Source organism: Zea mays, chromosome 5, assembly GCF_902167145.1.
Source record: "Zea mays cultivar B73 chromosome 5, Zm-B73-REFERENCE-NAM-5.0, whole genome shotgun sequence".
NCBI classification, from domain to species: Eukaryota; Viridiplantae; Streptophyta; class Magnoliopsida; order Poales; family Poaceae; genus Zea; species Zea mays.
Window position 1 is genome coordinate 132,375,553 of NC_050100.1, and position 72,089 is coordinate 132,447,641.

Consider the following 72,089-nt stretch of genomic DNA (forward strand, 5'->3'; position numbering starts at 1 on the left):
GGCATTGGAGTTATGAATGGACCGGACAAACCTAGGATGAAGCCTCCCTCTGAAGCCCCTAGTCATCTCAGAAAACCTATAGGCCTCCTTCGTTCTTTGGCGAAAATCATTGTCGGCCCGGATGTACTCATCCATCTTCTAAAGCAGCTTCTCCAGTGTTTTTGGAGGCTTCCTAGCAAAATACTAAGCTGTGGGTCCTGGCCTAAGTCCCTTGATCATGGCCTCAATGACAATTTCATTAGGCACTGTAGGTGCTTGTGCTCTTAGTCGCAGGAACCTTCGGACATACGCCTGAAGGTATTCTTCCTGGTCTTGTAGGCATTGAAACAATGCCTGGGAAGTAACCGGCTTCGTTTGGAAACCTTGGAACCTAGTGACCAGCATATCCTTAAGCTTCTGCCATGATGTGATTGTTCCTGGCCGAAGAGTGGAGTACCATGTCTGGGCCACACTTCAGACTGCCTTGACGAAGGACTTTGCCATGACAGCGGTGTTGCCTCCATATGAGGATATTGTTGCCTCATAGCTCATCAAGAATTGCTTTGGGTACGAGTGCCCATCGTACATGGGCAACTGGGGTGCCTTGTAGGATTGTAGCCATGGTATTGCCTGCAGTTCTGCTGCCAGAGGAGAAGGATCATCAAAGGTAAAGTTAGCATGATGAAAGTCATCGTACCACTCATCTTCGTTGAATGAGCTCTCTTGACGAAGCTCTTTGTGCTGAGGCCTTCGGTCCTGGTCATCTTGAGTAAGATGACACATTTCTTCAGCAGCTTCGTTAATCTTCTTCTGAAGATCGGCCAGCTGGGCCATCTTCTCCTTCTTCCTTTGCACTTGCTGATGGATGACCTCTAAGTCCCTGATTTCATGATCGATTTGCTCCTCCTATAAAGTTGGGCTGGTGGCCTTCCTCTTTTGGTTCCTGGCTTCTCGCAGGGAGAGGGCATCTTGATTTGTGTCCGGTGGTTGCAGAGCAACCTCTCGCACCATTGTCTTCTTCGGCAGCATGTCGAAGATAGATGGTCGTCTGAAGGTTGTTGAAGTGAGTTCACCGGAGGTGGGCGCCAATGTTGGTCACTCGTTCTCAGATGCTATAGATCAAGAACAAGGCAACACAATTGTTAATGGTTAAAGACCTTCATCCTTCGAAGAATTATCTCCTCTTGGATATAATGATCTTCAGACGAAGGTCATGAAGAACATACTTTCATCATTTAAGCATATGAATATAAGTTATAAAGCAATGAGATACAACAAGGTAAAGATGATAAATATACACATATATCAATATATTATTTGGCATTTGTATTCAATGAATATGAATGAACATAAATAGTATTCATGTTACATTAATACCTTCGGCTTGTCAGAAGGTGGGAATGAGAGTGACGCGAGAGAGATATTACAGTCCAGCCTGAACAGTACGGTGCTACTGTTCATCTATTTATAGGCATGGGACACAGCCCAGATAAAATTATATTCGTGCCCTTGATGTTTACTCGTGATTACAATACAATTTATCACGAGCTAAGTGGTCTTTTCCCCTTTAAATCGGTGTCGTCCTTGGTCTTCGTCACCACATCAAGCCGAAGCTCTCTGGCGATAGCTTCGGTGCTTACTCCTATCACCTTCGGGCTGCTTCTTTATTCCGCGTATACTTTCGCCATTTAGAGAAGGTCTTTTATTCAGGAGCCGAAACCTCTTGTGATAATCTATAGTGTGCTGAAAACATATGGTTAGTCACGTTTTTGAGGACCTTCGGAAGAGGAAGGCCCCCAACAGAATCTTGTCGAATTTTGACTAACCCAAGATTAGAATGTGTCGATTTCGTCACTTTAGTGTCAAACCAATGACATTTGAATATCACTAGAGTAAGAGGTTTGGAAACATGAAAATTGACGACATTCTTTCAGTGTGCATCACGACATTCTTTCCATTAAGAGGCTTTAATATCACTTTAGGGTTTAGGCTTTAGGGTCAAACCAATGACATTCGAATATCACCTTAGGCCTTCTCCATGTCTTTCCACCACTAGGCGGCTTCATCTCTTGGTTTGGTATATCACATAACGCTACCAGATCTACTCTTGCCTTTATGTTAACCTTTGACTTACCAGAAATATCCATAATTGTTGTCCAAAGTGCCTGAACGACATTCTTTTCAGTGTGCATCACGTCAACGTTGTGTGGAAGGAGCGGGTCATCATAATAAGGGAGCCAAGTCAATCCTGACTTATGTGTCCACATATGTTGCTCGCCATATCCCATAAAACCACCTTCTGGATTGGCCACGAGACCATCTACATGTTGACGAACTTCGGCACCAGTCATCATTGCAGATGGGCGGTCTGTCACTACGACACCTTTCGTAAAGTTCTTGATGTCTAGTCGAAATGGATGGTTAGGAGGGAGAAATTGCCGATGTTTATTGAACGACGAATATTTGCCACCCTTCTTCAACCAAATGAGCCTAAGGGCTTCCTTGCAAACTGGGCATGGGAACTTACCATGAACACACCAAGCGCAGAATAGCCCATACGCCGGTAAGTCATGCATGGAGTACTAGTATCAAATATGCATTTTGAAGTTTGTCTTCGTAGCTCGGTCATACGTCCATACCCCTTCCTCTTAAGAATGGACCAATTTATCAATCAAAGGCTCCATGTACACGCCCATTTTATTCCCTAGGTGTCCAGGAAATGTCAACGACCCGAATATGTTCTATCTTTGAAAGCATACGCCGGGGGAGATTGATGGGGATAACAAACATGGGCCAACATGTGAACGGGGCAGCGGTCATTCCATAGGGATTGAACCCATCTGTGGCCAACGCAACACGTACATTATGAGCCTCTTCGGCTTTCTCATGATGAATGACATCAAAGTGTTTCCATGCTTCACCATCAAATGCATGCATCATCTTGTCAGGATTGTATCGTCTGCCATTTTTGTGCCATGTCATCTATTTCGCTGCATCCTTGGTCATGTATAGACGCTGGATCCTTGGTATGAACGGGAGGTTGTAACACCCCAGGTGTTTATATTCTGTTCGACAACGATTTTGGATTTAAGCGCGGGATATCAGTATATTAAGTGAGCACTAAATTTTAATCATCTCGCAAAAGTTCGAGTTTGGTGCCATTTTCATTTTGATAATCTACGCACTTAAAAAGGGTTCATGAAGCTTTTGAATTATCAAATCTTCGTCGCTGGCAAATTTTGAACTGTTCGGATCACGCGCGTAAGTGAATGCGAGAATCAGAAAACTTTTGATTTTACGTAAAATTTGGAGCCCCGCGCTGTCCGAAAAGTGTGATGTGTCAGATCAAATGATCGATCACTGGTGAGAATCGTAAAAATTAGACGGAACTAAATAATAGTCTCTCTGTCTTAATCTGTTTCGTCTGTCACGAGTTCGACCTCTTTTTTATTTATCCAGGCTCTTCCTAAATTTTCGTGATGTTCTGAATATAGTTGTTCCGAAAATCGGTGCGTCCGATGATTATTTAAAATTCATCGCTCGCGCGAATACGAATTCGGAAGCTCGACCCACTTGGATGATTTATGTCTTGGGCAAATTAATTTGAACTCGACGACAAAAATATTTGGGGCAAAATAATCAGAATCGCGCGAAATCTTGTGCGAGGTTATGATCCAATCTATCCTTCAGCACGCTGTTTTGGTGACGAAAACGAGTGTACACTAGCGGATCGGGTTTCGGCTAATTTCGGTCGAATCACGCAAAACAAATTATCAGTGCCGAAATCAGTTTATTTCAGTCTGTCGTTTCTCGCCAGGATCCAAATCTTCAGATATAAGCAATTGTTAAATAGTTCGGTTCGCTAAATCCGGAGAATGAAATGTGTATTCGCGTTGCGTGTCAGTCCAGTGTACAGCGCTAAAAATCGAGATCCAAAAATATCTGCGACTTTCAGTAAAAAAAAGAAAGAAATTAAAAGAAAATTGAAAATATCTTCTTTCTAGCCGCTCTCTCTCTCTTTTCCCACCTGATCTTCTCTTCTCCGTGGAGATTATCCACGCGCTGCTTAGCTCCTGGCATAAGAAATATCCCGCCGCCCCTAGTGGATTGAGGGAGATTGAGGAGGTTTTAATCCCTAGTAAGTTAAAATTCCTCTCAATCCGTATCAATCCCCTCCAATCCATATGGATTGAAAATAAGCTAACAAGCCCGCCCTCAATGGTTTCGCCGAGTCCCCGCCGTCTTCATCTTCCTGGTGCCGCGCGTGTCCCTGCCTCCCTGCTTCCCCCTCCGTGGAGCATCTCCCAGCACGCCGCGCCCCTCAGCTCGCTCTCCAGCGCCGCGGCTTCCAGCGCTCCTTTGCCGACGCCACTCTCTTGCTTCTCCAGCTCGGCGTCCATCCCTGCCTCGTCGCCCATCTCCCTGCTCCAGCTTGCCGCACGCGCAGCTGCTCCTTCTGCTCAGCCGCCCCGGATCTCGCTCGGCCGCAGCTCTTCGTCTGGTGCGCACGCCCCTGTTCTTCGTTCCAGCGTGCATCTCTCCTGGCCGCCGAGTTCCCTTTCCTGTGGTGGCTAGCTCCCTCCGAGCTTGCCCTGACCCCTTATTTTCCCATGGCCGGAGCTTTCCCACAGCCTGGATTTCGCCCAGTCGCCCAGCTCGGCTCTGCCCTATGCTCAAGCTCGCCCCCTCTGTTTGTTCTCGCTGCTGGGTCGGGTCTGCTTGGCCGCCACGCCCGTGCCGAGTTCCATGTGCCGGAATTCCTCGGACCTCTCTCCTCCCTGCTGGCCGAAACCATAGAATTTCCTTGCTGCGCCGAGTTCACCCCTGCGCGCTCCTCTCCGTCGAGCTCCCTGCGTCGTGGTCCGAGCTTCCTGCACGCGCGAAGCTCTCTGCTCGCCGCCGAATCGCCTGCTCGCTGTCCGTGCCGTCGAAACTTCCTAGGCCGTGCGCTCCTCTGCCCGGACCACCAGCCTCCAATTCCAGTATTCTCGTCATTGAAGAATAGTCGCCGCGCTCTGCGTCCTCGCCGTATTCGTGAAACTGTCGTGGAGTTGTGGTCGTTTCTCTTCGCGTCGTGTGCACACCACGCCGTCGTCTTCGTATTTTTAGCAAGCCCCCGCGTGTGCTCAAGCTCGCCATCCCCTATTCGACCTCGTCGTCGAGCTTCGCCTTGCTGGTCGTCGATCTGCGCAATTCCTGTTCGGCTATCGGTTCCGCCTACGTCGATCTCCTAATTGCCATGGATAGTGTATCGACGTCCCATTACAACAGCTCGTCGTAAAACTTTAGTGCTTGTCGTTGATATCCGGTCGTCTCCAACCTTTGTCTTGCAGTCGTCGTTCGATCACCCCGTCTCGATGTCGGTCCCTACGTGATGCCTTCGAGTTGGAATCGCGCTGACAAAAGAATCCCCAAGAGAAGATGTCCAAAAGTTGGATGGTGGGGTGCGTGAAGTTCGAATAGTATCTGCCAAGCGCGCTCGACAAATTGCCTAAATCGGAGAATCATTACCGATCTCGCGGATTCGAGTTAGCTATTGGAACGGTGAGCCGATTTACTATTTTTGCTATTGATTTTATAATCGTGAAATAAGACGCTTAGTTTGCGTATGAAGTTTAAGTTAGAAATACCAGTGTTGCGAGGTGTGCTTCGAAGAGTTTAGTTGCCAAGTATATTCGGACTAGTTCTATTTTGTAGAGTGTAGTACTTCAGCGACGCGTAGGTTAAATTTAGTATTTTATGCAATTATCGATAAATCTGTCGATGCTAGTTGTGTTTAGTGCGCGTAAAGATGAAGTCGATGTCCTGCGCTAGTAGTTAGTATCATCTATGTTTGTGATCGATAATGTTGGAGTAGAATATGATCGATGATTTTCTTATCCAGTGATTGGTGTGATGTGGTATAATTTATAAAGTGAGGGATAAGTTTAGAATTTAATTAATTAGCTGATAAGTTGTGTTTAGGCTAATTGTATTAAATGTGTATAGTTTGTTGTTTCGTGATGTTTGCGTTAGATTCGGTTAATCTAGTGAAGCGTAATTATTGCGCTTAGTCCTATATCATATGAAGTTGTACAACGCCTCGCCGCTAGGTGTTTAATTCGCGATACTATCGCGTAGCACTATTTAGGTTTGTAATATTCCTGTCTATACGCATTCATGTGCATAATGCATTTCATTCAGGTACGTGAATTAACCACGTGATGCGGAGAACTAGAACTGAGTCGACCATAAGATGCTGGAAAGCATGAGCATCTCCGCAAGACGATGTCGTAAGTCGGACGAACCGGAAGATGGATAATCTGAACGAGTGCCAAGCCAAAGGATGCTCACCAAGTGGTCGCCACTTAACAACACTAACCTAGTGTTATCCAGGCAAGCCCTGGTGCATGCAACCCCTTCCTTATGTTTTAAATTATTTTTACACACTTTAAGTCTAGTGAATGTGCATTAGGTTTATAGGAGTTGCTTGAAAACCCTTTGATGCATTGCCTACCTTGATATCCATACCTTTATAGATACTTCTGATGAAGTATCAAAATATGATTTACAAAAATGCTTATCCCTGCTTAGATCTTGTGGATAGAGGTTGTCCTTTGTGTTAATGCCTAGCTCAGGGGTTATCCTGAGGAAGGATGGCTTCTGCCTGCAAGAATATTTTCATTGGGAGCAATGGTGGAATCTTATTGCAAAGTTCCCTATATTTCTCTTTTCATCCTAAGGAATACAAACAATCCTAAGGATGGAAGTACTTAAATCGGGACTTGGGCTAGGAACAGGTGATGTTCTACCCAGGTTGATTAAGGATTATACTAAATGTAGGCCTGCTGACCGAGGACCTTTTAACTGGTCACATGCCTCATCATGGGTAAGCTTTGCCTCGGGCAGACTAATACCAGAATAAGATATCACGCAATGGGAGTGGAGAGATGGCGAGAGTAGCGTGTACCCTCCGTGGCAAGAGGCTGGACGATGGTGTATCTGTGCTCTCGGTTGGCGTGAACCTGATCTGGTCTTAAGAACCCTGGTGGCGAGTTGACATATGCAAGGGTTAAGTGCTACATATGTCGTGTGATTGGAGATCCCTAGCTGGGTATTAATCGATTCAGGATTGTCGTTACTTCTCGGATATGAAGACTTGGTCACTGACTTGCAATCTAAGTCATGGATGGAATCTTAATGAGCAAAAATCATGTTGGATTGATTAATGTGATGGTGAAATTACACTAGATGCAAACAAGGTCTATTGATACCTAATCTAGCATTAAAATGTTGAAAGTAAGGACTCACTTTAGTAAGCTATTTCTGCAAAAGTATCTAAGTTGATTCTTGCTAAAGCCTTTTCCTTGATTCCTATTTAACCAGCATATCCTTGAGAGTCTTTTCTTTAGTCAGGTAAGTCTTGCTGAGTACTTGCGTACTTAGGGTTTTACCCATTGTTGATGCAGGTCACGAGTCATTTTGATTGTCATTGGTGTTAAGCGCCGGTGGGCACAACCTTCTTATAAGTCTAAGTACTTCTTCTATACTTCTTACTGAGGATGGTCACTTAAGCTAGCATATATTTCAAACTTATGAAAATTATACTTCATTCAAAGTGAAATACTTTGGATTTATTTTATAATCACTCCGATCTTGTATAATGTAATCAATGTAACTTGTAACTTTTTGGTAATAAGAAATTTCGCTGCAAAATGTTGGTGTGTGAGTTGTGTTTACTTAATCTTGCGATCTTGGTTGTAAGTGGTTTATCCGAGGTCCTTGGGGCACTCGGACGGATCCTGTTAAGTTATTTGGTGCACATGCATAGCCGTCTGAGGTCTTTGAGACAAGGGCAGGTGCATGTGGGCCCAATAACTTGGGAGGTTCTGCCACAGAGGTGGCATAGGATTGTCACAGGGATGTCGAGCTGCCTCTTCTGTCCATCACCAGAGTGTACCTCCATGAACCTAGACGATTTACACTTCGGACAGTACTTTGTCTCCACGTATTCTTTCCTAAATAGCACGTAGCCCTTCGGGCAAGCATGCATATGCTCATATGTCATCTTGAGTGCATGAAGGAGTTTTTGTGCCTCGTACATGCTCTTTAGCAGAATGTGATCCTCCAGAAGCAAGCTCCCAATAACTGTTAACAAACCATCGAATGCGTCTCGACTCATGTTGTACTGCGACTTGAATGCCATTGCACGCCCAATGGCATCCAGTTGAGAAACCTTTGTTTGGCCATGAAGTGGCTTTTGTGCTGCGTCAAACATGTCGTAGAATGCCTTTGTGGTTGGCTTTGGCTCGTCCTCCGTATGTCCTACAGCGAACTCGGCCTCGTGATAGTCGTTCAACATATCTGCTATCCCGGCATCAGCATCATAATCCTCGACGCGTTGTCTCACCACCTCCTCTCTCGTACGATGCACTTCACCATGGAAGATCCACCGATTATAGTCTGACGTAAATTCATTCTTCCAAATATGTTCTAACATGGTATTCTTTGATTTTCTTTTCCTGTTGGTACATTTATTGCACGGGTATGAGACTAGACTCGCTCCTTTAACAACTTCACCAAATGCCTATTCCACGAAAGCATCTATCTTTCTAAGCCATTCAGGGGTGACATCGTTCCTTCCTACATGGCCCATGTACATCCACTCACGGTCCTCCATCCTATAACATATGTAACCGAGTATAGTTTAATATAAACATGTAATGCATGTACACTATGTTCCTACCTTCTAATAGGTGAGGATAGGTCCTAATCCCACCCTTGGTTGCGTAGACAGGGTTAGTTTCCATGCTATACTCTGATCTGAGACAGAGTTTCGACAACACCTGCTAGTTGTTCTCCGACTACACGTCCTGGCAGGGCGAGTGTACTATCCAAAGAACAAGAAGGTGACACCAAAAATCTGTCTTGGACCAGAGTAGAGCATGGAAACTAACACCATCTATGCAATGGTCGACTGTCAAAAAACGTGGAAAATCTGAAACAGATACATTTATAGATATGCAAATATATGCATATCTACACCATATCTCTTTCGAATGGGAGACACCTAACTGGGTTACGTGATCTACGACCATGAAATGGAAATCAAGGTTATACCTAGGGTGGCGGTGGAGTCAGCCTAGCGGGGCTATGGCGGGGTCGGTGCAGTGGTGACGCGTCACGGTGCGGCAGACCTGCAACGGTTAGAAAGACCTCTTCAAAAAAAAGAACACAAGTCTGTCAATAAAAATTTTTGGCGGCACCTCCCCTGCACCGGGAGGTTTCCAAAACCTACAAATAAATCTAACAACATCATGCCCGACATGCACACACATTTCATGCTATAAGAGGATACAATCTACCGAAAGATCAACCTTGTAAAGACAAAATAACCCACAATGGTACTGACTTGGACTTAAAATTATATGGAAGAAAGAGAGTTTACCTTGACGTGGTTCCAGGGGCGGTGGCCGGAGCCGACGACGTGGCCGGTGGTGGGGGCGACTGCCGAGTGTGCGTGGGGCACGGGCGAGGTCGAGGAGAAGCACAAGTAGGCGAGGGCCGCAAGGGGCGGTGCTGTGGGCGTGAGGGCGGTGGCGCGGTGAGCGAGTGAGAGTGTGCGAGCGAGAGAGAGAGAAAGAAGAAACACTCTGGTTATACAAAACATCTTTGCCGAGTGCCTGCGATCTGGCACTCGGTAAAGATTTTTTTAATTTAAAAATATACTTTGCTGAGTGACCTAGATCTAACACTCATTAAAGAGTTCTTTGTCGAGTGCCCACTGACAAGCACTCAACAAAGATTGTTTTAAATATTTTAAAATGTTTTGTCGAGTGTTCCTCTGACACTCGACAAAGTATATTTTCATTCTTTACTTTTTTCACCAAACTTTTTGTGGTGTGTTTTTACAATATATATGTAGACCTACATGTTCGATTTTGGCACAATTATAAAAGTGTTTGCTATAGCTATTTGATTTAGTTTGTTTCATTGAATTTCTTCGGATGATTCAGATTTGAACTACAAGTCACTCAAAAATGGAAAACAATGAATGCAAAAATGATATTCATGTTGCTTAGCACAAATTACGACCGATTTCAGGAGCAGACCAGAATGTTTGAGCAGCATGCTCACGAAACATGACTGTGAACTTGCCATCCAATTGTTTAAAATTGTATAAAATACATAAAAAGTCAAAAAATCATGAAACTTGTCGACATGTCATGATACCATATGTAGAGCCTATGATAAAACTTGGAGACTGTTTCGAGAAAGTTGTCATGCACTATGTGTAGAAAGCTAGCCGATCTACATTGAAGTTCTATGATTTCATGTGAAGGACACTTAGCTTTCTACACATAGTGCGTGATAATTTTTGTGAAATGTTTTCATTTTTTATCACAGGCTCTACATATGATGTCATGACATGTGGATAAGTTTCATGATTTTTTAACTTTGTTTGTGTTTTATATAATTTTAAAACAACTGGATGGCAAGTTCACGGTCTTATTTCGTGAGCATGGTGCTCTAAAATTCTGGTCTACACCTAAAATCGGCCGTGATTTGTGCTAAATAACATAAATATCATTTTTGCATTCACGATTTTCCATTTTTGGAGTGTCTTGTAGTTCAAATCTGAATTATCCGAGGAAATTCAATTAAATGAACAAAATCTAATAGATATAGCAAACACTTTTGTAGTTGTGCCAAAATCGAACATGTAGGTCTACATACTTTAGGAACACACCACAAAAAGTTTGGTTGGAAAAAAGAAAAGACTAAAAATACACTTTGCCATGTATCAAAGTAAGACACTTCGCAAAGCATGGTTTGCCGAGTGTCAGCAGAGTGACACTCGGCAAAGCAGCTTCTTTTCTGAGTGCCAATGCCTGGCGCTCGGCAAATATAATGGTCGTCGGCTATAGACGGTTGTTGATGGCCCTTTGTCGAGCGTCATCATACGTCGAGTGTTTGACACTCGGCAAAGAGGTCGTTGCCGAGTGTCTGTCTATGCTAAATGTCTTACTCTCGGTAAACATGATCGTTACCAAGAGTATGACTTTGCCGAGTGTGGTGCTCGGCAAACAATTCTTTGCCGAGTGCCCGATTAAAAGCACTCGGCAAAGCGCCAAGCACTCTGCAAAGAGTCGGATTCCGACAGCGAAGGTTGGTTTAATTGTTTTTCAATTGCCAATTATTGTTTATTTTTGTTCAATTTTAGCTACATTTTGGAACTAAGCCTTCACCATGTGTTAGAGAGAAGAGTGTAGCTAGGAAAGTTTGTTTTCTGTTTCTCTTACCAATTTTTGCTCAGTTTTCCTCAATTTTAGCCACATTTTGGATACAGGGTTTCACCCCTTCATCCTTCCCAACAGGAACAGTAGCTCGCAGCCCAACTTCCATTGGACGACTATATTTCACAAAATACAAGGGGGAGGTTTTGATCTTTATTTTTCAGAAGAAGGTTGCTAAGAAGGGTTGGTTTGTGTTTCTTTTGCCATTTTTTGTTTATCCATGACATATTTAGTTGTTAGGAAATGTTGGTTTATGTTTATCTTGCCAATTTGTGTTCTTATTTGTTTATGTTACTTTTTTACAAGTGATGATGGAGAGGACATCCTGGATGTATAACTTATCAAGGATAGATCCATCATATATATCCTAGGTCCATAGGTTTATTGCTATGAACCATGCTTGGAAAACAAAGACAAAGCACATATATTGTCCATGCATGGACTGCAAAAATGGTGTTGTATTTGATGACAGAGAACAAACCATATCTCATTCGGTATGCGAGGATTTATGAAGGATTACATAATTTGGACAAAGCATGGAGAGGGTAGCTCTTCACGTTATACAACTAGAAACCCTGTGAACATCGACGACAAATTTCAATTCGTTCACGAGAAACAAAAAGCTCTTCCACAGAGCGAACATGTTGTGCCAAATGTTACTAATCATGGTTACGTTGGAGGAAATGAACGTGATAGAACTCATGTTCTGCCAAATGCAATGGATGATGAAGATATAGAGTTATTAGAGGCAATATTGTATCGTCATATAGATCCATCGATGTTCTTCATGAAAGGTATGGAGTCCCAGATGAAGGCGGCAGAAGAGCCTTTGTACGTCAAGTCTAAGGGTTGTACCAAAGAGTTCACAATGTTTCGGTCTGTGCTAAAGCTGTTGATGTTAAAGCTAGATATGGTCCGTCTCATGCTAGCTTTGATGCGTTCTTGAGTATTATCGCAGACATGCTTCCAAAGGAGAACAAAGTGCCTGCTAACACATACTATGCAAAGAAACTAATCAGTCCACTCACTATGGGTGGGGATAAGATCCACGCGTGTAGAAATCACTGTATCCTTTTATTGAGGTGATGATTATAAAGACATGGAGAGCTGCCCAAAGTGCGGTGCAAGTAGATACAAGACGAATAAAGACTATCGAGAGTAAGAGTGTGTTGCATCTGTGTCTAAAGGGAAGAAACGAAAGAAAGCCCAAAAGAAGACTTCAAAATCCACGAGCAAAGAAAAGGAAGAAGTAGATTATTATGTACTCAAAAAGATTCCTGCTTTAGTGATGTGGTACCTCCCCATCGTTGATTGATTGAGGTGTTTGTTCGCTAACCCTGAGGATGCCAAAGTTATGAGCTGGCATGCTTCTGATGAGCATAAAATGATGACCACCGAGAATTTGTCGATGAACCAAGAAATGTTAGGTTTGCACTGAGCACTGATGGAATGAATCCATTTGCTAAGAGGAGCACATGGCTGATGATCCTCACCATCTACAACCTTCCTCCATGGTTCAAGTAGAAACAAAAGTACATTTTACTAACCATCCTTATTTCTGGACCAACACAATCTAGAGTTGACATTGATGTATTTTTAGAGGCCATAATGGAGGATATGAAAATATTGTGGGAAACATGTGTTCAAATGTAAGAAGAGTATCGTAAAGATTAATTCACGCTGAGAGCAATTATTTTTATTATGATCAACGATTACCCTACTCTCTTCACATTATCAAGTCAGTTTAAGGGAAAGGTTGGTTGTGCAGTATGCATTGACGGAACTGCTTACATGTCCCTTTTTGTATCTAAGAAGATAGTGTACATGAGGCACAAACACTTTTTATTGGAAGGACACATGTACCGCATGTGAAAGATGGATACATACTTCGACAATAATGATGAACTACATTATATTGCTCCATCGAGTAACAATAAAGTTCAAAGAGTTTTTGAAATTGTCAGGAATATCATAAACTTTTGGGAAGAAGACAAAAGACGAAAAAACCAGGATACCAAACCAGCTCTGGGGGTACATTCAAGAAGTCTATTTTCTTCGGGTATTTGCCTTACTGGAAAGAGTTAGATGTGTGGCACACAATCGATGGTATGCATATTCAGAAGAACATGTTTGAAAGCAAAATTGGCACCTTGCTAGACGTGAAGGGCAAAACAAAAGAAGGGCCCAATTCACGCATGGACTTGGTGAATTTAGGCATAAAAATAAATTCATCCTATTCTTCAAGAGAATGGAAAGTACCATATCCCAACAGCAAGCTACAATCTCAATGTAGATGAGAAACATACGATGTGTGTTTGGCTCAAGAATTTGAAAGTCCCATCCAGATTCTGCTCTAGCATATGGGGTATCTATGAAAGACCTGACAGTCACTAACTACAACTCACATGATTGTCATGTTATGCTTACTACTTTCCTACCTATTGCCATCAGGGCTATAAATCTTATGTTCTTAAAGGTGGCAATCACACGGTTGTGCTACTTTTTCATCAGGATTTCACAAAAGGTAGTTGACCGTGATGAGTTGGCATCTCTTTAGAAATTTGCAGTGGAGATAATAACACAGTTTGAGATGTGTTTCCCTCCATCATTTTCTAATATTATGTGCATCTTGTGGTGCACTTGGTGCCACAAATAGAGGCATTGGGTCTCATGTACTTGCATGAAATGCGGACGTATGAGCGTTTCATGTCGATACCGAATGGCTATGTATCAACCCGTGCTCATCCTGAGGCATCCATGATAGAGGGGTATTGTACCGAAGAGGCCATTAAGTTAGGAGGTCTAGTCTACATAGTATCCTAAAAGACCAAGTTGCAATATGTTTGTCTCCATCACAACATGAGGGTAGACTGTATGGAAGTAGGAGGATGGGATAGAAATCTTTCATCCCACCAAATTACAGTACACTACTTCAGGCACATCATAACATCTTACATTAGCTATCGATAATGGAGCCATTTATCCAATTACACATCAATGAGCTTCGTGAGCAAAATCCTAGGCATACAAATGATTAGATAATGAAGCAACACAAGTAGCGGTTCAACACATGGCTAATGGTGAAGGACATTCCACATGGAGAAACAATAGAAGAACAAACCATCAAGGGGTTGGCATATGGACCATCACGCTAGGTCATGACATGGAAAACTTATGACATTAGTGGATTCACATTTTGTACCAAATCCAAGGACAAAAAGAGCATGTCACAAAACAGTGGTGTTCGATGTAAGGCCATAGATAATGAAACTAGTGAGATTAGTACATATTTTGGCTTTATTGAGGACATATGGGAACTAGACTATGGTACATTTTAGATCTGGGTTTTTTGATGTCAATGGGTTGAAGACAAACATGTCATAGTCGACAACTATGGGTCAGAGTTCTTGATCTATGTAAGGTAGGTTAGAAAGATGACTCATGGATCCTTGCTAATCGTGCTACATAGGTCTTCTATACTGAATATATCATTTCTAACAATGAGAAGAAAAGCACCGACAAACCGAAACATGTAGTTTTTCCTAAAAACAATAAGCTATAGGAGTTGATGGTGTATCTTATTTAGAGGATTTATCCAGTTCAGCGACATGTCTGTTTTCATAGATCATCCAACCAAGATAAGGAACATTGAGCGAAGCATCCCATTTAATTTGTTGCCCTGGTTATGCCACGATGGACAAGGAATAACAATAGCTCCCTAGATTATATATTGTCATGTAATTGATTAATGTTAGGACTTGTCTACTAAGTTTGAGATCAATATATAATTCTTCATTGTCTTCATTCAATTTTTGTGGCCAAGGAAAGAGAGAGAGGAGAGAGATGAGGGAGAGGGAGAGAGGAGAGAGAGGAGAGAGAGGATGGAGGAGAGAGAGGATGGAGGAGATAGAGGAGGGAGACATAGAGGATGAGGGAGGATGAAATGTATACTCAATAGTATACTAAAGCCTAACTCATATTGGCCAAGGAAACAAGTTCAATTCCATTAGCGAGGGAAGTTCATGCTGCCCAACGAAGCAGGTGATGCTACAAGGAAAGAGAGAGGAGGGAGAGAGGAGAGAGAGGAGAGAGAGGAGATGGGAGAGAGGAGATAGGAGAGAGAGGAGGGAGAGGAGAGAGGCAGAGAGAGAGGAGAGAAGGGAGAAATAGGAAGGGGATGAGGGAGAGAGGAGAGCGAGAGAGGGTTTAGGGTTTAGAGAGGAGAGAGAGAGTAGAGAGGAGATGGGAGAGAGAGAGGAGAGAAGAGATAGGAGAGAGAGGAGGGAGAGGAGAGAGGCAGACAAAGAGAGAGGAGAGGAGGGATATGAGGGAGGGAGGAGAGAGATGAGATAGGAGAGAGAGGAGGGAGAGGAAGAGAGGTAGAGAGGGGAGGAGAGAGAGATGGAGAGAGGAGAGAGAGAGGAGAGAGGAGAGAGAGAGGAGAGAGGAGAGAGAGAGGAGGGAGGAGAGTGAAGAGGGAGGTAGATGGAGAGAGAGAGAGGTAGAGAGAGAGAGAGGATGGAGATGAGGGAGAGAGAGAGGAGAGAGAGGGATAGAGGAAGGATAGGGAGAGAGGAGAGAGGTAGAGAGAAGAGGGAGAGAAGCGAGAGAGAAGAGAGAGAGAGAGAGGAGGGAGGATAAAATGTATACTAAACAATATATAGAATTTATACTAAATCATAAATAAAATATACCGAATAATATAAAAATGTATTTTTAATGGTGGTAGAGAGAGAGGAGAGAGGTAGGGAGAGAGAGACAAAAGAGGTAGAGGGAGAGAAAAAAGGTTTAATTAATAATATATATAGTGTAATTAATAATATATAGTTTAATTAATAATATATATAGTGTAATTAATAATGTATATAAAAAAGTTAGTGATAAAAATGGGTGATACCACCGTCTTCGCCACAAGCATCGCCATTTAGGGCTCGACCACCTCCTCGTCCTCATCCTCTTGCTGACCCACTGTCTACACCACCACCAAGGGATCCACTTCTCCACAGCCATCAAAGGATCCACGACCATCAAAGAAATCGAAATTTTCTACACCAAAATTGGTGTCCACGTATGAGAAAAAGAAGAGTAAAGCTACTACTGCTGGCACAACGAGATTTTTGTCAGGGATTGCACAAAGCCTCACGTCAGATACTATTGATTTGGCCGAGCATTAGAAGTCTGCAAAAAAGACCGAGGCAATGATCGTAAAGATAAAGAAGCCAACTAAGACAGATTTTAAAAATGTGTCGGGCAGACCTCTACTCACTTTTCAGAAACTAAGAAAGCTCCCGGCTAGTATTAAAAGGTTACATGACTGCTACATGCGGAAATTTCAGTTAGCATCAACACCATCAGTGTACATGTACTAGGAAATGCTTTTCATGGTTTAAGCAATAAGACATTTATTGCATGTGAGGGTATGTGGTTAATGATGAACCTTCAAAGACTCATAGTGCACCTCGTAATGGTGTTTGCATTGTAAGTGTTTCTCATACTTCCACATTGTTGGGGACTTGTTCTCAAATGCTAAGAATTAAGAACAAGGCAACATAAAAAGTGTTAGATGTTAAAGTCCTTCGTCCTTCAAGACATTATGTCCCTTCGGATATAATGAATTCCGGATGAAGGTTATGAAGGAAGAGACCTTCGTAAGTTCGATAGATGATGAAGAAGAATACATATATGAAATACGAATAATATTACAGATATTATCATCAACTTATTTTTATTTTGCATTATCAAATTCATAATAACAAATTATAAATGTACCTTCGGATTGACGAAAAGTAAAGGTACAGGCGTGATGCGAAAAGCGAATGCCAAGTCAGCGTGAACAGTACGGGAGTACTGTTCATCTATTTATAGGCATGGGACGCAGCCCGTGTAGAATTACATTAATGTCCTTTACATTTATCAATAACTCTATAGTAATTCTTCGAGGTCTAATTTGGCTTTTCATCTTTAAGTCGGTTCCCCTTTTCTGCTATCATGCCGAAGCTTTTCTGCGCATAGCTTCGTGATCATCTTATCCTTCGTCATGATCGCGTTCCGGCCTACTCAAGCTTCGTCTTGACCATACTCTTGTATACTCGTGACCCGACTCCGAAGGTACCTGTTCACATATTTCACTTGGAAAACATTGTCAAATCATGTTTTTGAGGACCTTCGAAAGCCGAAGGCCCCCAACAGTAGCCCCTCGCAATATTAATTTGCTGGAATGATAAATTCATATTGCGACATGGACGAAGGCTATAAGCCGAAGGTCCGAAAAAACACCTTCCCTTTGCTAGAATAGCAACAGTCTTTGACAAGCGGGACCCTCCAGTTTTCAATGCACTAGGTGTATAAATAAGAGCTCACCACGAGTTTATTTGGCACGCTCTCTCGCCATCTGCTTTTACTCACCCAACTTTTAGCCTGCGCGCAATAACACTTGCTTGGCTTTTTAAATTTTTAAGCTTCGGTTTCGAGAGCACTTTCTCAGCGTTTGCGAAGATGTCTGAAGATAAGAAAGTTGTTGGTGATTCGAAGCTAAGCCTTTCTGAGGAGATGCATCTGGGCTTTCTTCAATCAATATCAAAGACTAATACAGAGAAGATTACTAGGGAGATTTTGGAGGGTTTATCTGAAGATATTGGTGACAGTGACAGTTATGATGTGGAAAGTGGTGGTGAAGACTCCGAAGATCGACCTTGGCAACCAAGCCATGTGGTTTTTGGTAAATCCAGTATTAAAGAAAATCATCTTGTCAATATGAGGGGCAGATATTTTCGGGACTTGTCTGTTGCGAGGGCTGACGAAGGAGAGAAGACTTGTCCGACTCCCGAGGAAAATGAAGTCGTGATATTCCGAAGCTTCTTAAAGGCTGGACTACGATTTCCCTTGAGCAGTTTTGTCGTGGAAATACTGAAGATATTTGAAATCAACCTTCACCAACTTACCCCCGAAGCAATCATAAGGATGAGCATCTTTGTGTGGGCCGTGAGGAGCCAAAGTTTGGAACCTAATGCAAAAAGTTTCTGCAACATACATGAGCTATTGTATGAGACAAAACCCTGGGGTAAAGAGCAGTATCACAACAATTTTGGCTGCTACAGCTTCGGCGCCCGGTCTGGGCCAAGCTGCCCCATGCCAACCTTTCGAAAGAGGTGGCCCGACGACTGGATGACGGAATGGTTGTAAGTAAAGAATGACTTGAAATCACGGGAAGATATTAAAGGTATCATTATGCACCCTATCTGGCAACACTTCGGCCTCCGGAGGCCGAAGGTGGAAATGAATGAAGCAGCCGAAGAATGCCAGAGAGCCTTCGGCGTTGTTTGCTCTTTTATTGGGACAAGGGATTTGGTCCAAGAACACATTGCTTTCAGAGTATGGCCACTTGTGGAAAAGTGGGAAATGCCGAAGGAGACCATTAAAGAAACTGACGAAGGTGGACTAGTCAGGCTAAAATACACATTCAAATACAGAGATAAGTTCGTTGAGCCAGATGATGACTGGTTGAAAAGTATTGAGGCCATAAGTGATGAATTGCTTGGGGTATACTCAAAGGCCGAAGATACTGCATTATCAGCGGCCTTCGGAGGCCGAAAGAAGAAGAGACTCAACCGAGTATTTGATGCAATTGGGTTTGTCTACCCCGACTACCGTTATCCAACGCGGGGTCAAAAAAGAAAGAATACATCTTCTGCAAAGGAAACTGCTTCAGCCGCTCCTAGCGAGCTGGCGCCAAAGAGGAAAAAGGTAAAGGTTCTCACACACCGGCCACGTTATATTGAACCGGCCACAGTGCCTGAGTTTGTCGGTGAGACCTCTTCGGCCACCGAAGCTAAAGAACCAACTCCACTGCCAAAAATCGAAGAGCTGGCCAAAGTGCCAGCAACAGAAAAAACAGAAGAACCGAGGACTGAAGAAACAAAGACATCAGAAGTTTTAAGTCCTTCAGCAAAAATTGAGGCAGCAAAAAGCCAAAAGGGTCCAGCAGTGACCTCGAAAAGAAAAAGGATGGTTAATGTGCTGGACGTTTTGGAGACAATTAAGTCTTCAAGCACAACTCCGAAGAAAATTGTTGAAACTTCCGAAGTGCATACTGAAGCCTTTGTTGCTGAAGCTTCAAAGCAACAATCTGAAACTGAAGCTGGGCCTTCAGAGCCCACCAAGGTAAAATCCTTGGAAGCCGAAGAAACAAAAATGGCAGAGCCAATTTTGGTTGAAGAAACTGGCACTGCTGCCCCCGAAGCATCCTCCAAAGCCCTCGATTATATTGTACGACATGCTTCGGGAAAAATATTATCTGAAGAAGAAATTTTTGAAGCTAATCACTATGCCCGAGAACTGAAGTATCCAAAGGGGGCCTTAGTATTCAATGGCACAGACGAAGATGATTTCTTATACTGTCTCCCAGACAACAAAGAATTATCTGTCTGCCGGGAGATGGCTAGAAGTATGGGGTTCCCGAAGCTTGAAGCTGGCCTCTGCGCTATGACAAAGGACGATCTTGCAGATAGCCTCGCATATAATAGTCTGAAGGTATGAAAATTGTATATTTGGAAATTTATAATTTTTGAATTATTCTTTTATTCTTATACTAATTCTTTTCATATAGGGTTTAATACTTAGCAACGCTTTGAGAGCGCAAAAGAATGCTGAAGACGAGAGCTATAATATTGCTTTCAACAACCTACGAACAGAGGTTATTAAGCTGAGGAACGAAGCTTTGGAAAAAGATAAAATTTTGCTTACATTGGTGGATAAGATAAAGGAAGACGAAGCTACTTCTAAAGCTCAAGCTGAGGCTCAGAAGCACGAAATCGAGGATCTTCGGAAACAGTTAGCCAGAGCTAAAGAAGAACGCATACTTGAAGAGACGAAACGAGAACTTAGCGATCAGTGGGCAAATCATTTAGAAAGAAACGTTGAAGAGCTTCGTGCATCCAAGAAAATGTGCTATGACAAATCTATAGAATGCGCTAAGAAAATAAAAACTAGCTTCGCCAGCCTTGGCGCATTCTCGAGCGAGGAAAACTTCACAAGGGGTGACCCCGAAGGCCCGATTGAATGGATCAGTCACGAAGCTAAGGCCTTTGAGGAAATTTTGAATAGCCGCGGAGACATATGTGCCTTTTCGGGTGCCAGGGGGATTGCTACTATTTTGGAGAGGAAAGGCTGTGAGCATGTGAAATCTTTGGCACAATCCGAAACTGCCTTATCCTCCGAAGATATAAAAGACCCCTCGGTCGAAGCAAGCTTGGTCGGTGGAAAATTTTTCACCGACATCTGGGACAATGGTGGCCAGGAAATGGCCCAAGAAATTATTCAAAAAAGAGAAAAAGGCATTCATGATGCTAGAAAAGTAGCAGAGGCCGCTGAGAAAAGCGCAGAGCCCGAAGGGAAAATAGGTATTAACTAGTGGTTTTTGACTCTTTGTTGTAATTTTTTGATTTTGAACTTGTTCACGGTTTGTAATAGTAATAAATCTGTATCTACTCTTCCCCCAGAACCTGCTGAGCCATCTCCGGGCCCCCACACGAAGGGGGATGACGAAATTAGACAAATGACCGAAGCCATCATGGATAAAGTTGTTGATCAGCTTCTAAACGAAGCTGCATAAGTAGTCCTAAGGGAAGATTAGATGCTGTTGTAAAAACATTTAGAATGTAATGTTTGTTGAGAATCATGTGTAATATTGTGTAACTTTGGATGTAATATATTAGCTGTTTATAGTTCTATTCTTTACGATGCATGAAACATCATATACATACCGTATTTGAGCCTTCGGCGAAAAAACACCTTCCCTTCTTTTCATGCTTCGTAAATAATATCCGTGTTCTCATAAAATCAGTAACCAATCCTCGTAAAATCAATAATCAATAGATCTTTCCATTTCAGAGTTTGACGAAGATATAACTCTTCAATGGCTATTGTTTGTGTCGTGTCACTATTTCTTCAAAACGATCTTCGAATATCAATATTGAGACCCCCCTTCTTGCGTTGTTGATGCACTATGATGTATGATGTTATGCTATGCAAATGATGTAATGATGTGATGTTATGCAAAATGATATTTGTCGAAGGTCGACATTTATTTTTCACTGTAAGCCTCCCTTAGGAGCTTCTTCGCCTTTTACTTCAGCGGAATCAGCGTTTATTTTTCGCTGTAAGCCTCCCTTAGGAGCTTCTTCTCCTTTTACTTCAGCGGAATCAGCGTTTTATTTTTCACTGTAAGCCTCCCTTAGGAGCTTCTTCGCCTTTTACTTTCAGCGGAATCAGCGTTTATTTTTCGCTGTAAGCCTCCCTTAGGAGCTTCTTCGCCTTTTACTTTCAGCGGAATCAGCGTTTATTTTTCGCTGCAAGATCTGCATTCCCTTCGGAACGACTTTTGAGCAGAAAACTTACACTGCGCTCCCTTAGGAACGACTTTTTGCTGCTTCGAAGAAATTGCACTGCGTTCCTTAGAACAAATTTTTGATAATTCGAAGGTCCTCCTTGCCACCATAAATTCTTATGCTTCGGCAACTTAAGCCTATGGAGAAGATATATTTTCATTATGGTAAAAAGCGAAACTGTTACAAGAGATTGAAAAACGATAAAAAGCACTTAAACTTCCCATAATTATTCCTTATTAAAAAGAAAGTAAGACTGAAATGCGAAAATGCGAAAAGCTACTGTCGAGGTAGGATATTTGTCAGTAAATATGCTTCGACTCTGGCACAGTGCTATTGACTGTGCGAGCTTCGGACTCCTCTCTGAAGTCCCGCTGAAGGTGATTGTGCTGACTCCCTTCTGGCTGCTGACCTCGTTGCGTTGGTGGTGGCGGTGGAGGCTGTTGCCAAGATGCTTGGGGTTGACTTGCCGAAGCAACAGAAGCTGCAGGGTGATTGCCTACATATTCTAGAATGTAAGGCGAATGGTATGAAGCAGTATGCATGACTTGCTTCGGCTGACTCTGTTGCGCTGCAGCTTCTGCTATCTCCTTTTGCTTCTGGATGGTAACATGGCACATCCTGGTGGTATGGCCCTTGTCTTCACCACAGAATAGGCAGTAAATTTTTCTTGGCTAATCCCCAAATCTTCCCCCGAAGCCCCTGGCGCCTCTGCCCGTTGGCGCTGGCGGCCGGAAAGAGGTTTGCTGCTGCCCCGAAGCTTGCGAGGAGAACTGTGGCCTTTGTTGTTGACTCCCTCTATCATCACTTTGAGTAGAGTTGTGAATTGACCTGACGTGCCTCGGATGGAATCTTCCTCCGAAGCCCCTGGTCATTTCAGAGAACCTGAATGCTTCCTCCCTTCTTTGGCGAAAATCATTGTCAGCTCAAATATACTCGTCCATCTTCTGGAGCAGCTTCTCCAAAGTTTGAGGAGGCTTTCTGGCAAAGTACTGAGCTGAAGGTCCCGGCCGAAGCCCCTTGATCATGGCCTCAATGACAATTTCATTGGGCACTGTTGGTGCCTGCGCCCTTAGACGCAAGAACCTTCGGACATACGCCTGAAGGTATTCTTTTGTGGTCCTGGGTGCACTGGAATAAAGCTTGAGCAGTGACTGGCTTCGTTTGAAACCCTTGGAAGCTGGTTATCAACATGTCCTTCAGCTTTTGCCATGAGGTGATTGTCCCTGGCCGAAGAGAGGAGTACCAGGTTTGTGCAACACTCTTGACAGCCATGACGAAAGACTTTGCCATGACTGCCGTATTGCCACCATACGAAGATATGGTTGCTTCATAGCTCATCAAGAATTGCTTCGGGTCTGAATGACCATCGTACATGGGGAGCTGGGGTGGCTTGTAAGACTGGAGCCAAGGTGTAGCCTGCAGTTCTGTTGACAGAGGAGAAGTATCATCAAAGGAAAAATTTCCATGATGGAAATCTTCATACCAGTCGTCCTCGTTGTAGAAGCCTTCCTGATGAAGCTCTCTGCGCGGAGGCCTTCGGTTCTGGTCATCTTGAGCAAGATGACGAACTTCTTCAGAGGCTTCATCTATCTGCCTTTATAGGTCAGCTAGACGAGCCATCTTTTCCTTCTTCCGTTGGACCTTTTGATGGAGCATCTCCAAGTTTTGGATTTCTTGATCCAAGTCGTCCTCCGGAAGCGTTGGACTGGTGGCCTTCCTCTTCTGGCTTCGGGCCTCCCTAAGAGAAAGGACATCCTGATTGGGATCCAGCGGCTGCAGAGTGGCAGCCTCTGTGGCTGAAGCTTTCTTCGGCGGCATGACGAAGGTGATGCTTGCCGAAGATGTTCAAAACTCAAAAAATGGACGTGAGTTCACCGGAGGTGGGCGCCAATGTTGGGGACTTGTTCTCAGATGCTAAGAATTAAGAACAAGGCAACATAAAAAGTGTTAAATGTTAAAGTCCTTCGTCCTTCAAGACATTATGTCCCTTCGGATATAATGAATTTCGGACGAAGGTTATGAAGGAAGAGACCTTCGTAAGTTCGATAGATGATGATGAAGAATACATATATGAAATACGAATAATATTACAGATATTATCATCAACTTATTTTTATTTTGCATTATCAAATTCATAATAACAAATTATAAATGTACCTTCGGATTGACGAAAAGTAAAGGTACAGGCATGATGCGAAAAGCGAATGCCAAGTCAGCGTGAACAGTACGAGAGTACTGTTCATCTACTTATAGGCACGGGACGCAGCCCGTGTAGAATTACATTAATGCCCTTTACATTTATCAATAACTCTATAGTAATTCTTCGAGGTCTAATTTGGCTTTTCATCTTTAAGTCGGTTCCCCTTTTCTGCTGTCATGCTGAAGCTTTTCTGCGCATAGCTTCGTGATCATCTTATCCTTCGTCATGATCGCCTTCTGTCCTACTCAAGCTTCGTCTTGACCATACTCTTGTATACTCGTGACCCGACTCCGAAGATACCTGTTCACATATTTCACTTGGAAAACATTGTCAAATCATGTTTTTGAGGACCTTCGGAAACCGAAGGCCCCCAACACACATATATGTGTTATTATTAGTGAGATGTATAGATTTTCAATATATGACATGCACGTGTGCCTTGCAGAATGCATCCTGATCAGTAGGAGATCCTCTATGGTACCAATCCCGATGCTAGTACCGCTACAAGGGTTGGGTACCTCAACCTAATAGAGATATCTGAGCAAAATCACATTTTCATAGTTGGAAAAGACAACAAAGAATTAAAAGTAAAGGCAGACGAACAAGTTGTGAAGCGTATACATGATATGAAGAAAGATTTTGAAGCTCGATACACCACCTACATAGGACACATAATGCTTCAATTTCAAGATAGAGAAGCCATAGTGGCCCCATACAACTTTAAGTATGTGTGATTTTGCATAAATAAAATTAATAATTTCAATACATATGCATAACAAATTCGATTCATACAGGGACCACCGGATATGCTTCCTCATTTATCGTAAGGTTGGAAAGGTGTTAGTGCTCGACTCCTTGGATTATGACCCTTCGACCTATGCAAAATTCATCAGCATCTTAGAGTTGTAAGCCCTTTCTATGCATGCATTCTTTTATTGATGAAAATTTGAGAATAACATGGTGATTCTATTTGAGATCACATGGCTTCTTAGATTCTATAAGATGAGAGGTGGAAAGTACGATACGTCAAAACAACACGTGCCACTAGACATTCACTATAAATGGTTGGTAAGTATGCGAATTTATGAATACATATCATACATGTGCGTACATAGGACAATGTTGCAACTAAATAATTAATCTCCCTTATGTAGTGCCACAAGCAATCACTGGATCTATCCTATGTGGGTACAATGTGTGCGAGCTCATGAGACAAAACGGACGATACATCACGAACCCTGGCCAGGTAATATTAGTAATAGTCATGTATGTATTTATGTCATTAAAGATGGAAATGTGTTATCCAGTGTAAATATATGATGTTTATAAACTTCCTTTATAGGAATTTCAACGAGAAAGACGGAAAACATGATAGAAGGTGCATTGTATGGCATAATTGAGGACCTATGCACATTCATATTGAAAGAGATCATTTCCATTGAAGGAAAATATCGTGATGCTATCGGTACATTAGTTAGGCTAGAGTTTAGAGTACTCACAGAAATTAGTAGACTATGTCTTAGCCAAGTTAGTTATTAGAGCTTAGGTGAAAACTTTGATGTATACAATGTGTGATGGTTGTAAACACAAGACTTTGATGTATATAAATGAATGATAGAATTTAATTCCAAGTTGATTTCAATATGAAGCGCACGACGGTGGCCTTGCGGGCAGGCGGATCCAGCGGGCGTCGCTGGCCGAGAGCGCGGCGGCTGTTGCCGGCATGGCGATCGTGCAGGATCCTGTTGCCGCTCCTGGTCCCGTACGTGATGGAGAGCGCGTGCGCCCGATCTCGCAGTTCCCTAGGGCACAACGGTGGAACCAACGCGCGTGGGCGGGCGGACCATGATGGCGATGGCAGACATGCGAGCGCTCGGGACTGGCAGGATCCGGTGCGGACGGAGCATGGCTCTGGCCGATGCGTGGGCAGGTGAGTCGACGAGGATGGGGCGCGGCTCTGGCCGATGTGTGGGCAGGTGAGCCGGCGAGGATGGGGCGTGGCTCTGGCCGATGCGCGGACAGGTGGTTCCGGCATGGACAGAAGGGGTCCACGGTGGGCAGACAGCGAGTTCGCGGTTGGCGGACGGACGCGGCACCGTCACAGGCAATGCAACTGAGATGGGATCGGCGACGGCAGACTTCCATAGGGGCGAGCTGTGACGGCGGCATCCCCTAGGCGCGAGCAGCGTCGGATCCCAGAGGCATGTGCGGTGGGCAACGACTCCCTTAAGGCGTGAGCGACGACGTGTTTTTATGCTACTCTGTATACATATTTATGCCAACGTCAATAGGTGTTTACGACATATATTTCAGTCATTGGCTACCCATCCATCTATTGTATGTTTATGATAATTATGTTCATATTTTACGCAAACGTTTATAGATTTGTATGCATTATCTCGTTACCTAACCCAGTGTGTATATGGGGTTCCTAACATTTACGTTAACTCGGTATTTACGATCAAAACTGAGAGGTTTTACACTCAAAACTGAATGTTTTTACAATCAAACATGGAGATGCATCTAAATAGTGACCCGCATGCCAATTTTTAAGTAGTGTACTGTAATGCATAAATATCTTCACCGTGTAGCATAGTTAGTATCTGTTGGGGGCCTTCCTCTTCCGAACGTCCTCAAAAACATAATTAACCATTTGTTTTCAACATAAGCCATTATAGGGAGCTTCGTCTTCAGGATGCAAGTCTTTTCCTCATAATGAAGGCATATGAGATGAAGATATGATCTAAGGATGATAAGAATAAACACCGAAGCTATCACCAGATTGACAGCTTTGGCTCGTAACGGAGATGAAGTATGATGATGATGCTGACCGAACTACTTAGTCCTCAATGACTTGTATCACGATCATTAGTGAATATTGGGGACATGAATGTACTTTTACTCGGGCTGCGTCCCATGTCTATAAATAGATGAACAATAGCACCGTAATGTTCACGCTGAATTGTAATCACTCTCTCGTGTCTTCACTTTCGAGCAAGCCGAAGGTATCAATGTAATATGAATTATGTTGATATTCATACATGTTTTATAGAATGCAAATATGAATGAATTAATGAGATATACTTACTGTCTTCGTCTCTTTACATTCTTGTTTACATATAGAATGATGAAGGCATGTCCTTCATGACCTTCGTCTGATGATCACTATATCCATGGGGAGATAATGTTTCGGAAGACGAAGGTCCCTAATAATTAACTATTGTGTTGCCTTCTTCTTGATTCACAGCATTTGAGAACAAGTGACCAACATTGGTGCCCACCTCCAGTGAACTCACTTCCACAACCTTTTGCAAACGCTAGCCTTCGTCATGCCGCAAAAGAAGACAACAGCGCCAGGGGCAGCTCTGCAGCCATTGGACTCCAATCAGGGGACACTCTCACTGAGAGAGGCTAGGAGCCAGAAGAGAAAGGCTACCAGCCCAACACCTCAGGAGGAAGAGTTGGACCAGGAGATCAGGGATTTAGAAGCTATACATCACCAGGTGCAGAGGAAAAGAGAAAAGATGCTTCGGTTAACCGAACTTCAAAGGAAGATCGACGAAGCAGCTGAAGAAATGTGCCACCTCGCGCAGGACGATCAAGGACGAGGGCCTCAACATAGAGAGCTCCATCAAGAAACTCCAGTCAACGATGATGGATGGTATGATGATCTGTACCATGGTAATTTTTCTTTTGATGATGCTTCTCCCCTAGCAGCAGAGTTGCAGGCTACCCCATGGCCACCTTCATACAAGCCACCACAGCTCCCCATGTATGATGGGCGCTCTGACCCAAAGCAATTCCTCATGAACTATGAAGCAACCATATCATCATATGATGGCAACACTACTGTCATGGCTAAGTCCTTCGTCATGGCAGTCAGGAGCGTGGCTCAGACTTGGTATTCTTCTCTTCGGCTAGGAACAATTACATCATGGCGGAAGTTAAAGGATATGCTAGTCACAAGCTTCCAGGGCATCCAAACGAAGCCAGTGACTGCTCAAGCTTTGTTCCAGTGCATGCAAGACCATGAGGAGTACTTGCAGGCATACGTCCGAAGGTTCTAGCAGCTAAGAGCCTAGGCGCCAACTATGCCTAATGAAATCATCATCGAGGCCATGATCAAGGGGCTCCGACCAGGACCCACAACACAATATTTTGCAAGGAAGCCACCATAGACCTTGGAGAAGCTTTCTCCAGAAGATGGATGAATACATCCGAGTTGACAACGATTTCTGCAAGAGAAGGTAGGAAGCGTACAGGTATTCTAAGATGACTAGGGGCTTCAGAGGAAGACTTCACCCCAGGCATGTCAGAACGATCCACAACCTAAACACAAATGATGACAGGGCCAATCATACTCAGAGCAGCCAGCAAAGCTTACAGTCTTCGGGAATGCAACAAACTTCCTACAGGCCACCAGCCCCGAGAGGCAGAGGGGGAGGACCTTCGGAGGAAGGTATGCTAATCAACCCAGGAGACTGTTCTACTTATTCTATGGAGAGGATAAGGGACACACGACAAGGACGTGCCAAGCCATGATCCAAAAGCAGAAGGAAATCGTTGAAGCCGAAGCACGACAGAACCAGCTGAAGCAGGTATTGCATACTTCTTCATTCTATTCTCCATATATCCTTGAGTATGTGGGCAATCAGCAAACTACGACGTCCGTTGCTTCGGCGAATCACTCCCAAGCCCCCTGGGCTCAGTTGCCACCACCACCACCACTGCGCGCCTACCTTGGTCCATAACCAATAGCCAGAAGGCATCGCCAGGCTCAGCAACAGTGTGATACTCGGGAGGAGTCCGAAGCTCGCACGGTCAACAACACTGCGCCCGAGTCAAGGCATATCTACTGAAGGTGGCACGACGCTTCGACCAAAGAGTGTCCTGATCCAATGTATTTTTACCTTTTTGCCTTTATATTTTCTTCTCAAAAGACAATACAAGGAGGTTTAACCTTCAACTTGATGTAATAAGTCTGGTTACACCATCGAGTGTAACAAAAAAGGATCAAGAAGCTCCGAAGTCTTTCCTAAGGGAATACAGAGCTAAGTTACCACCTAAGTGAAAGGTGAAGAAGCTCCAAAGTCGTTCCTAAGGGGATGCAGAGCTTAGCTCCAAAGTCGTTCCTAAGGGAATGTAGATCTAAAATACCACCTAAGTCAAAGGTGAAGAGACTCCAAAGTCGTTCCTGAGGGGATGCAGAGTCTTATCTTTTATGTTTCGTGCGCCAACATCATTTGCATCATGCCATCACATCATATTGCATCATGGCATCGCATCATACATCATTTTGCATCAACAAAAGCAGTGCAAAAATGGGGATTCCTCTATCAGCTTCGGCAAAGACTCATGAAAGAGTATTAAAGATGCACGATTCATGCTTATGAAAATACTGCTATGCGAAGTTTGGAGTTCCGACAATACTATTCCTACGCAATGTCTACATCAAGAAGCAAACATCATACAGTAGCTTCGGCAAAGAAGGGGGATTTCTTTTTGAAGCGTGAAAAGAAGGGAAGGTGTTTTTTCGCCGTCAGCTCAAAACGGTATGTACGAAGGTTCCACGCTTCATAAAGAAATATATTACATCAATATACATACAAATTGTTTACAAGTGTCTCTTACAAAACTAGGGATCATGTTCAAGGACATTAAACAAGCAAAAATACAAAGTTTTAGTCTTCCCTAAGGACTTTATCGGCAGCTTTCGTTCAGAAGCATGTCGACAGCTTCGTCAATAGTGTCATTATCAATTTTTATTATATCCAGTGCCTCTTTGACGGATGGGTTAGCTTCAGGGATGTATGGTTCAGGAGGTGGAGAGAGCTCAGCTGCATTGAGGCACAAATATCTGTTAGTGTCGAAGTTGAAAAACTTATGAAAATGAGTTAAAAATGCATGCCTAAAAGTCTAGCCCGCTCGGCAGCTTCTTCAGCTCTTTTTGCTTCTTCTAAAGCATCATGAGATTCCTTCTCATTTCTTTCGATACCTTCATCGGCGATTTCTCGTCCACCCTTCAGCCATACTTCAGAATAAAATTTCCCACCTAGGGTAGTAGCTTCGGCTGAAGGGTTTGTAATATCATCAGCTGAGAAGGCAAAGTCTGGCTGAACTACAGCCTTAGCATGATCGCAACCAGCCTTCTCCAAGATGGACGTAGCCCCACGGGCACCAACAAAGGCACAAAAGTCTCCTCGGTCACTAAGAACTTCTTTGAAAGCTTCGACTTCGCCATTTATCCAATGAATGACTTCATCAGGATTTCCACGAATAAATTTATGCTCGGAGAAGTAGGCTCCAACCTTAGAAAAGCTATTCTTTAAATTTTTAGGGCATTCCATGGATATTTCATAACATTTTTCCTTGGCGGCACGAAGCTCATCGACATTCTTTTGCACTCTTGATCTTTCAATTTCACATATTTCACGCTTCACCGCTTCAACTTCAAAGTTCTTAGTTGCTTCGGCAACTTTCCTCTTTAGTTCTTGAACCTCGGCTTCATGAGCTTCGGCTTGAGCGGAAAGCCTGGCTTCGCTAGATTTCAATCTTTCCACTAAAGAGAGTAATATTTTATCCTTCTCAAGAGCTTCGTTTCTTAATGTAGTAACCTCCGAACGAAGGTTTCCAAGTGCTATTCGACAGCTCTCATCCTCTGCATCTTTCTAGGCCTTCAAAGCCTTTCTTAAAATCAAGCCCTGGAAAATGAAGAGTGAACACGTAACGACGATAAAAAACCACAAAAATAGTTTATCGTAACACAAATTGCAGAATGCCAAATCAAAGTATACACACCTTTAGGCTGTTGTAGGCAAGACTATCTGCAAGCTGATCTTTGGTCATCGCAGACAAGCCGAGTTTGAGCTTTGGATACCCCATGTGATCCATCATTTCGTGGCAAACATTGACCTCCTTACCGTCAGGTAGACAATAGAGGAAATCATCATCATTATCTCCTCCATATACCAAGGATCCATGGGGGTACTTCAGCTCTTTAGCATAATGCTTAGTTTCGGCAAATTGCTCCGTTGATAGTTGTTTTCCCAAAGCATGTCGCACAATGAAATTCAGATCACTGCTGGAAGGTGCTTCGCGAGCAGGCACTGAGGTATTCTCTGGAAGGCTCTCTTCCGCAAGATTTTCTAGTGCAGTATCCAAAGGTCCCGCCTCGGCATGAGCAGAGGTGCTGGCGGTGATCATCTTTGTGACATCTTCAGTTTTGCCGTTCGAAGCTTTGGCAGAAGAAGGGATGGTGTCTTCACAGACTCTAAAACATCTTCCAAAAAACTAGCCATCCTCCTTTTCCTCAGAGTTCCTGTAGCAACTGACAGCTTCGGCATCGCTGTCACCATCATCATCTTAGGCTGTTCCGGTACCTTCTCTGCTACCTGTTCTGATTCTGCCACTCTGGCCGGGTCTGCAATGACCTCAACAGGCGTATCAGAAGTAGTCTCTATAGCTAGAGGGGTAGTTTCCACCCTTTCTATTAGTTTTGGCACATCGGTCGTCTCAATGCGCCTAGGTCTACTGTTAAGACCTTGATTTTCTTTGTTTTCGACGCGCTAGCAAATACCGAAGCAGCGACTTTCCTTTTTCTCCCTTGTTTCTGGACGGGATAGCGATAGTCTGGGTAAACGAACCCAATAACATCAAACACTCTATTCAACCTCTTCTTGCCGCAAGCACCGAAGGCAACCATCATAGCTTCATCTTCTGCCTTCGAGTACACTCCAAGTATCTCATCACTTGTTGCCTCTATAGCATCCAACCAATCATCATTTGGCTCATCAAACTGGTTTCTGAACTGAAAAGTATACTTCAGATAAACCAGGCCACCCTGGCTGGAACCAGCGGCGGCTTCCTTCGACATTTCCCTTCACTTTCAAGAGGCCATACTTTGTAAGCAATATGCTCTTTAACTAAGTCTCTTGTGCCAATATAGGTGCACACTATGTTGAAAGCAGCTTGGCACGCTTGCACATCATTCCCGAGTGCAGTGGATGGCCTTCTAATGCCGAAGCGGGACCATACATGACCTTGGATAATTCTTTTTTCATCTTCCCTTTGACTCATGTCATTCTTCACGTAAAACCATTCCTTCATCCAAGAACCCGGCCACTTCTTCCGAAATGTGGGCACAGGGTAATTCGCCTCAGATCGAGGCACGAAGCTGTAACAACCAAAACTGTTATGATACTGCTCCTTCCCGGTTGCCTTCGTCTGATAGGACAGCTCATGAATATTGTAGAAGCATCTTGCATCTGGCTCTAGCCCTTGGCTCCTCATGGCCTAGATAAAAACTCCCACTCTAATAAGAGCTTAGGGGGTAATCTGATGAAGGTTGTTGGTCACTCGTTCTCAAATGCTATGAATCAAGAACAAGGCAACACAATTGTTAAGGATTAAGGATCTTCGTCTTTAGAAGCATTATCTTCACATGGAGATAATACTCATCAGACGAAGATCACAAAAGACAAACATTCATTATTTAATATATGAATGGGAATGCAAAAGGACAAAGATGAAGGCTGGATCTTCATTAATTCATTTATATTCATGTTCCATAAAATATAAATGAATACTCAACACTATTGATATTACATTGATACCTTCGGCTTACTCGAAGGCGAGAATGCGGGAGAGTGATTACAATCCAGCGTGAATGGTAAGGTGTTATTGTTCATCTATTTATAGGCACGGGACGCAGCCCGAGCAAAAGTACATTTATGTCCGCAACATTTACACATGATCGTAATACAAGTTATTAAGGACTAAGTAGTCTTTTCCTCTTTCGATCATCATCATTATTCATCATCTTCATTGCGAGTCGAAGTTGTCCATCTGGTGATAGCTTCGACGTTTACTCTTATCCTCTTTGGATGTCTTCATCTTGTGTGCCTTCGTCATAAGGGAGAAGCTTGTATCTTGAAGACGAAGTTTCCTGTGATAGCTTATGCTGAAAACAAATGGTTAATTATGTTTTTGAGGACATTCGGAAGGAGAAGGCCCCCAACAGTAGCCCCTCGTAGTATTGATTTGTTTCTTTGTAAAAAAATTAGACAGTGACGTAAACAAAGGCCTTTATTCGAAGGTCCAAAAAAACACCTTCCCTTCGCTAGAATAGCGAATTACACTGACCTGCGGGACCCACCAAACTGTGGGGCTCTGAACATATAAATAGGAGCCTGCATTGTGAGTATTTTTCGTGCTATTTCAGTTGCTTGCATTGCGCTCGTCATTTTAACCTTTCTTGGCTCGTCGAGTTCAATTAGATTTTAAGCTTCGGCATTCTAGCAACCATCGACCAAATGGTTGATGAAAAGAAGGTTGTTGATCCGGCGCTGGCCGGATTTTACGAAGCTATGGAGAAAACCAACATAGAGGAGATTGCAAATGAGATGTTGGCTAGAATATCTAAAAACTCCAGCGATAGTGAAAGTTTAGATGTAGAAAGTGGAAATGAAGATGCCGAAGATCGGCCCTAGAGACCAAGCCATGTTGTCTTCGGAAAATCAACTATTAAACAAGGGCAGATCGATGCAATGGGGGGGAGGTATTTTCGTGATATCTCAATCGTAAGGGCCGGAGGAGAGAATAATGTTCCTCTTCCCGAAGCTGACGAAGTGGTAGTTTACAAAAGCTTCATGAAAGCGGGACTTCGGTTCCCCTAGACAAATTGTTGTTCGAGGTTCTGAAACCCTTTGAAATTTACCTTCATCAACTTACTCCCGAGGCCATCATTAAAGTGGGATCTTTATATGGGCTACGAGGAGCCAAGGACTAGAACCAGATGCGAGATGCTTTTGCAATATCCATGAGTTGTCGTATGAGACAAAGGCTACCGGAAAGGAGCAGTATCACAACAATATTGGTTGTTACAGTTTCGTGCCTCGGTCTAAAAAGGGCTACCGAATTCCCACATTTCGGAAGAGATGGCTTGGGTCCTGGATGCAGGAATGGTTCTACGTGAAGAATGACCTAAGTCAAAGGGAAGATGTAAAAGGGATCATTCAACATCCTATATGGTCTCGCTTCGGCAATAGGAGGCCAGCCACTACCCTTGGAAATGATATACAAACATGTCAGGCGGCTTTCAATACAGTGTGTACTTACATAGGCACAACAGACTTGGTGCAGGAGCACATTGCTTATAGAGTGTGGCCACTTACAGATGGGTGGGAAATGCCGAAGGAGACTGTTGCTGGCTCTAGCCAAGGTGGTTTAGTCTACCTGAAGTATACCTTCAGGTACAAGAGCCAATTTGATGAACTGAATGATGACTGGCTAGATGCCATAGAGGCGACTAGTGATGAATTGCTTGGAGCATATTCGAAGGCTGAAGATGACGCCATGACAACTGCCTTCGGAGCTTGAGGCAAACCGAGGCTGAATAGGGTATTTGATGTCATCGGATTTGTATATCTAGACTACTGTTATCCTTCGCGGAAGCAAGGAAAGAAGAGAAAGACTGCTACTTCGGCGACTTCTAGCGCGCCAAAGTCAAAAAAGGTTAAAGTTTTGACGCGTCTACCCAGGCACATTGAGACGGCCGAAGTGTCAAAGCTAATTGAAGAGTCTGCTTCTATGTCTAAGTCAAGTCGCTCTATGCCCGTCGAAGCTAAGACAGAACCGGCTGAAGAGCCAAAGCTAGAAAAGGTGGCAGAGCAGCTGAAGGCCCTGAGTCCACCATGCATAACAGAACTACCGAAGGCATCAAGGTTCCCTGCAACAACTCCAAGGAAAAGGAGAATGGCCAGCTTGCTAAACTCTGTTATGGAATATGTAAAGACATCAACTCCTGCTTCTGCTGAAGCGCGTAGCATAGAAGGTGAAATTCTAAAGAAATCTAACGAGGCTGATGTTGATCCTTGTTCTCGGATGCTATACACCAAGAACAAAGCAACAAAATTGTTAATGATTAGAGACTTTCGTCCTTCGAAGCATTATCTCCCTTGGGGTATAATGATCTTCAGACGAAGGTCATGAAAGGCATACCTTCATCATTTTAATGGGTGAAGATGTAAATAGATACATATAAAACATGAGAAGAATATAAACAATCATTTCAAATCATTAGATTGTTTATACTCTTATTAAACATGAATAAACATCAATAATATTTATATTACATTTGTACCTTCGGCTTGACAGAAGATGGAAAGAAGCAGGAGTGACGCAAGAGTGATTACAATTCAGTGTGAACAGTACGGGGGTACTGTTCATCTATTTATAGGCACAAGACGTAGCCCGGACAAAATTACATTCGTGTCCCTGATAACTAATTATAATCATAATACAAATTATCAGGGACTATGTAGTCTTTTCCTCTTTATGTCGGTGCCATCCTTCGTCTCTAGCATGCCACCATGTCGAAGCTCCTTCAATCGTAGCTTCGGCTTTCATCTTCATGTCGCGCCTGCTTGCATATCATCCTGCCGAAGGTGTTTTTGCTTAGAGGACCTTCGGCGGAGAAGAAGGCCCCCAACATTAGCCCCTTCGTGGTGCTAGATCGTTTTTCGTAACGAGCTCGATCCACGAAAAACTCGAAGGCTTCGGAATGCCGAAGGTCCAAAAAACACCTTCCCTGAGCTCGTTGCCGAGAAACGATTATAATATTCCAGGCGACGGACGGTCCACCGTTCAGCGAGTGCAAGTGGCCTGGCGGTTCACCTTCCCCCTGCAGCACTATATAAACAGATGGGTTGGTGAGGAGTTACCACATCATTCATTGTCATTGCACCATTGTGCTATTAAAAAATTTAACCATAGCCGAAGCTTTCTGCATTGCACTCTCGAGCAAACGCTTCATCGTTTAAGGTTAGCTTCGTCAAAAGGTGAAATTGAAATGGCCAGAGTGCGAGCAACTGCTAGAGTGTCTCGCGAGGGAGACAAGGTCGACAGAACTGAGACAGCACCAATTTCAGAGGTGATGAGGCAATCAGGTCTTGTTGTGCCAGAGGGGCCTGCTGCTGAAGGTACTCTTGCTGCCGAAGCTGAAGGAATCACAGTTGAAGAGAGAAGTGGTGATGATGACGAAGAAGATTACACCATCTTGATCCCGGAAAAACCTAGTCATCTTGACTTTGGTAGATCCACCATGACGTCAGATGATATGGTCATAATGAAGAAATTGGGTTACTTCGGTGAAGCTGAGAGCAGGCTTGTTCGCTTTGCTGGTGAAGAAGTGGTTCCAGAGCCAAAGGATGATGAGGTTGTTGTGTTTAAAAGCTTCTTCAGGGCCGGGCTTCGGTTTCCTCTCTATGATATGATAGGAGAAGTTTTGAAGCATTTTGAAATATACCTTCATTAGTTGACACCCAACGCGATTGTTAGGCTTAGTGTCTACATCTGGGCCCTCCGAAGCCAGGGGATGAGCCCTAATGCCGAAGCTTTCTATCGGGTGCACGAGTTGCATTACCAGACAAAGGCCAGGGCAGCTGGTCTTCACAAAAATTTTGGTTGTTACGATTTTGCAATCGAAAGGATACAAAGGCACCAGTTCTTAGCTACCGCACGAAGTGGCCAACTGGTTGGAAGAGTGAGTGGTTCTATATGAAGGCTGACGAGAAAAAGAGGGAGAAGCTGATGACCATGGTTATGAGTCCACTGACTTTGAGCTTCGGAATGACAAGGCCTTTGTGCCATATGCAGCTTGGCTCTCCATGCCAGGTAGCTGAAGTTGAATTTAGAGTTGTGGTGCCGGAAATCAGCACTAGAGATCTAGTGCAAGATTTTTTGGCAAATAGAGTGTTCCCGACCTCTAGTGGCTGGGGGATGCCCAAGAAGAAGGATGTAAGTAAGAAGCATGAACTTATTCGGCTCCCCTACCGGTTCAAATTTGAGAAAGAATTCAAGAATCCATGCCAAGAGTGGCTGGAAATGATTGAAACTATGTGCAACGAAATCCTTGGTAACTATACCAAAAAGTAGGACCAACTAATGACTGTTGCCTTCGGCACATGGCCAAAACAAAGGTTGAATCGCGTGATGGACGCGCTAGATTTTGAATATCTGGATTATGAGAGATTTGATAAGGGTGCCGAAGGTTTGAAGAGGAAGAGAATTGTTAGCATTTTAAACAGACAGGCTGCTAGAATTGTTGAGGATGAGAAGATTTCAAAGAAGGCAAAATCTGCTCCCGAGCCGAAGGTGATAGTCTCAAAAAAGAGAAAGCCTGAGAAGAAGCCTGAAGTAGCTGAGCCGAAGGTAACTGAGGCAAGAGAAGAAACTCCTTCAACGCCTCCTGTTGCTGAAATAGCAAAAATTCTAAAGGTAATGACGGAATCCTTACCCATCAAGCTGCTAAGTCTTCTGGGACCTGAACTGACAAAACTTTTACAGAAGAAGGATCAACCTTCAGCCATAAAGGAGAAGGCTGAAGGTCAGAAAAACAAAGAATTGTTAATGTTATGCAAGCTATTGAGCGGACACCACCGTTGGCCTCGGCGTCCAAAATAGTGCCTGTTGCAAGTGTCGAGGCTACTGCCGAAGCTGAAACCGCTGCCGAAGCTGCCAATCTTGCGAGTACATTGTCGGGAATTGACAAGCTTCTTTCGGATATGGCTGTGGAAGAGACGGCTGCAACTGCAGAGAAGGTCATGGTCGCAGTGCCTGACAAAGGAAAAAAGGTTGCTAATGCTGCTTCAGAAGAAAAGGATTTCGACCTTCGGAACCTGATGGGTCAAGAATTGTCCGAGGCCGAGAAAAAGGAGCTAAAGGAATATGGAATATCTTGTGGCTACCAGCTAGGATCAATGATTTTTGGTGGAATTGACGAAGAAGCCTTGGGATGTATTCGTGATCGTGCTGGGGCAAAGATAATTGGCACTCTATCAAAGAGTGTCGGTTTCCTGAAGCTTGAGTCTGATATTAGCGGCTACCGGTGGCAACATATCGTCGGCAGTCTCTTTTACTCCAATTTCAAGGTAAAATTCTTTTGCCTAGATTTCTGTTATCTTTGTGATGAATTAAAATTTTCTGAAATCAGCTTATTTTCATAGAGTATGTTGTTAAGCAAAGCATTAAGAATGCAACAAGACCTTGAGAATAAGAAAAATGAAATCATAATTGAGGGCTTTTGGAAAGCAAGATTAAAGATTATGAAGCTTCTCTTGAAAAGAAGGACTTCCTGCTTCAAGCAATAGAAGGTTCCCTTGCAGAGATTCAAGCTGAAAATGCTAAGTTAAACGAGGAGTTTCTCCAAGTTCAAACAGCCTTAAAAGAAAAATTAGAGTACTTTGAACAAGAGAAGAAGGAACTGCAAGCAAAATATAAAGCCGAAGCTGATAAGAACACAAAGTTGCAAGAATCTTTGAGGGCCTTCAGAACAAATGCTTGGAATTTGGCAGCCGCTGTGTGCAATGGTTAAAAGGAGTCTTCAGTTTGGTTGGGGACAATTCTGAAGAAGTTGCCCCTTCGGCTGAAGATATATCAGATACCTTCAAGCACATTGAAAAATGAAGTTGATGCACTCAATGAAGTAATAACTGGGCATGGTGACTTCTATGCTCTGTTAGCTTCTCGCGGCACAGCTGCTGCATTCTTGAAGGTCGGATGCACGAATGCGAAGACAGTAAACAAGCCAACCTTCAGCCTGTCGCCATCAGACTTGATTAATATTCCTGGTGAGGCCCGAAGTATCATAAATAGATTCATCACTCAAATTTGGGCTAAAGGCGGATGAGAGTTGGCTGGAGACGAAGCTTGGAATCTGCTTAAATCAGTACGAAACTTATACCTATTGTTTGCCTTGATTTTTATCATCACTTTTACCTTATACCATCATTTGTCTACAGGATGGCGGTGCCGAAGGTTAATAATCCAAAGCACATTCCAGAGGTTGCTGGCCTGAAGCTTCCCTTTATGCCTTCATGTATAGAGCTTAGGAAATATTTGCATTATTTTTGCAAAAAATTGTAATCGAGATTTGAACTCAATATTGTATATATCTATCCATACCTTGTAATATAATTTTACCTTTCCATCCGTGTACGAAGTGCTTTACTGTGGACGAAATTCATGTCTTTTGAGCCGAAGGCAAAAAATCACCTTTCCTTCTTTTTGTACACATTGAAGCATTTCCTTACATAAAATGCCTATATTTATATTTGAAACGAAGCTTCTTCGTGTTCAATGAAGCACTTTGTCGCTGAAGCTGGATTATCTCTGTCCAAACTATTGTTCGTGCTTCATGTCAAGATGATGATGATCCTACAAATGTCTAATGAATGTCTGTATGAATGCATTGAATGATGTAATGTAATATGCAAATGTATAACCCAAACGCACACGAAGCCACACCCAGAATCTGCATCCCCTTAGGAACGACTTTGGAGTCTTTAAGCTCTGCATTCCCTTAGGAACGACTTTGGAGCTTCTTCACCTTACATTTCGGTGGCATTTAAGCTCTGCATCCCCTTAGGGACGACTTTGGAGCTTCTTCACCTTCTATTTTAGTGGTATTTGGCTCTGTATTCCCTTAAGAATGACTTTTGAGCTTCGGAACTTACTCTGTGCTCCCTTAGGAGCGACTTTTGCAACTTCGAAACTTACTCTACGCTCCCTTAGGAACGACTTTTGCAGCTTCATCATCCTTGGAGTGATTACAGCTCTGCATCCCCTTAGGGATGTGTTGGGGCTATGCTTCGTAGCCGAAGATCCTAAAGAAAGAAAACACCTTCGGCAGATCCTCTCAAGAGCAGCGCCGAAGCTATCGCCTATAAAGCTTCGGCACAGTGGCATATCTCAAGACGAAGGGGTGAACCAAATTAAAGATGAAATGACCTAAAGACCCATGATATTCTGTGTCATTATTGTAGTTAATTATAAAGGGCATAAATGTAATTATACACAGGCTGCGCCCTGTGCCTATAAATAGGTGAACAATACCCCTGTACTGTTCACGCAATCTTGTAATCGCTGACACATTACGCTGGAATTATTGCTTTCCGCCAAGGCGAAGGTATAAATGTACCTAAATATTATGTTTTAATATTTAGGTTTGCATAATAAAATATGTGAATAATCTTATGTGCTTTTGATATATTGTTCCCTAATGTTTTGTATTTTCTATATTTCATTCTACATTGTTTTATAACTCTAATCACGAAGGTATGACTTTCGTGATATCTCGCTCATGGCCTTCGTCCGAAGATCATTAAATCCTTGGGGAGATAATGCTTCAGCGGACGAAGGGCATTAATATTTAACATTTTATGTTGCCTTGTTCTTAATTCATAGCATTTGAGAACAAGTCCCCAACATTGGCGCCCACCTCCGGTGAACTCACTTCCACTTTTTGAGTTGATGGCTTCGTTCAACAACTAAGCTGGAGCTGCTTCGGCTACGAAGCTGGTGCTCCTGATAACAGGCGGTTCATGCTCAGAGCCGGCCAACAAGAAGCAGAAGAAGGAGGCACAAAGAAGGGTATAGCATGTCGGGGTGCAGGGACCCTTCATCAAGTCGAGATGGTCACACATCCCAATTACCTTCTCTCAAGAGGACCTTCAGCTCAAGGATTACCCTCATAATGATGTTATGGTTATTTCTTACGTTATCAAAGGATTTCTGGTCCACAATGTTCTAGTTGATACAGGTAGTGCAGCGGATATTATATTTGCTAAGGCCTTCAGACATATGCAAGAGCCAGAGGATAAGATTCATGATGCTACACACCCTCTTTGTGGCTTCGGAGGAAGGCGGATTGTAGCGCTCGGCAAGATCACGATGCCAGTGACCTTCGGATTTGTCAACAATACAAGGACTGAGCAAGTTGTGTTTGATATTGTCGACATGGAGTACCCCTACAATGCAATCATTGGTCGTGGGACACTCAATGCTTTTGAAGCAATTCTTCACCCAACATATCTATGCATAAAGGTACCTTCGGATCAAGGGCCTATTGTTATTCATGGAAGTCGGGAAGCTGCCAGAAAGGCTGAAGGAAACTGGACAGATTCAAAAGCAATCCATAATATAGATGGAGCCGAAGTTTGTGAGCAGTACAAGTACAGAAGGGAGAAGGCTGCTTCGGCCGATCAGCCGAAGCCCATGCTCTTATGTGAAGATATAGCAGAGCAGAAGGTGTTGCTGGGATCTCAATTGTCTGAGGAACAGGAGAAAACCCTAACAAGGTTTTTGTTCAACAACAAAGATGTCTTCGCATGGTCAGCCAACAATCTCTGTGGTGTCAACAGGGATGTTATTGAACACTCGCTCAATGTCGATCCATCCTTCAGACCTAGAAAGCAGAGGCTTCGAAAAATGTCTGATGACAAAGCCGAAGGTGCTCGCAATGAAGTAAAAAGACTTCTGAGTGCTGGAGTCATCAGAGAAGTAAAATACCCAGAATGGCTAGCCAACACTGTTATGATGAAGAAGGCTAATGGTAAATGGAGAATGTGCATTGATTTTACTGATCTCAACAAGGCTTGTCCGAAGGATGAGTTCCCATTACCAAGAATAGATTCTCTAGTAGACGCAGCAGCTTCGTCAGAACTCATGAGTCTACTAGATTGTTATTCAGGCTACCATCAAATCTGGATGAAGAAGGAAGATGAGCCAAAAACCAGCTTCATAACCCCTAGTGGTACATATTGGCTACCATCAAATCGGATGCCTGAGGGGCTCAAGAATGCTGGAGGAAGCTTCAGTAGAATGACAGCGAAAGTCCTTCATTCTCAAATAGGCAGAAATGTGCTAACATATGTTGATGATATCATAGTAAAAAGCACGAAGCAAGAAAATCACATTGATGATCTGCAGGAAACATTTGCTAACTTTAGGCAAGCTGGCCTGAAGTTGAATCCAGAAAAATGTGTTTTCGGAGTAAAGAAGGGAAAATTCCTTTGTTGTCTAGTTTCAACAAAAGGAATTGAAGCTAATCCGAATAAAATCGAAGCTATTCTTCGGATGGAGCCGCCAAGTACAAAGAAGGGGGCTCAACGGCTGACAGGAAGACTGGCATCTTTGAATCGATTCATATCTAGATCAGTAGAAAGAAATTTAACATTCTTCAAAGTGCTGAAGTCGGCTGAAGTCTTTCAATGGGGATCAGCTTAGCAGAAAGCCTTCGAAGAGCTGAAGCAGTACCTAATAGACCTAACGACGCTAACTCCACCCACGCCAGGGGCTCCTCTGTTATTGTATGTCGCAGCTTCGCACTCTGCAGTGAGTGCGGCACTTGTACAGGAGAAGCTTGAAGGACAAAATAAAAAGCAAGTCCCAGTATATTTTGTCTCCGAAGTGTTGAGCTTGTCAAAGAAAAATTACACAGAATTGGAGAAAGTGTTGTATGCCGTGTTAATGGCTTCCAGAAAGCTTCGGCATTATTTCCAGGCATACCATATAATTGTTCCTTTGTCACAGCCTCTGAAGGATATTATGAGGAACAGAGAAGCTACTGGAAGGGTTGGAAAGTGGGTCGCGGAGCTCAATGAGTTCACCATTGATTACGTGCATAAATCTTCAATTCAATCCCAGGCACTAGCAGACTTCGTTGCTGACTGGACTCCAAGGGCTCACGAAGAAGGGACAAACAAGGATACCGAAGCATGGACGGTGTTCTGTGATGGTTCTTGGGGAACCTTCGGTGCAAGAGCAGCTGCAGTCCTAGTAGCACCTTCAAAAGTCAAAACATGTTTTGCAGTCAAACTGGACTTCAGTTGCACAAATAATATTGCTGAGTACGAAGCACTTCTTTTGGTGCTTCGAAAACTAAGGGCAATGGGAATAAGAAGGGCTATCCTAAAGACTGATTCTCAAGTTATTGCTGGCCATGTGGACAAGAGTAGCAGGGCACGAGATCCGAAGCTAGAAAAATATCTGGATGCAGTCCGAAGGTTGGAAGCTTCGTTCGAAGGGTTTTCCGTCAAAAATATTCCAAGAGGTGAAAATGAGCATGCGGATTTGCTAGCCAAATCAGCGGCTCAGGGGCTCCCCTTAAGACCATATGTCATGATAGAAGGGGAACTGTATAAACATGGAGTTTGTTCACCACTCCTCAAATGTTTATTAAGAACCGAAAGTATCGAATTGATGAAGGAGATACACGCAGGTCTATGTGGATCTCACATCGGATCTAGGCCCTTGCTGGGAAAAAAAATTCGTCAAGGATTTTATTGGCCGAAGGCAGCTTCGGATGCAACAGAATTAGTCCAAAAATGTGAAGGCTGTCAAAAATGTGCGAGAGATCAGAAACAACCTTCATCTCTGACTCAGTTAATACAGCCCACTTGGCCGTTGCAAACATGGGGCCTTGATTTGCTAGGCCCACTTTCACCAGCACAAGGAAATTTAAAATATGTTTTGGTGGCGGTAGAATATTTTTCCAAGTGGATTGAGGCGAAGCCCTTAGCCACAATAACTTCGGTCACTGTCAAGAAATTTTTCTGGCAAAATATTGTTTGTCGCTTTGGAGTGCCGAAGGCTATTACTGTGGACAACGGAACACAGTTTGATGCCGAAGCTTTCAAAGAGTTCTGTGAACAAATCGGCACGAAGATCCATTTTGCATCGGTTAGACATCCGGAGTCAAATGGACTTGTCGAAAGAGCTAATGGCATTATAATGATGGGAATAATGAAGTTAATCTTCAATCAGCCCAGAGGAAAGTGGCCAGATGAATTGATCAAAGTGGTGTGGAGCCACAACACAACAATATCAAGGTCAACAGGTTTTACACCATTCAAAATATTGTTTGGTGACGAAGCAATAACCCCAGAAGAAGCTAAAGCAGGATCAATAAGAATAGTGGCTTCGGCAGAGGACGAAGCTGATTATTCTGTGGCAAAAGATGCTATAGAAGGGATCAGGCTTCAAGCTGTGGAGAACATCAATAAATATCAAGCCGAAACAATAAAATGGCGTGACAGAAAAGTTTGGTTAAAAAACATCAAGCCAGGGCACTTGGTACTTCGGAGAGTTGCCAACCCAGATACAGTAGGCAAGCTACAGTTGAAGTGGGAAGGACCTTTTCTAGTAGTATCTTCGTCAAGACCCAGTTCTTATAGATTGAAGGATATGGATGGCAATGACATTCCTAGATCTTGGAATGCGGATGAGCTTCGGCGATATTATGTATAGCTTGATGTAATCTTTTTATTTTTTTCCTATGGCGCCCTTTTCCTTTCTAAAGGGGGAGAAAGGTTTTTAATAGGGCCATAGCATGTAATTTCTCTTTTTCTTATTTCAGCTCTACAAGAGCAATATCCCCCAAAAATGTAAATGTAAAAGCTGAGCATGCACCATCGAGTGCAAAGAGAAAATAAAAAACAGGGAGAAGCTCGAAAGACGTTCCTAAGGGGATGCAGAGCACGACGAAGCTACAAAAGCCGTTCCTAAGGGAGCGCAGTGTAAGTTTTCTGCTCAAAAGTCGTTCCTAAGGGAATGCAGAGCTTACAGCGAAAAGTCAACGCTGATTCCGCCGAAATATAAGGCGAAGCGCGAAAAGTCAACGTGATACCGCCGAAATAGAAGGCGAAGAAGTTCAAAATACGTTCCTAAGGGGATGCAGAAATTACAGCGAAAAGTCAGCGCTGATACACCGAAAAATAAGCGGTGAAGCCGAAAAATAAACGGCAAAGAGACTTTGGTTATTCCTAAGGGAATGAAGTCTATGGTTGTGGCTTCGTATGTGTGTGTTTGGACATTCATTTGCACGGTACATTACATCATACATTTGCATTCATAAACATTCATTTAGACATACATAGGATCATCATCATCATAACATAGGCAGTTGCTTCGGCTCTAAAGACAAGGCTTCGGAAAAAAGAAAAGAGAAGCAGTTTTATGCTTCACTGTGTATGAAAAGAAGGGAAGGTGTTTTTCGCCTTCGGCTCAAAAATGCTAAGTTCGTTCACACCGAAGCACTTAATACATTGACGGAAAGGTAAAAATATATTACAAGGTATGGACAAAGTTCATAGAGTAAAATTTAATTACATTATTCTTTACAAAGGATATTACAAGAGTTCTTAGAGTTTTTTCTACAGTTATCTATTCAAGCTTCATTAGTATCCATTGAGCTTCGGCTTCGGCTTCGTCGTCCGTTAAGCTTCGGCTTCGTCTTCTCATTCTTCAGCTTCGTCGGCTTCGTCATCCTATATGTGTTAAAGTATTGTAAGGAAAATTCAAGTTTGAAGGAAAAGGTAAGCATAAGGTATGATTTTGTTACCGGCTTAAGATGACTTCGAGCTTCATCACCAGCTATGCTTCGTCCACCCTTTGTCCATACTAGTTTTATAAATCTATTTGCTATGCTTCGGGCAAGGTTGGGAATATTGTCCAAATCTGCTGGTGATAAACTGAAATTGGGTCTATTGACAACCTTTCCATGTTCGCAACCAGATTTCAGGAAGGCGACAGCTGTGCCCCGAGAAGCTACCAGGGCACAAAAGTCACCATGTCCAGCTATAACTTTATCAAGGTCATCAATTTCACCTTCGATATTTTCGAAGGCCTCTGGCAGGTCTTCAGTCGAAGGATTAAATTTCTCGCTGCTGGCTCCAACCGAATAGAAGACCTGCTTCAGTCGTTGAATACATCGATTACTGAACTCCAGACATTTGTTTTGAAGGCCAGTCAATGATTTTTTCAAATCTGAATTTTTCTGGATCTCGGCCTCAAATTTTGCATTGAGCTTATGCTTTTCTTGTTCGAAGCTTTGTGACTGGGAGAGAAGCTTCGTATTTAATTCTACTATTTTAGCTTCAGCTTCTGCCAATAAGCCTTCGGTTGTCTGAAGCTCGAAGTATTTCTTTTCAAGAGCAACTGATTGGTCTTTTATCTTGCTTTCTAAATTCTCAATTATAACTTCGTGTTTTTTATCTTCCAAATCTTGCTGCATTTTCAAAGCTTTACTCAGTAGCATACTCTGCACACAAACAACCTTCGTTATTAAAAACAATAAAAGTTAGAGAAAAGTTGTTTACCTTGAAATTGGAATAGAACAAACTACCGACGATGTGTTGTCGTCGGTAGCGGCTAATGTCCATCTCGAGCTTCGGGAAACCGATACTTTTTGATAGAGTACCAATAACCTTCGCACCGGTCTGATCCCGGACACAACCCAACTTTTCGTCATTGATGCCACCGAAGAGAAGTGCTCACGGTCAATATCCGCAAGATATAACATATTCTTTTAGCTCTTATTTTCAGCCTTTGTCAGCTCTTGACCAACTAAGTTTTGAAAGTTAAAAATTTCATCTTCCGAAGTGTCTTCGGCTATTTTCTTCTCCTTCTCGGGCACTGGGGCCATAGTTTCTTCGGTGGCTGCAGCAGCTTCTTCTGTGGCCATGTCTAGCAGTATCTTATCAATATTAGCAATTGTGCTCTCTAAGTGAATATCTTCGGTTGTGGCAGCTTCGGTAGCTGTAGCTTCCGAAGGTGCAGCTTTGGAAGCTGTTGTGCTCTCAACAGCCAGGGCCTTTGGAGCTGAAGCTTGTGGTGGTGTCCCTTCAATGACTTCTGTCACTGTAATGATTCTTTGTTTTTTCGCCCTAGTTGCCTTCTTCGTTTTTGCGGGCTCCTTTTCCTTCTGAAAAAGCTTCGTCAGATGTGGCCCCAGTGGACTTAGCTTGACAGGCAAAGATTCAGTTATTACCTTTAGAATTTCCTCCACATCGGTGGCAGAGGGTGTTGCAGCAGTTTCTTCTTCTTCATTAATTGCCTTCTGCTTCGGAGCTGTAGCTTTTCTATTCTTCGAAGCACCTACTGTTGGGGACTTGCTCTCAAATGCTATGAATTAAGAACAAGGCAACATAAAATGTTAAATATTAATGCCCTTCGTCCGCTGAAGCATTATTTCCCCAAGGGTTTAATGAACTTCGGACGAAGACCATGAGCAGAAAATTACGAAGGTTATACCTTCGTAATTAAAATTACAAAGATAATACAAAGTAATATACAATGTGAAACATTAAAGATGAATATATCGGAAATAAGTGACATTATTCATATATCTTATCATACGAATCTGAGATGCTTGAACATAATGTTTTATGAACATTTATACCTCTGCCTTGACAAATAATAATTCCCGAGTGAAGCGTTTGCAATTACAAGAATGCGTGAACAGTAAAGGAATACTGTTCACTATTTATAGGCACAGGACACGGCCCGTGAGGAATTACAATCATACCCCTCGTAAAAATTTACAACAATGACTCGGACTCTTATGGACTAAAAAGTCATTCTATCTTTAAGTCGGTTTGTAATTCCGAAGCTTCACGAAGTGGCACCTTCGGCATCGCGTACAAGCAGCTTCAGCCGAAGCTGTTTCTTTCTACAGGACCTTCGGCGACGAAGCATGGTCCCAACAGTAGCCCCTTCGCGATGCTAGATCGTTTTTCGTAACGAGCTTGATCCGTGAAAAAATTCTCTTAGGATTCAGGAAGCCGAAGGTCCGAAAAACACCTTCCCTGAGCTCGTTGTCGAGAAACGATACAACTTTCAAGCGTGCAGCGGTCCCACCATGCAGATTCACTGTTCTGGTTCTTGCGACCCACCGTTCAGCGGGTGCGAGCAACTGTTTGCCTGGTGTAAAAATCCTGACGATTCACCTTCTTACCTGTAACACTATATAAACAGACGGGTAGGTGTGAAGTTACCACAACATTCATTGCTATTGTACTGTTTTGCTGCCAAAATTTTCGACCATAGCCGAAGCTTAACTTTCGCATTCAAACGAAGCTCCAATTTAGAATTTGCTTCGTCAGAAGAATAGCTTCGGAAGAGAAGACTATTATTTTCCAAGAAATTTTTCAAGAAATTCAAAATTAAATGGCCAGAGTGCGCTCTACTGCTAGAGTTGAACGTGAGGGAGACGAAGCCGAAGGTGTGGAGACTGTTCCTATCTCGGAAGCAATGCAGCGATCTGGATTGGTGACGTCGGGAGAAGCTCCCGCTGCCGAAGCAGAACAGGCTGCTGCCGAAGCAGAACAAGGAGATATTGAGGAGGCTGATTCTGACGATGATTACAATATCTCAGTACCGAGCAAGCCTAGCCATCTGGACTTTGGAAAGTCGACTATCTCCAAGGCTGATCTTTCCAAGATGGTGAAATCGGGCTACTTCAGTGAAGATGAGAAAAAGCTGATTCGCTTCGGTGGAGAGGAAACTACCCCGAAGCCAGAGAAGGATGAAATAGTGATTTTCAAGAGTTTTCTTAAAGCTGGCTTGAGATTTCCTTTGAATAGGATGATTGCTGATGTGCTTCAAAAGTTTGGGATTTATTTTCACCAACTGACTCTAACGCCATTGTTTGGCTCAGTGTTTATATTTGGGCTCTCCGAAGCCAAGCAGTGGAGCCATTTGCCGAAGGTTTCTGCCGAGACACGAGCTACACTACCAAACAAAGGCCAGAAAGGATGGGCTACATGAAAATTTTGGTTGTTACAACTTTGCATATCGAAAAACCACAAAATTTCCTGTCATCAGCTATCGAAGCAAGTGGCCGGCAGGCTGGAAATCAGAATGGTTCTACGTCAAGGTTGATGACGACAAGGAGAAACTTGTGCAGAGTCCGCTTGAACTAATCTTCGGAGAAACCCGACCTTAGTGCAATATGACACCAGAAGGTCCAACCCAAAAAGCGTTGGCTGAATTCGGAATTATTGCAGAGCACATTGGCACTAGGGATTTAGTGCAGGAATTTCTTGCCTTCAGAGTATTTCCAACTATGAAGGAGTGGACTATGCCGAAGCCTACAGGGGAGAAGAAAGAAGGGGAGCTTGCCCGGCTACCCTACCATTATAAGTTCAAGAAATATTTTAAGGCTCCTTGCCAAGAATGGCTCGATACAATCGAAATAATGAGCACTGAAATTCTTGGAAATTACTCTAAAAAGGAGGACCAATTGATGACAGCAGCCTTCGGCACCCGGCCGAAACGAAGGCTAAACAGAGTACTTGATGCTATAGGCTTCGAATATCCTGACTATGGGTAATTGGGCGGAGATGCTGGCGGCCCGAAGAGAAAAAGAATTGCTAGCGCTGCTGACGAAGAGAGCGCCAAAGTGGCTAAAAGGAAAAAGGAGATTTCTGAAAAACTGAGTCCTGAAAAGCTGAGCCCTGAGCCGAAGGTGGCTGCTGCAAGAAAGAGAAAAACTGCATCTCCAGAACCAAAAACGTTGGTTCGGGAAGAAGATACTCCTACAACACCTTCTGCTGCCGATGTAGAAGAGATTATGAAGGTAATGACTGAACCCTTGCCTGTCAAGCTAAGTCCGCTGGCGCCGGAACTGACGAAGTTTTTTCAGAAGTACAAAGCAGCTTCGGCAGAAGAAGGTCCTGCACTGCGGAAAAACCGAAGAATTATTCAGATAGCAGATGTGATTCATCAGACGCCGCCACCGGCGACAGTGTCAAAAGTTGCTTCTGTCGAGACCGCCGAAGCAAAAGGCGCCGCAGCCGAAGCTACCAGGGTGGAAACCCCCGAAGCTGAAACCGGCGCAGCCGAAGCTACTGGGGCCGAAACCGGGGCCACAGAAGATCTGAACCTGGAAGACACACTTGAAATTATTGATAATATACTCCTGAAAATGACTGAGGAAGAAGCTACTGTGGTTACAGCGAGCACAGCTACTGAAAAGGGGAAAAACAAGTTGAAGAGACTTTGGAAGAAAAAGATTTTAACTTTCAAGATTTACTTGGGCAAGAATTGACAGATGCTGAAAAAGAAGAGCTTAAAAAAATATGCCATATCCTACGGATATAAGCCAGGAGCTACACTGTTTGGTGGGGTTAACGAAGGAAAACTGAGATGCCTTCGAAACCGCAGCGAAGCTAAAATTGTTAGAACCCTCTCCAAAAATATTGGCCTGCCAAAGCTGGAAGCGGACCTCTGCCGCTACCAACGACACCATATCGCTGGAAGCTTACTTTATGCTAATTTTAAGGTAACAAATATTAATGCTATTTTATTATTATTATTATTATTTAGGTCGTTTTTAACGAATATTGTTTTGACAGAGCATATTGTTAAGTAAGGTTCTAAAAATGCAACAAGATCTCGAAGACGAGAAAAACAAAGCCACCATCCAAGATTTGGCTGAAAAAGTTGAAAATTACGAAGCTGATCTGAAAAAGAAGGACTTCACCATCCAAGACCTTGAAATCATGGTTAAGGAGCACGAAGGTGCATTAGAAAAGAAAGACTTCGTTATCCAGTCTATAGAAGGCTCCTTGACTGAAGTCCAAGCAGAGAACGACAGCTTAAAGAATGAATTGCTGAAACAATCAGAAAAATTTGAGCAAGAAAAGAAACACCTTGAAGCAAGCCTAAAAACTGAGATGGATAAAAATTCAAATTTGCAGAAATCCTTGAAGGAACTTCAAGAGAAATGCCTAAGCTTCGGCAGTCGATGCGTGCAGCGGCTGAAGGATGTGTTTCATTCTGTCGGAGCTAGCTCTGCAAAATTTACACCTTCAGCTGAAAATCTGCCCAGCACATTAGAATATATTGAAGGCGAGGTTGATGCCCTTGACGAAGTTATTGGTGGGCATGCCGACTTCTGCGCCCTGGTAGCTTCTCGGGGCACAGCTACCGCTTTTCAGAAGGCTGGCTGTACACATGGAAATATTGTGAATAGACCAAACTTCAGCTTATCAGCATCAGATCTGATAGATATCCCAAGTCTGGCCCGAAGCATTGAGAATAGATTCATGACCCAGATCTGGGTAAGTGGCAGGCGAAAAATGGCGGGTGACGAAGCTTGTAGTCATCTTAAGCCGGTAAGAAACTGATATTTGTTACTTTTACCTTTTCCTTGAAATTTGCACCTTTCTTATTCTGCTATTTGGTATACACAGGATGACGAAGCTGAAGAATGACGAAGCTGAAGTTTGACGAAGCCTAGCCTGAAGCTTGATAGTTGCTTACAATGTATTTTCCTGCAAAAATTCTAGAGAAACTTTTGTAATATAGTTATGGAACAACTCATGTAAATTTGTACATACCTTGTAAAATATTTTGTTTATGCTATATGTGTACAATATGCTTTGCTGTGGACGAAACTTCTCTTTTGAGCCGAAGGCGAAAAACACCTTCCCTTCTTTTCGTACACAACGAAGCATAAAAAAATTTTCCTTCAAAGTTTTTCCTCATTGCTGAAGTACTTGTCTTGTTTGTGTGGTATGATGATGATTCTATATATGTCTAAATGAATGTTTATGAATGCAAATGACATGATGAAAATGTATCGTGCAAATGAATATTGGGACACATGTTCAAAAACCATAATCACAGCCCTTCATCCCCTTAGGAATGATTCAAATCTTTTTGTCGTTTACTTTTCGGCCTCACCGTTTACTTTTCGGTGTATCAGCGTTGACTTTTCGCTGTAAGCCTCCCTTGGGAGCTTCTTCGCCTTTTACTTTCAGCGGAATCAGCGTTTATTTTTCGCTGTAAGCTCTGCATTCCCTTAGGAACGACTTTTGAGCTTCTCCCTGTTTCCTTTTTCTTTTTTTCCTTTGCATTTACATTTACATTTTTGGGGGATATCACTCTTATGGAATTGAAATAAGGAAAATTACATGTTGTGGCCCCATTAAAAACCTTTCTCCCCCTTTGGAAAGGAAAAGGGTGCCACAAAAAAGAATAGAAAAATTACATCAAGCTAAACATAATATCGCCGAAGCTCATCTGCATTCCATGATATAGGAATGTCGTTGCCGTCCATATCCTTCAATCTGTAGGAACCGGGTCTTGACGAAGATACTACCAAAAAGGGGCCTTCCCATTTCAGCTGTAATTTGCCTACTGTTTCAGGGTTGGCTACTCTTCGAAGTACCAAGTGTCCTGGCTCAATGTTCTTCAGCTTGACCTTTCTGTCACGCCATTTTATTGTTTCAGCTTGATATTTATTGATGTTTTCCACAGCCTGAAGTCTGAATCCTTCTATAGCATCTTTTTCTACAGAGCAATCAGCTTCGTCTTCGCCTTTTGCCGAAGCTACTGTTCTTATTGATCCTGCTTTGGCCTCCTCCGGGGTTATTGCTTCGTCACCAAACAATAATTTGAAGGGCGTAAAACCTGTTGATCTTGACATGGTTGTGTTATGGCTCCACACCACTTTGATTAACTCGTCTGGCCACTTTCCCCTGGGCTGATTGAAGATTGACTTCATTATTCCTGTCATTATGATCCCATTAGCTCTTTCGACAAGTCCATTTGACTCTGGATGTCGGACTGATGCAAAATGGATTTTCGTGCCAATTTGATCACAAAATTCTCTAAAGGCTTCGGAATCGAACTGTGTCCCATTGTCCACAGTAATGGCCTTCGGCACTCCGAAGCGACAAACAATGTTTTGCCAGAAAAACTTTTGAATAGTAAATGAAGTTATTGTGGCTAAGGGCTTTGTCTCAATCCACTTGGAGAAATATTCCACTGCCACTACCACATATCTTAAGTTCCCCTGTGCTGGTGGTAATGGGCCTAGAAAATCAAGGCCCCACCTTTGCAACGGCAAAATGGGTTGTATTAATTGAGTTAAAGACGAAGGTTGTTTTTGATCTCTTGCACATTTCTGACAACCTTCGCACTTTTGGACTAAATCCGCTGCATCCGAAGCTGCCTTTGGCCAATAAAATCCTTGACGAAAAACTTTCCCAAGCAAAGGCCTAGGTCCAATGTGAGATCCACACAGGCCTGCGTGTATTTCCTTCATCAATTCTATGCCTTCGACTCTGGATAAACACTTGAGCAACGGGGAACAGACCCCTCGCTTGTATAGTTCCCCTTCTATTATGACATATGGTCGAGCTCTTGCTTCTATCCTCCTGTTATAAGCCTCGTCATTTGAAAGAAAATTACCCTGAAGGAAAGAGATGAGTTCAGTTCTCCAATCTTCACTATAGACAGGGGATATGTTAAGAACAGCTCTTTCAAGAAGCTCGACCGAAGGTGCTTTTATTGTTTCGAAAAATTCTTCCGAAGGCAAAGGCAGCCCCTGTGCTGCTGACTTAGCCAATAGATCAGCGTATTCATTTTCTCCACGAGGAATATTTTTAACAGAGAATCCTTCAAAGTAAGCCTCAATCCTTCGGACTGTATCTAAATATTTTTCAAGCTTCGGGTCTCTTGCTTTATAGCTCTTGTCAATATGACCAGAAATAACTTGGGAGTCAGTTTTAAGAATGGCCCTTCTGATTCCCATTGCCTTTAACTTCCGAAGACCCAAGAGCAGAGCTTCGTACTCAGCGATATTATTTGTGCAACTAAAATCAAGTCTTGCCGCATAACAAGTTTTAACTTTGGAAGGTGAAATCAACACAGCAGCCGCTCCTGCCCCGAAGGTTCCCCAAGACCCATCGCAAAATATTGTCCATGCTTCAGCATCTTTATTCGTTTCTTCCTCCTGAGCCCCTGGCGTCCAGTCAGCAATGAAGTCTGCCAACGCTTGGGACTGAATCGAAGATCTGTGGACATAATCAATACAAAATTCATTGAGCTCTGCAGCCCATTTTCCAATCCTTCCAGTAGCTTCTCGGTTTCTCATAATATCCTTCAGAGGTTGTGAAGAAGGAACAATTATGTTGTAGGCTTGAAAATAATGCCGAAGCTTCCTGGAGGCCATCAAAACAGCATACAGTACCTTCTCCAATTCTGTATAATTTTTCTTTGATAAACTAAGAACTTCGGATACAAAATATATTGGGGCCTGCCTCTTAACTTGGCCTTCAAGCTTCTCCTGGACAAGTGCTGCACTTACTGCTGAATGCGAAGCTGCCACATATAATAACAAAGGAGCCCCTGGTGTTGGTGGAGTTAATGTTGCTAGATCTATCAGATATTGCTTCAGTTCTTCGAAGGCTGTCTGCTGAATTGGTCCCCATTGAAAAACTTCGGCTGACTTCAGCACTTCGAAAAATGGTAAATTTCTCTCTGCTGATCTAGATATGAATCTGTTGAGAGATGCCAGCCTTCCTGTCAATCTTTGAGCCCCCTTCTTTGTACTTGGTGGTTCCATTCGAAGTATAGCTTCGATTTTGCTTGGATTAGCCTCAATTCCCTTTGTTGAAACTAAGCAACCAAGAAATTTCCCCTTCTTTACTCCAAAGACACATTTTTCTGGATTCAGCTTTAAGCCGGCCTGTCTAAAATTTGCGAAGGTCTCCTGCAGATCAGCAATGTGGTTATCCTGCTTCGTGCTTTTTACAATGATATCATCAACATAGGTTAGCACATTCCTGCCTATCTGAGAATGGAGGACCTTCGCTGTCATTCTGCTGAAACTTCCTCCGGCATTCTTGAGCCCTCATGCATCCGAAGGTAACAATATGTTCCACTGGGGGTTATGAAGCTGGTTTTCGGTTCATCCTCCTTCTTCATCCAGATTTGGTGATAGCCTGAATAACAATCCAGCAGACTCATAAGCTCTGATGAAGCTGCTGCATCAACTAAGAAATCTATCCTTGGTAATGGAAATTCGTCCTTCGGACAGGCCTTATTGAGATCAGTAAAATCGATGCACATTCTCCATTTACCATTGGCCTTCTTTACCATAACAGTGTTAGCCAACCATTCTGGATATTTTACCTCTCTAATAACTCCAGCACTGAGGAGTATTTTCACTTCGTTGCGAGCACCTTCGGCTTTGTCATCAGACATCTTCCGAAGCCTTTGCTTTCTTGGTCTGAAGGATGGATCAACATTGAGCGAGTGCTCAATAACATCCCTGTTTACCCCGCAAAGATCATTAGCTGACCAAGCAAAAACATCTTTGTTGTTGAACAAAAACCTTATCAAGGTTTTCTCCTGCTCTTCGGACAGTTGAGATCCCAATAGCACCTTCTGCTCTGCTATGTCCTCACATAAGAGCATGGGCTTCGGCTGATCAGCCGAAGCAGCTTTTTCCCTTCTGAACTTGTATTGCTCACAAGCTTCAGCTCCATCTATGTTATGGATTGCTTTGGAGTCTGTCCAATTTCCTTCGGCCCTTCTGGCAGCTTCCTGACTTCCATGAATAGCAATGGGCCCTTGGTCCGAAGGTATCTTCATGCAAAGATAGGCTGGATGAAGGATTGCTTCGAAGGCATTGAGAGTACCACGACCAATGATTGCATTGTAAGGGTATTCCATATCAACAATATCAAATACAACTTGTTCAGTCCTTGTATTGTTAATGAATCCGAAGGTTATTGGCATTGTGATTTTTCCAAGTGCTACGATATGCCTTCCTCCGAAGCCACAAAGGGGATGTGTGGCATCATTAATTTTATCCTCAGGCTCTTGCATCTCTCTGAAGGCCTTAGCAAATATGATATCAGCTGCACTGCCTGTATCAACCAAAACATTATGGACCAGAAATCCTTTGATCACACAAGAGATAACCATAGCATCGTTGTGTGGGTAATCTTTGAGTTGAAGATCCTCTTGGGAGAAGGTAATTGGAATGTGAGACCATCTTGACTTGATGAAGGGTCCCTACACCCCGACATGTTGTACCCTTCTCTGTGCCTCCTTTTTCTGCTTCTTGTTGGCTGGCTCTGAGCATGAACCACCTGTTATCGGGAGTACCAGCTTCGGAGCCGAAGCAGCTCCAGCTTGATTGTTGAACGAAGCCATCAGCTCAAAAAAGTGGAAGTGAATTCACCGGAGGTGGGCGCCAATGTTGGGGACTTGCTCTCAAATGCTATGAATTAAGAACAAGGCAACATAAAATGTTAAATATTAATGCCCTTCGTTCGCTGAAGCATTATTTCCCCAAGGGTTTAATGAACTTCGGACGAAGACCATGAGCAGAATATTACGAAGGTTATACCTTCGTAATTAAAATTACAAAGATAATACAAAGTAATATACAATGTGAAACATTAAAGATGAATATATCGGAAATAAGTGACATTATTCATATATCTTATCATACGAATCTGAGATGCTTGAACATAATGTTTTATGAACAGTTATACCTCTGCCTTGACAAATAATAATTCCCGAGTGAAGCGTTTGCAATTACAAGAATGCGTGAACAGTAAAGGAATATTGTTCACTATTTATAGGCATAGGACACGGCCCGTGAGGAATTACAATCATACCCCTCGTAAAAATTTACAACAATGACTCGGACTCTTATGGACTAAAAAGTCATTCTATCTTTAAGTCGGTTTGTAATTCTGAAGCTTCACGAAGTGGCACCTTCGGCATCGCGTACAAGCAGCTTCAGCCAAAGCTGTTTCTTTCTACAGGACCTTCGGCGACGAAGCATGGTCCCAACACCTACTTTCGGATCAGGCTTCAACTTTTTCTTTTGCAGTTGTTCTTCATCATCTTTATTCAGAGCACCAGCCACTCTCTTCCTTTTCTGCCCTTCGGCATCCTTGTCTAGTCGCTCGTAGTCGGGGTACTCAAAGTCCAGGGCATCCATTACTCGGTTTAACCTTCGCTTCGGACGGGTGCCGAAGGCTGCAGTCATTAATTGATCTTCCTTTTTAGAGTAATTGCCGAGAATTTCATTGCACATTACTTCGATCGTGTCCAGCCACTCTTGGCAAGGCACTTTGAAATGTTTCTTGAATTTATAATGATAAGGCAACCAAATAAGTTATCCCTTCTTCTTTTCCCCCTTCAGCTTCGGCATGTCCCATTCCTTCAAAGTTGAGAACACTCTGAAAGCCAAAAATTCTTGCACTAAGTCCCTAGTGCCGATATGCTCTGCAATAACTCGAAATTCAGCCAGAGCGATTTGGCTTGGACTCCCTGGTGTCATGTTGCACTGGGGTCTGGTCTCTCCGAAGATCAGTTCTAGCGGACTCTAGACCAGCTTCTCCTTTTCTTCGTCAACTTTGATGTAAAACCACTCAGACTTCCAGCCAGCTGGCCACTTGCTTCGGTAGCTAATCACTGGAAATTTTGTATTCTTGCGATAGGCAAAATTGTAGCAGCCAAAGTTTTCATGAAGACCATCTCCTCTAGCTTTCGTCTGATAATGAAGCTCGTGCATCCAGCAGAAGCCTTCGGCAAATGGCTCCACCCCTTGGCTTCGGAGAGCCCAGATATAAACGCTAAGCCTAACAATAGCGTTAGGAGTTAGCTGATGAAGGTAGATCCCAAACTTGTTCAATACATCAGCAATCATCTTGTTTAAAGGAAATCTCAAACCAGCTTTAAAGAAACTTTTGAAAACCACTACTTCATCCTTTCCTGGCTTCGGAGTAATCTCTTCCCCACCAAAACGAACCAGCTCTTTCTTTGCTTCACTGAAATAGCCCAAATTCAGCAGCTTAGGCAAATCATCTTTGGAAATGGTCGATTTCCCAAACTCCAGGTGGCTGGGTTTAGTTGGCACTGCGCTGTAATCATCTTCAGACTCAAGTTCTTCGGCATCCTGCTCAGTTTCAGCGGCAGGTGCATCCTCTGATGCTACCACCCCTGAGCGTTTTATCACTTCGGAGGTTGGGGCAGTTTCGGCACCTTCGGCTATTTATAGGCATAGGACACGGCCCGTGAGGAATTACAATCATACCCCTCGTAAAAATTTACAACAATGACTCGGACTCTTATGGACTAAAAAGTCATTCTATCTTTAAGTCGGTTTGTAATTCTGAAGCTTCACGAAGTGGCACCTTCGGCATCGCGTACAAGCAGCTTCAGCCGAAGCTGTTTCTTTCTACAGGACCTTCGGCGACGAAGCATGGTCCCAACACCTACTTTCGGATCGGGCTTCAACTTTTTCTTTTGCAGTTGTTCTTCATCATCTTTATTCAGAGCACCAGCCACTCTCTTCCTTTTCTGCCCTTCGGCATCCTTGTCTAGTCGCTCGTAGTCGGGGTACTCAAAGTCCAGGGCATCCATTACTCGGTTTAACCTTCGCTTCGGACGGGTGCCGAAGGCTGCATTCATTAATTGATCTTCCTTTTTAGAGTAATTGCCGAGAATTTCATTGCACATTACTTCGATCGTGTCCAGCCACTCTTGGCAAGGCACTTTGAAATGTTTCTTGAATTTATAATGATAAGGCAACCAAATAAGTTATCCCTTCTTCTTTTCCCCCTTCAGCTTCGGCATGTCCCATTCCTTCAAAGTTGAGAACACTCTGAAAGCCAAAAATTCTTGCACTAAGTCCCTAGTGCCGATATGCTCTGCAATAACTCGAAATTCAGCCAGAGCGATTTGGCTTGGACTCCCTGGTGTCATGTTGCACTGGGGTCTGGTCTCTCCGAAGATCAGTTCTAGCGGACTCTAGACCAGCTTCTCCTTTTCTTCGTCAACTTTGATGTAAAACCACTCAGACTTCCAGCCAGCTGGCCACTTGCTTCGGTAGCTAATCACTGGAAATTTTGTATTCTTGCGATAGGCAAAATTGTAGCAGCCAAAGTTTTCATGAAGACCATCTCCTCTAGCTTTCGTCTGATAATGAAGCTTGTGCATCCAGCAGAAGCCTTCGGCAAATGGCTCCACCCCTTGGCTTCGGAGAGCCCAGATATAAACGCTAAGCCTAACAATAGCGTTAGGAGTTAGCTGATGAAGGTAGATCCCAAACTTGTTCAATACATCAGCAATCATCTTGTTTAAAGGAAATCTCAAACCAGCTTTAAAGAAACTTTTGAAAACCACTACTTCATCCTTTCCTGGCTTCGGAGTAATCTCTTCCCCACCAAAACGAACCAGCTCTTTCTTTGCTTCACTGAAATAGCCCAAATTCAGCAGCTTAGGCAAATCATCTTTGGAAATGGTCGATTTCCCAAACTCCAGGTGGCTGGGTTTAGTTGGCACTGCGCTGTAATCATCTTCAGACTCAAGTTCTTCGGCATCCTGCTCAGTTTCAGCGGCAGGTGCATCCTCTGATGCTACCAGCCCTGAGCGTTTTATCACTTCGGAGGTTGGGGTAGTTTCGGCACCTTCGGCTATTTATAGGCATAGGACACGGCCCGTGAGGAATTACAATCATACCCCTCGTAAAAATTTACAACAATGACTCGGACTCTTATGGACTAAAAAGTCATTCTATCTTTAAGTCGGTTTGTAATTCTGAAGCTTCACGAAGTGGCACCTTCGGCATCGCGTACAAGCAGCTTCAGCCGAAGCTGTTTCTTTCTACAGGACCTTCAGCGACGAAGCATGGTCCCAACACCTACTTTCGGATCAGGCTTCAACTTTTTCTTTTGCAGTTGTTCTTCATCATCTTTATTCAGAGCACCAGCCACTCTCTTCCTTTTCTGCCCTTCGGCATCCTTGTCTAGTCGCTCGTAGTCGGGGTACTCAAAGTCCAGGGCATCCATTACTCGGTTTAACCTTCGCTTCGGGCGGGTGCCGAAGGCTGCATTCATTAATTGATCTTCCTTTTTAGAGTAATTGCCAAGAATTTCATTGCACATTACTTCGATCGTGTCCAGCCACTCTTGGCAAGGCACTTTGAAATGTTTCTTGAATTTATAATGATAAGGCAACCAAATAAGTTATCCCTTCTTCTTTTCCCCCTTCAGCTTCGGCATGTCCCATTCCTTCAAAGTTGAGAACACTCTGAAAGCCAAAAATTCTTGCACTAAGTCCCTAGTGCCGATATGCTCTGCAATAACTCGAAATTCAGCCAGAGCAATTTGGCTTGGACTCCCTGGTGTCATGTTGCACTGGGGTCTGGTCTCTCCGAAGATCAGTTCTAGCGGACTCTAGACCAGCTTCTCCTTTTCTTCGTCAACTTTGATGTAAAACCACTCAGACTTCCAGCCAGCTGGCCACTTGCTTCGGTAGCTAATCACTGGAAATTTTGTATTCTTGCGATAGGCAAAATTGTAGCAGCCAAAGTTTTCATGAAGACCATCTCCTCTAGCTTTCGTCTGATAATGAAGCTCGTGCATCCAGCAGAAGCCTTCGGCAAATGGCTCCACCCCTTGGCTTCGGAGAGCCCAGATATAAACGCTAAGCCTAACAATAGCGTTAGGAGTTAGCTGATGAAGGTAGATCCCAAACTTGTTCAATACATCAGCAATCATCTTGTTTAAAGGAAATCTCAAACCAGCTTTAAAGAAACTTTTGAAAACCACTACTTCATCCTTTCCTGGCTTCGGAGTAATCTCTTCCCCACCAAAACGAACCAGCTCTTTCTTTGCTTCACTGAAATAGCCCAAATTCAGCAGCTTAGGCAAATCATCTTTGGAAATGGTCGATTTCCCAAACTCCAGGTGGCTGGGTTTAGTTGGCACTGCGCTGTAATCATCTTCAGACTCAAGTTCTTCGGCATCCTGCTCAGTTTCAGCGGCAGGTGCATCCTCTGATGCTACCAGCCCTGAGCGTTTTATCACTTCGGAGGTTGGGGCAGTTTCGGCACCTTCGGCTATTTATAGGCATAGGACACGGCCCGTGAGGAATTACAATCATACCCCTCGTAAAAATTTACAACAATGACTCGGACTCTTATGGACTAAAAAGTCATTCTATCTTTAAGTCGGTTTGTAATTCTGAAGCTTCACGAAGTGGCACCTTCGGCATCGCGTACAAGCAGCTTCAGCCGAAGCTGTTTCTTTCTACAGGACCTTCGGCGACGAAGCATGGTCCCAACACCTACTTTCGGATCGGGCTTCAACTTTTTCTTTTGCAGTTGTTCTTCATCATCTTTATTCAGAGCACCAGCCACTCTCTTCCTTTTCTGCCCTTCGGCATCCTTGTCTAGTCGCTCGTAGTCGGGGTACTCAAAGTCCAGGGCATCCATTACTCGGTTTAACCTTCGCTTCGGACGGGTGCCGAAGGCTGCATTCATTAATTGATCTTCCTTTTTAGAGTAATTGCCGAGAATTTCATTGCACATTACTTCGATCGTGTCCAGCCACTCTTGGCAAGGCACTTTGAAATGTTTCTTGAATTTATAATGATAAGGCAACCAAATAAGTTATCCCTTCTTCTTTTCCCCCTTCAGCTTCGGCATGTCCCATTCCTTCAAAGTTGAGAACACTCTGAAAGCCAAAAATTCTTGCACTAAGTCCCTAGTGCCGATATGCTCTGCAATAACTCGAAATTCAGCCAGAGCGATTTGGCTTGGACTCCCTGGTGTCATGTTGCACTGGGGTCTGGTCTCTCCGAAGATCAGTTCTAGCGGACTCTAGACCAGCTTCTCCTTTTCTTCGTCAACTTTGATGTAAAACCACTCAGACTTCCAGCCAGCTGGCCACTTGCTTCGGTAGCTAATCACTGGAAATTTTGTATTCTTGCGATAGGCAAAATTGTAGCAGCCAAAGTTTTCATGAAGACCATCTCCTCTAGCTTTCGTCTGATAATGAAGCTCGTGCATCCAGCAGAAGCCTTCGGCAAATGGCTCCACCCCTTGGCTTCGGAGAGCCCAGATATAAACGCTAAGCCTAACAATAGCGTTAGGAGTTAGCTGATGAAGGTAGATCCCAAACTTGTTCAATACATCAGCAATCATCTTGTTTAAAGGAAATCTCAAACCAGCTTTAAAGAAACTTTTGAAAACCACTACTTCATCCTTTCCTGGCTTCGGAGTAATCTCTTCCCCACCAAAACGAACCAGCTCTTTCTTTGCTTCACTGAAATAGCCCAAATTCAGCAGCTTAGGCAAATCATCTTTGGAAATGGTCGATTTCCCAAACTCCAGGTGGCTGGGTTTAGTTGGCACTGCGCTGTAATCATCTTCAGACTCAAGTTCTTCGGCATCCTGCTCAGTTTCAGCGGCAGGTGCATCCTCTGATGCTACCAGCCCTGAGCGTTTTATCACTTCGGAGGTTGGGGTAGTTTCGGCACCTTCGGCTATTTATAGGCATAGGACACGGCCCGTGAGGAATTACAATCATACCCCTCGTAAAAATTTACAACAATGACTCGGACTCTTATGGACTAAAAAGTCATTCTATCTTTAAGTCGGTTTGTAATTCTGAAGCTTCACGAAGTGGCACCTTCGGCATCGCGTACAAGCAGCTTCAGCCGAAGCTGTTTCTTTCTACAGGACCTTCAGCGACGAAGCATGGTCCCAACACCTACTTTCGGATCAGGCTTCAACTTTTTCTTTTGCAGTTGTTCTTCATCATCTTTATTCAGAGCACCAGCCACTCTCTTCCTTTTCTGCCCTTCGGCATCCTTGTCTAGTCGCTCGTAGTCGGGGTACTCAAAGTCCAGGGCATCCATTACTCGGTTTAACCTTCGCTTCGGGCGGGTGCCGAAGGCTGCATTCATTAATTGATCTTCCTTTTTAGAGTAATTGCCAAGAATTTCATTGCACATTACTTCGATCGTGTCCAGCCACTCTTGGCAAGGCACTTTGAAATGTTTCTTGAATTTATAATGATAAGGCAACCAAATAAGTTATCCCTTCTTCTTTTCCCCCTTCAGCTTCGGCATGTCCCATTCCTTCAAAGTTGAGAACACTCTGAAAGCCAAAAATTCTTGCACTAAGTCCCTAGTGCCGATATGCTCTGCAATAACTCGAAATTCAGCGAGAGCAATTTGGCTTGGACTCCCTGGTGTCATGTTGCACTGGGGTCTGGTCTCTCCGAAGATCAGTTCTAGCGGACTCTAGACCAGCTTCTCCTTTTCTTCGTCAACTTTGATGTAAAACCACTCAGACTTCCAGCCAGCTGGCCACTTGCTTCGGTAGCTAATCACTGGAAATTTTGTATTCTTGCGATAGGCAAAATTGTAGCAGCCAAAGTTTTCATGAAGACCATCTCCTCTAGCTTTCGTCTGATAATGAAGCTCGTGCATCCAGCAGAAGCCTTCGGCAAATGGCTCCACCCCTTGGCTTCGGAGAGCCCAGATATAAACGCTAAGCCTAACAATAGCGTTAGGAGTTAGCTGATGAAGGTAGATACCAAACTTGTTCAATACATCAGCAATCATCTTGTTTAAAGGAAATCTCAAACCAGCTTTAAAGAAACTTTTGAAAACCACTACTTCATCCTTTCCTGGCTTCGGAGTAATCTCTTCCCCACCAAAACGAACCAGCTCTTTCTTTGCTTCACTGAAATAGCCCAAATTCAGCAGCTTAGGCAAATCATCTTTGGAAATGGTCGATTTCCCAAACTCCAGGTGGCTGGGTTTAGTTGGCACTGCGCTGTAATCATCTTCAGACTCAAGTTCTTCGGCATCCTGCTCAGTTTCAGCGGCAGGTGCATCCTCTGATGCTACCAGCCCTGAGCGTTTTATCACTTCGGAGGTTGGGGCAGTTTCGGCACCTTCGGCTATTTATAGGCATAGGACACGGCCCGTGAGGAATTACAATCATACCCCTCGTAAAAATTTACAACAATGACTCGGACTCTTATGGACTAAAAAGTCATTCTATCTTTAAGTCGGTTTGTAATTCTGAAGCTTCACGAAGTGGCACCTTCGGCATCGCGTACAAGCAGCTTCAGCCGAAGCTGTTTCTTTCTACAGGACCTTCGGCGACGAAGCATGGTCCCAACACCTATTTTCGGATCAGGCTTCAACTTTTTCTTTTGCAGTTGTTCTTCATCATCTTTATTCAGAGCACCAGCCACTCTCTTCCTTTTCTGCCCTTCGGCATCCTTGTCTAGTCGCTCGTAGTCGGGGTACTCAAAGTCCAGGGCATCCATTACTCGGTTTAACCTTCGCTTCGGACGGGTGCCGAAGGCTGCAGTCATTAATTGATCTTCCTTTTTAGAGTAATTGCCGAGAATTTCATTGCACATTACTTCGATCGTGTCCAGCCACTCTTGGCAAGGCACTTTGAAATGTTTCTTGAATTTATAATGATAAGGCAACCAAATAAGTTATCCCTTCTTCTTTTCCCCCTTCAGCTTCGGCATGTCCCATTCCTTCAAAGTTGAGAACACTCTGAAAGCCAAAAATTCTTGCACTAAGTCCCTAGTGCCGATATGCTCTGCAATAACTCGAAATTCAGCCAGAGCGATTTGGCTTGGACTCCCTGGTGTCATGTTGCACTGGGGTCTGGTCTCTCCGAAGATCAGTTCTAGCGGACTCTAGACCAGCTTCTCCTTTTCTTCGTCAACTTTGATGTAAAACCACTCAGACTTCCAGCCAGCTGGCCACTTGCTTCGGTAGCTAATCACTGGAAATTTTGTATTCTTGCGATAGGCAAAATTGTAGCAGCCAAAGTTTTCATGAAGACCATCTCCTCTAGCTTTCGTCTGATAATGAAGCTCGTGCATCCAGCAGAAGCCTTCGGCAAATGGCTCCACCCCTTGGCTTCGGAGAGCCCAGATATAAACGCTAAGCCTAACAATAGCGTTAGGAGTTAGCTGATGAAGGTAGATCCCAAACTTGTTCAATACATCAGCAATCATCTTGTTTAAAGGAAATCTCAAACCAGCTTTAAAGAAACTTTTGAAAACCACTACTTCATCCTTTCCTGGCTTCGGAGTAATCTCTTCCCCACCAAAACGAACCAGCTCTTTCTTTGCTTCACTGAAATAGCCCAAATTCAGCAGCTTAGGCAAATCATCTTTGGAAATGGTCGATTTCCCAAACTCCAGGTGGCTGGGTTTAGTTGGCACTGCGCTGTAATCATCTTCAGACTCAAGTTCTTCGGCATCCTGCTCAGTTTCAGCGGCAGGTGCATCCTCTGATGCTACCAGCCCTGAGCGTTTTATCACTTCGGAGGTTGGGGCAGTTTCGGCACCTTCGGCTATTTATAGGCATAGGACACGGCCCGTGAGGAATTACAATCATACCCCTCGTAAAAATTTACAACAATGACTCGGACTCTTATGGACTAAAAAGTCATTCTATCTTTAAGTCGGTTTGTAATTCTGGAGCTTCACGAAGTGGCACCTTCGGCATCGCGTACAAGCAGCTTCAGCCGAAGCTGTTTCTTTCTACAGGACCTTCAGCGACGAAGCATGGTCCCAACACCTACTTTCGGATCAGGCTTCAACTTTTTCTTTTGCAGTTGTTCTTCATCATCTTTATTCAGAGCACCAGCCACTCTCTTCCTTTTCTGCCCTTCGGCATCCTTGTCTAGTCGCTCGTAGTCGGGGTACTCAAAGTCCAGGGCATCCATTACTCGGTTTAACCTTCGCTTCGGGCGGGTGCCGAAGGCTGCATTCATTAATTGATCTTCCTTTTTAGAGTAATTGCCAAGAATTTCATTGCACATTACTTCGATCGTGTCCAGCCACTCTTGGCAAGGCACTTTGAAATGTTTCTTGAATTTATAATGATAAGGCAACCAAATAAGTTATCCCTTCTTCTTTTCCCCCTTCAGCTTCGGCATGTCCCATTCCTTCAAAGTTGAGAACACTCTGAAAGCCAAAAATTCTTGCACTAAGTCCCTAGTGCCGATATGCTCTGCAATAACTCGAAATTCAGCCAGAGCAATTTGGCTTGGACTCCCTGGTGTCATGTTGCACTGGGGTCTGGTCTCTCCGAAGATCAGTTCTAGCGGACTCTAGACCAGCTTCTCCTTTTCTTCGTCAACTTTGATGTAAAACCACTCAGACTTCCAGCCAGCTGGCCACTTGCTTCGGTAGCTAATCACTGGAAATTTTGTATTCTTGCGATAGGCAAAATTGTAGCAGCCAAAGTTTTCATGAAGACCATCTCCTCTAGCTTTCGTCTGATAATGAAGCTCGTGCATCCAGCAGAAGCCTTCGGCAAATGGCTCCACCCCTTGGCTTCGGAGAGCCCAGATATAAACGCTAAGCCTAACAATAGCGTTAGGAGTTAGCTGATGAAGGTAGATACCAAACTTGTTCAATACATCAGCAATCATCTTGTTTAAAGGAAATCTCAAACCAGCTTTAAAGAAACTTTTGAAAACCACTACTTCATCCTTTCCTGGCTTCGGAGTAATCTCTTCCCCACCAAAACGAACCAGCTCTTTCTTTGCTTCACTGAAATAGCCCAAATTCAGCAGCTTAGGCAAATCATCTTTGGAAATGGTTGATTTCCCAAACTCCAGGTGGCTGGGTTTAGTTGGCACTGCGCTGTAATCATCTTCAGACTCAAGTTCTTCGGCATCCTGCTCAGTTTCAGCGGCAGGTGCATCCTCTGATGCTACTAGCCCTGAGCGTTTTATCACTTCGGAGGTTGGGGTAGTTTCGGCACCTTCGGCTATTTATAGGCATAGGACACGGCCCGTGAGGAATTACAATCATACCCCTCGTAAAAATTTACAACAATGACTCGGACTCTTATGGACTAAAAAGTCATTCTATCTTTAAGTCGGTTTGTAATTCTGAAGCTTCACGAAGTGGCACCTTCGGCATCGCGTACAAGCAGCTTCAGCCGAAGCTGTTTCTTTCTACAGGACCTTCGGCGACGAAGCATGGTCCCAACACCTACTTTCGGATCAGGCTTCAACTTTTTCTTTTGCAGTTGTTCTTCATCATCTTTATTCAGAGCACCAGCCACTCTCTTCCTTTTCTGCCCTTCGGCATCCTTGTCTAGTCGCTCGTAGTCGGGGTACTCAAAGTCCAGGGCATCCATTACTCGGTTTAACCTTCGCTTCGGACGGGTGCCGAAGGCTGCAGTCATTAATTGATCTTCCTTTTTAGAGTAATTGCCGAGAATTTCATTGCACATTACTTCGATCGTGTCCAGCCACTCTTGGCAAGGCACTTTGAAATGTTTCTTGAATTTATAATGATAAGGCAACCAAATAAGTTATCCCTTCTTCTTTTCCCCCTTCAGCTTCGGCATGTCCCATTCCTTCAAAGTTGAGAACACTCTGAAAGCCAAAAATTCTTGCACTAAGTCCCTAGTGCCGATATGCTCTGCAATAACTCAAAATTCAGCCAGAGCGATTTGGCTTGGACTCCCTGGTGTCATGTTGCACTGGGGTCTGGTCTCTCCGAAGATCAGTTCTAGCGGACTCTAGACCAGCTTCTCCTTTTCTTCGTCAACTTTGATGTAAAACCACTCAGACTTCCAGCCAGCTGGCCACTTGCTTCGGTAGCTAATCACTGGAAATTTTGTATTCTTGCGATAGGCAAAATTGTAGCAGCCAAAGTTTTCATGAAGACCATCTCCTCTAGCTTTCGTCTGATAATGAAGCTCGTGCATCCAGCAGAAGCCTTCGGCAAATGGCTCCACCCCTTGGCTTCGGAGAGCCCAGATATAAACGCTAAGCCTAACAATAGCGTTAGGAGTTAGCTGATGAAGGTAGATCCCAAACTTGTTCAATACATCAGCAATCATCTTGTTTAAAGGAAATCTCAAACCAGCTTTAAAGAAACTTTTGAAAACCACTACTTCATCCTTTCCTGGCTTCGGAGTAATCTCTTCCCCACCAAAACGAACCAGCTCTTTCTTTGCTTCACTGAAATAGCCCAAATTCAGCAGCTTAGGCAAATCATCTTTGGAAATGGTCGATTTCCCAAACTCCAGGTGGCTGGGTTTAGTTGGCACTGCGCTGTAATCATCTTCAGACTCAAGTTCTTCGGCATCCTGCTCAGTTTCAGCGGCAGGTGCATCCTCTGATGCTACCAGCCCTGAGCGTTTTATCACTTCGGAGGTTGGGGCAGTTTCGGCACCTTCGGCTATTTATAGGCATAGGACACGGCCCGTGAGGAATTACAATCATACCCCTCGTAAAAATTTACAACAATGACTCGGACTCTTATGGACTAAAAAGTCATTCTATCTTTAAGTCGGTTTGTAATTCTGAAGCTTCATGAAGTGGCACCTTCGGCATCGCGTACAAGCAGCTTCAGCCGAAGCTGTTTCTTTCTACAGGACCTTCGGCGATGAAGCATGGTCCCAACACCTACTTTCGGATCAGGCTTCAACTTTTTCTTTTGCAGTTGTTCTTCATCATCTTTATTCAGAGCACCAGCCACTCTCTTCCTTTTCTGCCCTTCGGCATCCTTGTCTAGTCGCTCGTAGTCGGGGTACTCAAAGTCCAGGGCATCCATTACTCGGTTTAACCTTCGCTTCGGACGGGTGCCGAAGGCTGCAGTCATTAATTGATCTTCCTTTTTAGAGTAATTGCCGAGAATTTCATTGCACATTACTTCGATCGTGTCCAGCCACTCTTGGCAAGGCACTTTGAAATGTTTCTTGAATTTATAATGATAAGGCAACCAAATAAGTTATCCCTTCTTCTTTTCCCCCTTCAGCTTCGGCATGTCCCATTCCTTCAAAGTTGAGAACACTCTGAAAGCCAAAAATTCTTGCACTAAGTCCCTAGTGCCGATATGCTCTGCAATAACTCGAAATTCAGCCAGAGCGATTTGGCTTGGACTCCCTGGTGTCATGTTGCACTGGGGTCTGGTCTCTCCGAAGATCAGTTCTAGCGGACTCTAGACCAGCTTCTCCTTTTCTTCGTCAACTTTGATGTAAAACCACTCAGACTTCCAGCCAGCTGGCCACTTGCTTCGGTAGCTAATCAATGGAAATTTTGTATTCTTGCGATAGGCAAAATTGTAGCAGCCAAAGTTTTCATGAAGACCATCTCCTCTAGCTTTCGTCTGATAATGAAGCTCGTGCATCCAGCAGAAGCCTTCGGCAAATGGCTCCACCCCTTGGCTTCGGAGAGCCCAGATATAAACGCTAAGCCTAACAATAGCGTTAGGAGTTAGCTGATGAAGGTAGATCCCAAACTTGTTCAATACATCAGCAATCATCTTGTTTAAAGGAAATCTCAAACCAGCTTTAAAGAAACTTTTGAAAACCACTACTTCATCCTTTCCTGGCTTCGGAGTAATCTCTTCCCCACCAAAACGAACCAGCTCTTTCTTTGCTTCACTGAAATAGCCCAAATTCAGCAGCTTAGGCAAATCATCTTTGGAAATGGTCGATTTCCCAAACTCCAGGTGGCTGGGTTTAGTTGGCACTGCGCTGTAATCATCTTCAGACTCAAGTTCTTCGGCATCCTGCTCAGTTTCAGCGGCAGGTGCATCCTCTGATGCTACCAGCCCTGAGCGTTTTATCACTTCGGAGGTTGGGGCAGTTTCGGCACCTTCGGCTATTTATAGGCATAGGACACGGCCCGTGAGGAATTACAATCATACCCCTCGTAAAAATTTACAACAATGACTCGGACTCTTATGGACTAAAAAGTCATTCTATCTTTAAGTCGGTTTGTAATTCTGAAGCTTCACGAAGTGGCACCTTCGGCATCGCGTACAAGCAGCTTCAGCCGAAGCTGTTTCTTTCTACAGGACCTTCGGCGACGAAGCATGGTCCCAACACCTACTTTCGGATCAGGCTTCAACTTTTTCTTTTGCAGTTGTTCTTCATCATCTTTATTCAGAGCACCAGCCACTCTCTTCCTTTTCTGCCCTTCGGCATCCTTGTCTAGTCGCTCGTAGTCGGGGTACTCAAAGTCCAGGGCATCCATTACTCGGTTTAACCTTCGCTTCGGACGAGTGCCGAAGGCTGCAGTCATTAATTGATCTTCCTTTTTAGAGTAATTGCCGAGAATTTCATTGCACATTACTTCGATCGTGTCCAGCCACTCTTGGCAAGGCACTTTGAAATGTTTCTTGAATTTATAATGATAAGGCAACCAAATAAGTTATCCCTTCTTCTTTTCCCCCTTCAGCTTCGGCATGTCCCATTCCTTCAAAGTTGAGAACACTCTGAAAGCCAAAAATTCTTGCACTAAGTCCCTAGTGCCGATATGCTCTGCAATAACTCGAAATTCAGCTAGAGCGATTTGGCTTGGACTCCCTGGTGTCATGTTGCACTGGGGTCTGGTCTCTCCGAAGATCAGTTCTAGCGGACTCTAGACCAGCTTCTCCTTTTCTTCGTCAACTTTGATGTAAAACCACTCAGACTTCCAGCCAGCTGGCCACTTGCTTCGGTAGCTAATCACTGGAAATTTTGTATTCTTGCGATAGGCAAAATTGTAGCAGCCAAAGTTTTCATGAAGACCATCTCCTCTAGCTTTCGTCTGATAATGAAGCTCGTGCATCCAGCAGAAGCCTTCGGCAAATGGCTCCACCCCTTGGCTTCGGAGAGCCCAGATATAAACGCTAAGCCTAACAATAGCGTTAGGAGTTAGCTGATGAAGGTAGATCCCAAACTTGTTCAATACATCAGCAATCATCTTGTTTAAAGGAAATCTCAAACCAGCTTTAAAGAAACTTTTGAAAACCACTACTTCATCCTTTCCTGGCTTCGGAGTAATCTCTTCCCCACCAAAACGAACCAGCTCTTTCTTTGCTTCACTGAAATAGCCCAAATTCAGCAGCTTAGGCAAATCATCTTTGGAAATGGTCGATTTCCCAAACTCCAGGTGGCTGGGTTTAGTTGGCACTGCGCTGTAATCATCTTCAGACTCAAGTTCTTCGGCATCCTGCTCAGTTTCAGCGGCAGGTGCATCCTCTGATGCTACCAGCCCTGAGCGTTTTATCACTTCGGAGGTTGGGGCAGTTTCGGCACCTTCGGCTATTTATAGGCATAGGACACGGCCCGTGAGGAATTACAATCATACCCCTCGTAAAAATTTACAACAATGACTCGGACTCTTATGGACTAAAAAGTCATTCTATCTTTAAGTCAGTTTGTAATTCTGAAGCTTCACGAAGTGGCACCTTCGACATCGCGTACAAGCAGCTTCAGCCGAAGCTGTTTCTTTCTACAGGACCTTCGGCGACGAAGCATGGTCCCAACACCTACTTTCGGATCAGGCTTCAACTTTTTCTTTTGCAGTTGTTCTTCATCATCTTTATTCAGAGCACCAGCCACTCTCTTCCTTTTCTGCCCTTCGGCATCCTTGTCTAGTCGCTCGTAGTCGGGGTACTCAAAGTCCAGGGCATCCATTACTCGGTTTAACCTTCGCTTCGGACGGGTGCCGAAGGCTGCAGTCATTAATTGATCTTCCTTTTTAGAGTAATTGCCGAGAATTTCATTGCACATTACTTCGATCGTGTCCAGCCACTCTTGGCAAGGCACTTTGAAATGTTTCTTGAATTTATAATGATAAGGCAACCGAATAAGTTATCCCTTGTTCTTTTCCCCCTTCAGCTTCGGCATGTCCCATTCCTTCAAAGTTGAGAACACTCTGAAAGCCAAAAATTCTTGCACTAAGTCCCTAGTGCCGATATGCTCTGCAATAACTCGAAATTCAGCCAGAGCGATTTGGCTTGGACTCCCTGGTGTCATGTTGCACTGGGGTCTGGTCTCTCCGAAGATCAGTTCTAGCGGACTCTAGACCAGCTTCTCCTTTTCTTCGTCAACTTTGATGTAAAACCACTCAGACTTCCAGCCAGCTGGCCACTTGCTTCGGTAGCTAATCACTGGAAATTTTGTATTCTTGCGATAGGCAAAATTGTAGCAGCCAAAGTTTTCATGAAGACCATCTCCTCTAGCTTTCGTCTGATAATGAAGCTCGTGCATCCAGCAGAAGCCTTCGGCAAATGGCTCCACCCCTTGGCTTCGGAGAGCCCAGATATAAACGCTAAGCCTAACAATAGCGTTAGGAGTTAGCTGATGAAGGTAGATCCCAAACTTGTTCAATACATCAGCAATCATCTTGTTTAAAGGAAATCTCAAACCAGCTTTAAAGAAACTTTTGAAAACCACTACTTCATCCTTTCCTGGCTTCGGAGTAATCTCTTCCCCACCAAAACGAACCAGCTCTTTCTTTGCTTCACTGAAATAGCCCAAATTCAGCAGCTTAGGCAAATCATCTTTGGAAATGGTCGATTTCCCAAACTCCAGGTGGCTGGGTTTAGTTGGCACTGCGCTGTAATCATCTTCAGACTCAAGTTCTTCGGCATCCTGCTCAGTTTCAGCGGCAGGTGCATCCTCTGATGCTACCAGCCCTGAGCGTTTTATCACTTCGGAGGTTGGGGCAGTTTCGGCACCTTCGGCTATTTATAGGCATAGGACACGGCCCGTGAGGAATTACAATCATACCCCTCGTAAAAATTTACAACAATGACTCGGACTCTTATGGACTAAAAAGTCATTCTATCTTTAAGTCGGTTTGTAATTCTGAAGCTTCACGAAGTGGCACCTTCGGCATCGCGTACAAGCAGCTTCAGCCGAAGCTGTTTCTTTCTACAGGACCTTCGGCGACGAAGCATGGTCCCAACACCTACTTTCGGATCAGGCTTCAACTTTTTCTTTTGCAGTTGTTCTTCATCATCTTTATTCAGAGCACCAGCCACTCTCTTCCTTTTCTGCCCTTCGGCATCCTTGTCTAGTCGCTCGTAGTCGGGGTACTCAAAGTCCAGGGCATCCATTACTCGGTTTAACCTTCGCTTCGGACGGGTGCCGAAGGCTGCAGTCATTAATTGATCTTCCTTTTTAGAGTAATTGCCGAGAATTTCATTGCACATTACTTCGATCGTGTCCAGCCACTCTTGGCAAGGCACTTTGAAATGTTTCTTGAATTTATAATGATAAGGCAACCGAATAAGTTAT